The sequence below is a fragment of the Panthera leo genome, chromosome D1, assembly GCF_018350215.1.
Source record: "Panthera leo isolate Ple1 chromosome D1, P.leo_Ple1_pat1.1, whole genome shotgun sequence".
Classification (NCBI taxonomy): domain Eukaryota; kingdom Metazoa; phylum Chordata; class Mammalia; order Carnivora; family Felidae; genus Panthera; species Panthera leo.
In genome coordinates this window covers 108,182,310-108,250,214 of record NC_056688.1, presented here as the reverse complement: position 1 = coordinate 108,250,214, position 67,905 = coordinate 108,182,310, and the positions used below count along the sequence as shown (strand labels likewise).

At 51.8% G+C, this 67,905-nt stretch overlaps 3 protein-coding genes across 5 annotated transcripts; all 3 read right to left on the bottom strand.

Annotated features, from left to right (window-relative positions):
- Positions 1–4,424: 4,424 nt before the first annotated feature.
- Positions 4,425–11,225, bottom strand: CDC42EP2 (CDC42 effector protein 2). The gene is made up of 2 exons (XM_042906576.1): positions 11,090–11,225; positions 4,425–5,958 (listed from the first exon to the last, which is right to left on the bottom strand). Exon 2 carries the CDS (start codon positions 5,587–5,589, stop codon positions 4,945–4,947), a length of 645 nt encoding a protein of 214 aa, XP_042762510.1. The 5' UTR covers positions 5,590–5,958; positions 11,090–11,225; the 3' UTR covers positions 4,425–4,944.
- On the bottom strand, positions 10,197–16,422 carry LOC122201362. The gene is made up of 6 exons (XM_042907223.1): positions 16,304–16,422; positions 15,544–15,651; positions 12,794–12,897; positions 11,283–11,415; positions 11,090–11,209; positions 10,197–10,446 (listed from the first exon to the last, which is right to left on the bottom strand). Exons 1-6 carry the CDS (start codon positions 16,342–16,344, stop codon positions 10,197–10,199), a joined length of 756 nt encoding a protein of 251 aa, XP_042763157.1. The 5' UTR covers positions 16,345–16,422.
- Positions 16,423–20,944: 4,522 nt separating this feature from the next.
- Positions 20,945–49,153, bottom strand: POLA2 (DNA polymerase alpha 2, accessory subunit). 3 transcript variants are annotated; one of them, XM_042905073.1, is made up of 18 exons: positions 48,673–49,148; positions 45,559–45,683; positions 44,979–45,070; positions 44,329–44,386; positions 39,703–39,809; positions 37,520–37,713; positions 36,552–36,640; positions 35,161–35,316; positions 34,239–34,301; positions 33,431–33,473; positions 29,957–30,081; positions 29,628–29,666; positions 28,829–28,902; positions 25,649–25,757; positions 25,041–25,147; positions 24,173–24,232; positions 23,791–23,917; positions 20,945–21,829 (listed from the first exon to the last, which is right to left on the bottom strand). In XM_042905073.1, the coding sequence occupies exons 1-18, from the start codon at positions 48,749–48,751 to the stop codon at positions 21,731–21,733; spliced, it is 1,746 nt and encodes a 581-aa protein (XP_042761007.1). In that variant the 5' UTR covers positions 48,752–49,148; the 3' UTR covers positions 20,945–21,730. The 3 variants fall into 3 exon arrangements, with proteins under 3 accessions (XP_042761007.1, XP_042761006.1, XP_042761008.1); XM_042905072.1 differs by lacking the exon at positions 20,945–21,829 and adding an exon at positions 22,451–23,090 and having other exon boundaries at positions 48,673–49,146; XM_042905074.1 differs by lacking the exons at positions 20,945–21,829; positions 23,791–23,917; positions 24,173–24,232 and having other exon boundaries at positions 25,047–25,147; positions 28,663–28,902; positions 48,673–49,153.
- Between the last annotated feature and the right edge of the window lie 18,752 nt (positions 49,154–67,905).

Here is a 67,905-nt window from a genome sequence, read left to right as displayed (position 1 = left end):
TTAGGAAGGAATTTACCGTCATCCCAGTCCTCAAATTATGTCTAAAAATATTTTTTTCAAATATGACAAAGATAACCAGGCACACAAAGAAAAAAGAAACCTTTCACAAGAACCAGTACAAAAAATATAAAACACAAACTGACTCAAAGATTTAACATGTTGGAATTATCTGATGCTGACCGTAAAATAACATTGCTACTGCATTTAAAGGAGTTAAAAACGAGCATAAGAACATCTTCAGGGGACAAGTACTTATTAAGAAATGCCACAACAGAATTTTAAAACAACAACATAGAACTTCTCCAACGGAACCATAAAATAACCAAAATTAAAAACACAATGAATCCTTTAAACAAATTACTCACAGCTGAAGAGAGAACATAGAAACTAGAAAATAGGTAGGCAGAAATTGTCCCTAACATTGCACAGAAAGACAAAAGAACAGAAAATAGAGAATTAGAGCAGAAACATAGATACATAGAGAGATCTAATATACATTTAGTTGGGGCGTCAGAGGGTAGGGAGAAAGGGGGCCGAGGCAGTATTTAAAGAGAAAATGATCGGTAATTTCCCAACAATAATGAAAGATGTGAATCCACAGATTGAAGAAGTCAAATAAAACCAAAACTGAGCTAAATCAAGACTTCATGGAGGCACCTGGGTGGCTTAGTCGGTTGGGCACCTGACTCGGGTCGTGGTCTCATGGTTCGTGGGTTCGGGCCCTGCGTTGGTCTCCATGATGGAGGCATGGAGCTTACTTGGGGTTCTCTTTCTCTCTTTCCCCCTCTCTGCCCCTGCCCCCTCTCTCCCTCTCCATCTCAAAATAAATGAATAAACTTTAAAAAAAAAGAAAAAGACTTCCTGGAAATGAATGCTAGAGCACTTGGGATGAACTATCATAATGTCCGCAACTTATTTTCAAAAGGTCAGAAAAAAAAGTTTTTATAGGCAAAGAGATAAAGGAAACGATAAAGATAAAGGGGAGCCTGGCCGGCCCAGTTGATAGAGCATGTGCGACTCTCAATTTCAGAGTTGTAGGTTCGATCCCCACATTGGGGGTAGAGATTACTTTTTTAAAAAGTCCTTAAAAAAATTCTTGAAGGTGGGGCGCCTGGGTGGCGCAGTCGGTTGGGTGTCCGACTTCAGCCAGGTCACGATCTCGCGGTCCGTGGGTTCGAGCCCCGCGTCAGGCTCTGGGCTGATGGCTCGGAGCCTGGAGCCTGTTTCCGATTCTGTGTCTCCCTCTCTCTCTGCCCCTCCCCCGTTCATGCTCTGTCTCTCTCTGTCCCAAAAATAAATTAAAAACGTTGAAAAAAAAAAAAAGAAAAAAAAAAAATTCTTGAAGGAGTCCGTAGCTTCTACGTATGTTTCCTTTCTCGCTGCATCAAGTATATTTTTATATATTTTAATTCTCCCATTCTTGTCTCCTGCTTTCCACTCTTGAATATAGGGTGTATTGGCGATAACTAACTTTATAGCACAGTTCAGAGTTTGCAAAGTATTGAGATGGGGCTGGTAAAAAAAAAAATTGCAGGAGGAATGAACATCTCGAATTCCTGGACTTGCAAGTGGATGTGATCATTGACAAGATATTGAGTCATCTCCCTTTGGAAAAAGAGCGAATCTGTTTTCGACAGAAATAGGAATAGATCCATTCTACTAGGGAGGTTTATATTATATTATAGTAAGTCACGCATGAATGTTGGGCGTCTAAGACAGCAGACTGTATGGACATTTGTCTTTTTTTTTTTTTTTTTGGCTGTCCAATGACTTCTCTATCGGGGGGAAATTCCTTTTTGTGGGTGGTATTTGTAGGGCATGGTGCCTGAACAGCACTGTACAAGCTGAAGAGGAAAGATCCATCTTTCCATCCCTGGCTACCTTGGTGCAAGCAGGTGTTTCCAGTTCAGTTAGTCTGATGCTTCAGGCCCCCTGCCCAAGTCCCTTTCTCCAGCCGGACACAGCAGCTCCGAGTGGTTTCCTAGGTCTCTTGGGTTGGTGCCCGATGCAGGGTGGGTGGGGGACAGTTCCAGGGGACCTAGGGCAGGCATGTCTCCGTCCCATGGCCACTCTGGCCTTGACTCTGGTCCAGGGTGAGGTGCAGCCTTCCAACTGGGTAAAGCTGTAAGGAAGGTTTCCTTTTTTCTTGTCTTCCAAGGGAAGGGACAAGCCGTTCAAGCCCTGAGAGGGAGCCTACAGGCAAGAAGCTGCTGGCCCTTCAGCTCCCCACCTTTGGTCTTCACACTTGACCAGTTCTGATACAGAACTTCTGTTGGGGCAAGAAGGTTGCAGTGGAGTATAGGCTTTGGGGCGTCACAGGCCCGGGTTAAATCCCCACAACCGATAGTGAAACCCCTAATCTCTAAATGATGGCAGAACTTTCAGACTAAAAGGAGAAAGTTGAGCAGGGATGTAAAATGGTGCACCTGCCATGGAAAAGAATATGGTGGTTCCTCAAGAAATTCAACACAGAATGAGGGTATGATCTAGCAATTTCCGCGTCTGTGTATGGACCCAAAAGAATTGAAAGCAAGGACTCAGACAGGTATCTGTACATCCGTGTTCATAGCAGCATTATTCACAATAGCCCAAAGGTAGAAACAACGCATGTGTCCACTGATGGATGAATGGATAGACGAAATGTGGTCTAGAGGGACAATGGAATGGTATTCAGCCTTTAAGAGAAGGAACTGTCAACACCCGCCATAGCGTGGATGCACCTCAAAGAGGTCATGCCGAGTGAAATAAGACGATCACAAGAGGACAGATACTGTGTGACTCCACTGATTTCAGGTCCCTAGAGTAGTCAGATTCATAGAGACAGGAAGTAGACGGTGGTTGCCAGGGGCTGGGGGAAGGGAGAATGGGGCGTTAACGTTTAATGGGTGTGGAGTTTCACTTTGGGAAGACGAGAAAAGTTCTGAAAGGGACGGTGGTGACGGTTGCAGAATAACTTGAATGGACTTAACACCACTGAATTATGCACTTACAAATGGTTAAAATGGTACATCTCATGTTGTATAGATTTCCTCCCCCTCCCCCCCCCAAGCAAAATGCCTCCTGGTCAAATTCAGCCTCCACGATGAAATCTGACACAGGAACTGGAGGCCAGAGGCTGGGGGTGAGGTGGGAGTCTGGGATCCACAGGGTCAGAAGGATGAAGAACCAGCGGAGAATGGAAGAAGGGGAAACTGAGGCTTGAACTTGCCTCCAGCTGCCCATGTGGTCTGTACCAATCAGACACCAAGCCCCATCTTAACACTCTCCCCACCTCCGTCCTCACTGTCCCTGCCTCGTCCAGTCCTCCTCACCCTGCACTGGCTTCCTCCATTTTGACCTTTGGTCCGTCGTTCATGGGCCTGGGTGGTGACCCTTCTAGAACCCGGATCTGACCATGTGTCTCTCCTGCTTAAAATCTGTCTGCAGCCCCCCACTGCCTCCGCTCAGCCTAGCAGGCAAAGCTGTTCCCAGCTGACTCCAACCTGCTTTTCGTGCTTCACAGTCCTCTCATTCCCAACCTCCGAGTTCCTTTATGTCCGTAGCCATTTTTGGATACCCTCCCTGTGGCGATTCCTAAGTGTTATCCCTAGTTTTCCCCACAACCCTGCACGGTAGGTCCCACTGACTACCTCTTAGAGATGTGGAAACAGTCTCACATAGTCTAGGTCATACTCTTAGATCTCTGCTCTTTTCACCACACGGCGGCTCCTCTGTCATTCACTCTGGTGCCCCAGTGCCTTTGCTTATGCGCGAGCGTATCTCAGCCCTCAGGTCTGGCTCAGAATCACATCTATCCTAATGGGCCCTGACACCAGTTGCGTGTCGGCCCGAAGCGATCGTGTTTTCTTCACAGTGTTCAGCCCAGTTGGCACTCGCCCTACTTGCTTACAAATTCAATATCCTTTTCCCACTGGAATATAAGCTACAGGAGTGGGGATCGCGGCTGTGTGAGATCCCCGGCACCTGGAGCACACCTGGGTGCCCTGTAGGTGGCGATGAGCCCGCTGACAGGCACTGTTGGGTCCCTCCCAGCTCCAGGCCTGGCCGGTCCCGCCCGCGTGCCCCCTTAGTCTTTGGAAGCTGGAGAAGCTGCTGGTCCCTTGCACTAGGCCTTGGGGTTACTCTTTCGCTCTTGGGCCTCCCCCGGTAGACCCCAGCAGCCTGGGCACTGCGCCCGGACGACGCCAGTGCTCAGCCCCCTCTTGTTAAGCACCTGAAGCAATATTGCGGTCTCCCTAGGTGGCATTGGTGTATTCCTGCCTCTTTCTCACTATGGGCTTGGGATCGGGTAGAGGCTTCCCAAGGGCAGGGCCCGCCCTGCACACAGCCTTCTGGGAATGGGGTCTCCCCCAGGGTCAGCCCCGGTCGCGGAGGCTGGTCTGTCTTCAGGAGGAAACCCGGGTCGAGGGTGCCGGGAGCACAACTGTCAGCAGCAGCAAGTTTTATTGCGACCAGAATCTCCCGGTCATGTGAGCGAGGGTGGGGCAGAGGGACGTTCGGTCACCAATGCCACGTTCCTAGTCCAGGACAGCGAAGCCAAAGTTCTGGCTGGCTGTGCCTTGCCTCTTCCCCAGCCCCCAGTCAGGGCATCCCATGGGGCTGAGGCAAAGGGGACTCCATTTCGGCGGAGCCTTCATCCAAGGGGTCTCAGGGAAGGAGGAGCAGTTGGGGGGGGGGGGGGGTCCAGGTGGCCCGAGATGCTCAGGGCACTTTGGGCTGACTTCTGCACGTGTCCTCGGTGAGCTTTAGGGGAAGGCAATGAGGCACGCTCTGCCCATGAGGAGAGGGTGGGAGCGAGGGAAACAAAGGCTCAAAGAAAAGAAATCACTGGCCAGTGACCACACAGGGGGGCCTAGGGATCCCGACGTCTAGGCCAGGGCTCCATCCACCCCCTGCCTCCAGCATTCACTCCACCCTGAGCACCCGGCCTGGCCAGCCGTGGTCCTATGTGGGGATCTGCACGTGGCCCAGGTCCTGGTCCATGATCTGGAGGACGTCATCCAAGATGGAAGGCCCCAGGTCCACATGCAGGGAGAGCAAGGAGCTGGCATGGGACAGGAAGGGCTCCTCGGCCCCTGACTCGGGCGTCAGCCCATTGTGGGCAGAGCCAGCCTCTGGAATTCTCCAGATGTCCACACTCCCTGCCTCCTGTGGGGAAGGCTGTGGGGAAGGCTGTGGGGTCTCCAGGTGCAGGCGAGGGGGTTTGGGTGGGGCCTGAGTTGTGGGCAGGGTGAGGGCCTGGGGCCCCCCGATGACAGGGAGGGAGATGGCGTTCTTGAGCAGAGGGGACGGCCCGTCGGGGAGCTCCCGCCCACACAGCGTGGCGGTGCGGGTGAACTGGAACGGGAGGTCCAAGGTGCCGTCCTCCTCGGGTCCCTCGACCGCCGTCCCTGGCAGGAGGTGGAACTTGCCCTGCAGGAAGGAGATGTCACCGAACATGTCGCTGCCACCGCCGCTGCCGATATGAATGGTGTGTCGGAAGTCCCCCAGCGGCGGGCTGATCATGTCCGAGGACAGCAGGTCCCGCAGCTTCTCCTTCTTGCCCTTGCGGCTCCCGCGCTTTAGATAGATGGGCACCTTGGTGGACATCGCGATCTCCGCGCCCGGGGCCGGGCTGCAGGGGCTGGGGACGGCGCACCCTCGGGGACCACGGCCTCCGGCTGCCTCTTCTCACCACCTCAGCCGGACACACCCAGAGGGGGGTTTTCGGACACCCAAACGTTGCCCAAGGGCCAAGACAAGGGTGTGGGGCGTGACTGAAGTTGGCCGGAGGGATGAGAAAAAGGACGATTAAGGATCAGTGAAGTCAGAGGGCTGAGATAACAAAGATCACTCTCTCCCAGAAGAGTGGAAAATGCTCTGGAAAATTAGCAGCAGAAAGGTGGCGCTCTGGTGGGCAGCAACGGGCCCTCCGGTCTTGTTCTCGCGGGCTCCCCGGTCCGGTCTGGGGCTGAAGAGCTGAAATACCAGAGGTATGAGTCAGGGACAGAAGGACAAAAGTCAGAGGCATCCGTCTCATTTCTGGGCCCCCTGCGTCAGCCCCGGGAGCCCGAGTGGGGCCACTCTCCTGCGGAAACCCTGCGAGAAGTTTGTGGTCACTTACAGACTCACTGCACCTTAGAGCCTGGATCACCAGCACCGAGCCCCTCCCTTTATGAGTGGGGAAACTGAGGCCCGGCAACGTGAGTGATGGGCCCAAAGTCATATACAAAGTCATATCCTGGCTCTGGTCCCTTGCCTGGGGTCCCTGGCTCTGCTCATCACCCCCTATCGCACATCAGCTGTGCCCCAAGACATAAGAGTCAAGTTGTGTGTGTGTGTGTGTGTGGTGGGGGGGGGAGGGTCTCAGACTTGTCTCAATCACGTACTTGACAAAGGAGAGAGATCTTGTAACCCCTGTCTCACCCACCCTGTCTGTGCCAGACCTGGACACACAGGAGGTGTTCAGCCCGCAGGGCTGAATGACGGACACCTCTGTTCGGCCCAATCTCGTCCCACCTAGAAGTGAGGGCACCTCGGAGTTTCTCTTTTCTCCTCCAGGTTAGCAGTTCCTACCTGTGGGACTGAGTCCAACATAGTTACTGTCCCTCCCCCCTGCCCAGCACCTAAGGGGAAGGTGGAGTGGAGGGTGCAAATACTTTGGGGGGCTCTGCTCTGTGCCCAGCATTTTGCTAAGTTCTTTGCAAATGCATCTCATTTAATCAGAGCAAGCTATCACCCCATTTCAAAATTTGAACCAGAGGGGCACCTGGGTGGCTCGGTTGGTTAAGCGCCTGACTCCTGATTTCGGCTCAGGTCGTGATCTCATGGTTCGTAAGATCAACCCCGAGTTGAGGATTCTCTCCCTCCCTCTCTCTCTGCCTCTCCCCTGCTCACAATCTCTCTCAAAATAAATAAAATTTGAACCAGAAACATTTTGGAGGGATTTGCACAAGGCATTGCCGAGGGAGGGAAGCAAAAGGCAAAAATGTAGTAGAGAAGATTCCATTTCTTTTTCTTTCTTTCTTTCTTTTTTTCTGAGAGACAGAGAGACAGAGCTTGAGCGGGGGCGGGGCAGAGAGAGAGGGAGACGCAGAATCTGAAGCAGGCTCCGGGCTCTGAGCTGTCAGCACAGAGCGTGATGCAGGGCTCGAACTCACAAACTGTGAGATCATGACCCGAGCTGAAGTTGGAGGCTTAACCGACTAAGCCACCCAGGAGCCCCTAGAAGACTCCATTTCTGACAGCAGTGATCAACTCCCCTCCCTCTACCCCTTCCCTGTATATATATGCATGTGTGTGTACCTACATACACAGGTCGGCATTGGATTATATCCTAGATAAAAAGAGAGAAGAGGCGTGCCTGGGTGGCTCAGTCAGTTAAGCATCCAACTTTGGCTCAGCTCATGATCTCACGGTTTGTGGGTTCAAGCCCCTTGTCAGGCTCTGTGCTGACAGCTCAGAGCCTGGGGCCTGCTTCAGATTCTGTGTCTCCCTCTCTCTCTGCCCCTCCCCTGCCTATGCTCTGTCTCTGTCTCTCTCTCAAAAATAAATAAGCATTAAAAAGAGATAGAGAGGGAAGAATCTGGAAGGCCAGCACCAGGTTGTCATATGGGTTTTGTAGATTGGGATGGGGGGCAGGGATGGGGTGTGAGGTCAGTGATGTGGGAGGAAGGGTGTCCTCAGTCAAAATTATCTGTAATATTTGCTACTGTTACTATAAAATGATATATGCAAATACGAAAAGGATGATTGCCAACATGTTGGTGGTGCTCTCAAGGTGGCAGAATTTCAGATGAGTTTGCCTTTCTTTTCCGTACTTTTTTATAAGTTCAAATTCTTTCTTTTTCAATTTTTAAAAATATTTTTTTATTTTAGGGGTGTCTGGCTGGCTCGGTCAGTTAAGCGTCCAACTCTTGGCTTCAGCTCAGGTCACAATCTCATGGTGTCCTGAATTCGAGCCCTGCATCAGGCTCTGTGCTCACAGCGCGGAGCCTGCTTGGGATGTTCTCTCTCCCCCTCTCTCTCTGCCCCTCCCCTGCTGCCTCTCTCTCAAAATAAAATAAATAAACTTAAAAGATTTTTTTTAATTAAAAAAATAAGTAATATTTTTATTCTAGAGATTGAGAGAGAGAGAGAGAGAGAGGGAGAGAGACTATGAGAGGGGGAGAGGGGCAGAGGGAGAGAGAGAGAAGCAGGCTCCAGCTCAGCATGGAGCCCGCCACGGGGCTTGATCCCACGACCCTGGGATCAGGACCTGAGCTAAAATAAAAAATTGGACGCTCGACCGACTGAGCCACCCAGGCGCCCCTCAAATTCTTAATGATAAACACATGTATTATTCAGGTGCACATATTATCCATGTAATCAGAAAAAATAAGCTATTTTTAACGTGGAAAAAACAATGCAACCTGGAGGGGGTGTCATGCCAGCTTAACAGAAAAAGGAAGCATTACAAGCACTCAACGGCGTTCCCACAGCTGTTGGAGGGTTGGCCTCCTACGTGGCCACAAGAGAGCCCACATGTAGAAGCAGAGCACGGAAGGCAAAGAAAGAAATTTGTCCAAGGTCATCCAGAGGGTAACCAGATGAGCGCCCCCCTCTCCCACTGCCCAGGCGGGCAGGGGCTGAGCAGGTGGGAAATGGGCCAGGGAGGGGCGGGGCCACAGCCGGGAGGCCAGGCGGCCCCATTCTCCGTCCTGGGCAGGGCGAGGAGGGAATGAGGGGGCCGGGCCGGCAGGAGGGAGCCGGAAGGAGGAAGGAGCATGCAGGACAGGCAGAGTCCCAACTCCCAGCCCGGGGCCCTCATTCAGGAAACCCCACCCCAGGACCGGACACCCTAGGTCAGTCACACTGAGCCACAGAGACCGGACATCTTGCCCCTCCCTGAGCACCTGCAGCTTAACAGGAAACAAAGGAATGACTCTCCAGTGGCGAAATTCCAGCTAAGCTTGGAAGGAGCTGGGGGGAGGGTGGGGGAGGCAGTGGGCGCCTCAAGGTCGTGGAATCCCGTCTCTCACTCATCTACCAGACATTCACCTGTGCCCACCACGCCGGACCTGGGGGCGCCCCAACACACATCCTACCGGCCTCCTTGATAGGCGAGCGGCCCTGAGACAGCCTTTCCTTCCTTTCCAGCCATGAAGAGTGGGGCCGACTGGTGGGGTTTGTCGTCCCCCCTCCCCCGGCCCCCCTCCGCTCATCACATAGGGCGCCAAGACAGCCTGAGTATTTCCACAACAGATCGGGCGTCCCTGACAGCTGTCTCACTCGGAGCCAGCCGTACCCGCCCAATTCCAGATGTGGGGAGAACTGAGGCTGAGGGGGAAGGGTTGGGCCAGCGTCAAGCCACCCAGGGGAGAGCTGGGAACGGCAATCATCAAGCCCCAAGTATTCGGATTTGGCAAGCGTGAGACCCCAGGCTCCAGCTGCCCTTGCAGAGTCCCCACTTTTACGCTCCCAGGCACAGCACGGTGGGCGTCACGGCTGCCTTTTGCAGGGGCAGAAGCTGAACCTCAGAGACCTTAACGTTGCTGAGGTCACCCAGCTGCGAAGAGAAAGAGGGGGCACTAGTACCCAGCCAGGTCCCGTGGCTCTGACGCAGTAGGCCACCCGACCTCTGAAAACTGCTTGCAGGGAAGGAGAGAAACAGGCTCCCAGCTGGGCTGGGGCCACTGGGTCCGCAGGCCTCCTCCTTGTAAGTCCTACCGGTCGTCTCCGTCTCCCCAAACTTGCGTGGCTCCAGAGAGATGAGAATGAGCTCTTCGCCAGGACAGGGTATGAGGGGCTGGAAGCGGTGGCTTCCCTCAGCAGTGGGCGGAGCAGGGGGGAGCCAGCCCAGCCCTGTGGGCTTGCTCTGGCCAGGAGCCCTGGGCCTCCTCCGGAGCAAAGACTTCCTCTAGGCACAGCCCCTCCTGCCCTGAGGAGTACTAGCCCACTGCCTACCAAGGTCCAAAGAGCAGCCCTCACTCTGTGACTTTGGGCAAGACGCCTCTCCTTTCTGGCCTTCACCTTTCCCATCTATAAAATGGGCTGACGAGGCTACTGGAAGACCCTATTGCCACAGTGCAAGTGAGAGCAGAGGTACAACAGACAGGGTTAGCGGGTCGCTGTCAGCCCTGTCATTCATTCAGCCAATAACTGTAGGTTTTCCGGGGACAGTGCTCCGAACAAGAGCCCCCATCCTCCTAGCGTCCGCCTTCTGCTCTGGAGGCAGTCTACGCAGAGTCCCCTTTGCGGGCCACGGGAGGTCTGGTCGCCCCGGGTCCCTGTGCAGAGTGGCGCTCGGCTCCACGGCCGCTAGGTGGCGCGCTCGCTCGCTCGCTCTGTCGCCTCGCTTCCCAGAGGAGTCCCGGCGCGCACCAGGGTCTCCAGCGCGCTTCGGGCTCCAGGCAGGGCCCCCCAAGGAGCTGCACGTTCGCGTACCAGATGCGGATTGTCTGAGGGATCTTCTTCTCTTGGGGTGTTCTGGTCTCACAACACGACAGTAGAGGGGGAAAGGGGCGATCGGGGACCTTGCCAGGGTCTCCAAGCTCTGGGAGGAGCTTGCCCCGTGCTTTCCGGCCTGGGCGATGTCCGAGTGTCCGCTAGGCGCAGGGCCAGACCTCGGGCGTGCAGGCCCCCACCCCTGGCTCCCGTGGGTCCTGTTCCTCAGCCCCAGCTCGGGTTCAGCGCAGACCCCTCCCCGCCCTCTGCCCGAGCGCCCAGCCCGGATCCGTTTCAGGACACTCGCGGCCGCGGCTAAAGATAGGAGGACACCTCACCATCGACTAAAAATACGACCCCTAGCCCGGGCGGGGACGGTGGGCGGCGGGAGGGCGCTCCCACGTCCCGAGTGTGAGACGGGGACGAGGGCTCAGGGTGAAGGGCGGGACCGCGAGTTCGCGATCTGGATGCGCGGCGCCTCGCAGGCGGAGGGGGCGCGGGCGTGGCCGCCTGGACCCAGGCGCGGGCGGGAAACACGGTGGAACCCGAGGTTCCCGGGAAAGGACCTGCGCGGAGGTGACACAGGGACCCGGGTGCGACCCAGGACGGGGCGCCACGGGGGTGGTCCGCTGGGGGGGCCCCCTGGGCGTCGCGGAAGGGCGGCAGAGTCCCGGCCGGAACTCACCTTAAGGCGCTCAGGCGGCGGACCCGCGGGCTGCGAAAGCTCTGGAGCTGGACCGCGAGGCTGTGGGACGCGTTCCCGGCTGTGAACTCAGTGCGATCCGTGGCCCCTGAGGCCCCGCCCCTGGCCCGCGGAGCCAATGCTGGGGCCGCCCCAACCAGGCCCGCCCACAGCCCCGCCCCACTCCGAGCCCCGCCTGTGCTCCCCCTTTGGTGGCGCGGCGCCCGGGTCCAGCAGCCGCGCAGACGTGGGGTGCAGTGCAGGCTCGGACGGCTGCGGGCCAGGCGGTGTCGGGTGCCCGGGCTGGACTCCGTAGACTCTGGCTGTGCCTGTCGGGGACAAACTCGGTGTTAGAAGGGCCGAGGGCGCGGCAGCCGGAAGGCCGAATTATAGTTCGTCAGAATTCACCGAGCGTCCTTGGACCCGTTCGCTCCCTGAAGGGCTGGGTCGGGCGAGGCGCCCGCGCCAAGTGTATTCAGTGACCACTAAGGGAATGAATGAGGCCTTGGAGGCTCCCGAGTTAAAATACTACAAACTTGCGAGAGCTTTCAGGAGTTTACTTCTCCCTAGAAAAGAGGGCACTGAGGGTGTGCTGGCAGAGTGGCCTGGGTACGCCCGTTTGTCAGTCTAGGTGGCTTCTGGGTCAGGGGGTGGAATCCATACTTAGACTCGTTCCGTCTTCGTTTGTTTCTTTCATTCATTCATTCATTCATTCATTCGGTACTAGAAGCATTTATTGAAGGGCAGGCCCTGCACAGGGCCCTGGAGATAGAGGAAGGAAACTGCCCTTGCTGCATTCAGTGATCCAACAGACACTTGAGCATCTAGCAGGGACCAGGTGTGGTTTTTGTCGCCGGGGATGCAGCGCCCCAGGAAAGACGGAAGACTGAAGTTCAGGGCCCTGATAGTGATCTGCTCCTCCAGAAAGCGGAAAGCGGAAGACTTTGGGCTTTAGGCCTTCCTCCTGCCTCAGGCTTCTCACCCAGCCATTGTCCCCACTGCCCTGCCCACCCCCCCCCCCCCCCACACACACACCCAAACACAACCCTGGGAGAAGACACAGCACTGTGCCAAGCCTTAAGCACTACCCCTGGGCCTGCAAGAATGTGGCTGAGGCACAGCCCCCTACCCTCTGTCTACTGAGAGTCCTCCTTTGGGGGAAGGAGATTGGAAAGGGTCGAGAACTCCATTCAGAGCTGGTGACAAAACAGAAGGTTGCAGGGATGGAAGTTTGGACAGGCAAAGACACTCACCCAAGACCACATGAAACTGGGAACCAGTTCCAAAACTCTTTGAAGAGTTGTTTTTTTTTTTCGGAGGGGGTTATTGGGGAGCACTGGGGGATGGGTAGAGAGCAGCGGATTTGGCCCCTTCAGCCTGGCCCTAGCCCCTGCTCCCCTCCCTCAGCAACTAGTTAGTAATCTGTCCAGCATGGCTGCCAGCCCACGACTCCTAACCAGGGCCCTTAGCCATAGGAGCCACCGTCTGTGTCCTGGGGACTGTTTTAAGTCTACCTGGATGTGACAAGTTTCCATGTACGTGCTCGCTCCCCATACTCCTGCCATCAGCCAGAGCTCGCTCAGGGCCCACACAAAGCCTACATTACATCCAAGGTGTGATTTGTGCCTGGTGGTGGGTTCTGTGCTCTGGAGGCACTCGAGTGAGCGGTTCGTGCTCTCCATTCACAGATGAAGTTATGTCACTTGCCTGGGGCTGGAGGAATCCCTAAGGAGCCAGCTGACGGCGCCTCTCCCGGAGGTTTTGCTGAATAGACAGGATCTTCGCGTACACACCCAGCTGCTGTGGGAGCCCTGCAATTAATGCGCATTTATGAAACAGGATTTCGTTTGCTAAAATTGGCTATTTTACGCAACTTCTCAGGCTGTGTGTAAGGGCCTGAGTGTGGGCGGGGAGGCTGGGATCCTGGGCCAGGGGATGGCCAGGGTGTCCTGCATTTCTGACTCAACAGACATCCAGGCCAGTGCCCCGCCTCCTGTCCCGCCTGCACCCTATGTCCAGGGAATAAAGCCTCAGCCAAGGCCTGGACTGTTCTCATTGGAAGGGTTCCTCCTGGACACACTGGTGGCTGAGGGGGCAGGAGCCTGAAGAACATTTGGGAGGGGTTAGAGGCCTTCCTTAGATAGCCTGCCTTGGCTATGATGGAGCAGTGCCTAGAATGGGCTATTCAACTTCCTTCTCCTCCACTGGGAGCTCCCCCTGGCCCTGAGATGGGTCTAGTCCGTTTCTCCCACCCGGTGGCTGCTTCCCCCACTGGGGCCCTGTAATCACCACACAGTGACTGACTCAGCCCTTCCTTCCCCTCCCAGCCCCTTCTTCCTGGAAACCATCCACATCAGCCCCAGCCCCCGTGGGCCCAGAGGGAGAGAATTGGAAGCCGCCTTCTCCAAGGTTAGCTGGGGAGGATGGAGGGGCCGGTGGGGAAGGCCCCCCCCCCCCCCCGCCAAACCAGGCTGGAGCCAGCTCTCCAAGGCCCCACTTACCTGGAGAGCTAGGCCCTGGGAGGCAGGGGGAAAATGTGACCAGGAGTTTGGGGGCAGGTCTGGGGGCAGAGAGTCACAAGGAAAGGGCAGTGATAATCTGGGGGCGGGGGGAACCTGGGGGGGGGGACCAGTGAGAGGAAACAAAGTATCTGGAAGGGGCCTCAGCACCCCTACCCCCCCAGGACCACAGGGCAGCAGGGAGCTGAGCAGGAGCTCAGTCCACCCCTAGGAAGCCTCCCCCAGCCCGAGCTCAGCCTGCAGGGCCCCATGGCCTCAGCCAACCCCAGGCCTGGAATGGATTTTTCCTTGATTGTTTCTTATTTCCTTCCTCCCCTGGGCTCCTGCCAACTCCAGCCCTGCCCTCCTTGCCCTTCATCCTCCTGTAGAGAACTCTGACCCACCAGAGGCTGGGATTCCAGATGAGAGTCCCCTCGGAACTGCCCCCAGCTTCTGTCTCTGTCTCGAACCCCTCCTGGGGAGTTGGGTGTCAGGGCATTGCGGGGGGACTTTCCTTTGGGTCTGGACTTTGGACCCATGCCCAGAGCCATGGGGGTTTCCAGAGTGGTGACAGCTCTGTCCTAGCAGGGACCAGCCCAGGCATTTCCCCCAGAGGCCTCTGGGAGCATCCAAGCCGCATGGCTGTCCTTTGGCCTGGGGATCACGGAGTCAGCCGGGGTCTTCTCCAACACTTCCCACCTCTCCAAGACATCTTGTCAGTGTTCATTTTGAAAACTCCTATTTGTATCTACCTCTTTTGCCTAGGGCTGTGCTGGACACAGAATGGCCAAGGCTGGTCCCCAGCCCTCAGGGAACAGATAACCCCAAATGAAACAAGTAACCAATTCTAAAATAGCACATTCTGTGCCATAAAGGAGGGCCTTGAGGGTAGAGGCTGGCTCTGACTCACTTCTAACTGTCCCAGGCCAGCACGGATGAGGCTCAGTCAGTGACTGCGGAGTGAAAGAAGAACTAATAAGAACAGAAGTGAGAAGGATTCGATACGCTAGAGGGGAGGAAGCAGATGGGAGTGTTGCAAAAACTGCAAGGAGGAGGGGATATTTGAGCAGGGTATTAATGGGTGAATAGGAGTTCGCCAGGCAGAGAATAGGAGGGACGTTGCAGGTGGAGTCGGCAGAGACAAAGGCCAAGGCCAGGAGGACTACACGTAGACGCATGGTGTCATCATGAAACAAGAGACACCCAGCAGACCATGGCATAGGAGAGGGGGACAGTCTAAGAGGGTCGCGGGTGAGCCCTGTTTTCCTTGCCCAGCACCCATCCCTCTTACACTGGTGACCACTACTCCATTTTCCAGAGTCTCCAGTATGACTCAGGCCACTCCCAAGGCAAAAGTGCCCCTCTTACCCCTGTTCCTTAGGCACCCGTTCTCCCAGAAGACAACGAGCGTTATCAGCTTCTTGTCAACGCTTCTAGAGATACGCTTTGCCCCTGCAAGCAAAGCCCCTCCCATCTTTTTTACACAAATGGCAACATATAGACAAGTAGGGCCCCAACGTACTGAAGGTCCTGGTGGCGATGGGGGGAGGGGGGGGCGGGCGGGGAAGAGGACAGGCTCTACTGTCAATGGCGGTGGAGGTGACTCTGCAGGGCCTGCGGGAAACCGCACCTGATGGAGCCTCTGCTACTCCCACTGTTCCGCGCCTGGCTTTTTTTTCTTTATCGAACCTTCTATTTATGAGCGCACTCCATAGCAGGACACGGAAGGTGTCGTCACCTTCACATGTTTGCTGCCACACAGCGTGCCGGGGGGGTCACAGTTTCCCTCCGCAGCTCTCAGCTGGAGCCCGCGTGGGGTGTTTCCAGCCCTTTCCCAGGACAATCTGCGCTGCGGCGGGTCACCTTGTGCAACGGCCGAATCACGCACGCATGCGCACAAGCTGCGCAATCATTCCTACGCGCTTGGGGGGGGGGTGAAAGGACGCGCGCAGGTGTCACCTGGTCAGCTCTGTCTGTTTGTGCTTCCAGGGCATGGGCCAGGTGCCAGGCCCCTTTCTCCTCAGCCTCACCAGCATCTGGTCCTCGACCTCTCTGATTTCTTGCAGCCTGAGAGGGAAAAATGAAACAAAGCCAAAGGAGCCTGGGTGTGGTTTTAGTTTGTGTCTCTTATGATAAGGGAGTTTGGCCGCCTGTTCGGAGGCTTTAGGGCCATTCCTCGTTCCTTTTCCTGTGGACTGGCTGCACGGTCTTGCTTAGGAGGGTCACTTTGGAGTGTGTGTGTGGAGGGGGGGGGGTGGGTTCTGGAGGGGGGCCGGACTGGGGGCAGGGGCGACTCTGCGGAGAGTCGGTTCGGGAAAAAGACAGAACTTGACTCTGAGCTGTGGCGTAAAAGCCAGAGTTGGAGATAATAAAGTAGAAAGATTGGAATTTGGTGACACACCGGCCACGGCGCCCATGGAGAGACAAGGGGGGAGGTCGAGCCCAGTCCAGGGCGGTGACTCAGAGTGGGGAGGGTGGGGCAGGGAAGGGAGGAAGGTGCGGCCACCGAGGAAGATGGAGGGTCCTGGGGGAGAAGATGATGTGCCACCTGCCCATTCTCCACCTGGCATCGTGATTGAGGTGCCACATGCCCCTGCTGACAGGCTTCCGGGTCCACAGTCCCTGGGCGGGGCCCCTACCACCCGCTCCCCGGCCCCCACTCCCCCCCCCCCCCCACTGCAGGGGCGGCCCCTTGCGCCTGCTCCGCCCTTCACCTCACCTGGCCCCTCGCAGGCCTGGGGGGCATCTCAGCTGGGGCATCTCTCCCTCAGGGAAGCCTTCCGAATCCCCGGTTGATGTCAAGTCCCCATGTGGCACCCTCGGAGAAACCCTGGGCCACTGTCGCGCCCGCGCCACCGTCAACTGATTCACGCGCACCCCCCGCTGGACAGTAGCCTCCAGCGTCTCCCCAGAGTGCCTGCAACATAGTAGGTACCTGAGGGAGGAACAGAGGAACGAATCCGCGGAAGAATGGCAGGGTGCTGGGGACAGCGAGAAGGGGCCGTATAGGAGACAGGGTTTGGGAAGCAAGGGCCTGGAGCCAAGGACCTCTCTGTGGCCCCTCCCCTCCCTGGCGCCCCCTCTGCCCGGCCTGCTTTGCTTTCCTCCACGGCGTTCGCCTCCCCCTGTGCCTGGTGTTTGCTTGCTTGGGGTTTCTGCACCGGAGGGGAGCTCTGGGTGGGGCAGGCGCTGTCTGGGGTCCCCTCCGAATCCCAACCCGATCCTGACACAGAGCAGCCAGCGTCTGCGAACAGGAGCAAGCGGGCGCACTGATGGGCTCGGGCTCCGGGTCTGCATGGCAGAGGCCGAGGCTTGCTTCTCTCCAGGCGCCCGTGTGGGAAAGGCCGGAGGGAGGATGTGTGGCGACAGAGCATTGCTTCCGCAGGCATCGCCGGTGGGCCTACCGCCCGAGAGGCGCTCCGCAGGGACGGGTCAGGTGCCCAGCCCTCGGGAAGCAGGCATCCTGACGGATTCACGGGGGGGGGGGGGGGGGGGGGGGGGGGGGGGGGGGGGGGGGGGTTATCGACGGGGACAGGACATGGAGAACCGAGGAGCTGGAGGGACCAGATCATGCTGTGTATATTTTCTTTTCAAGGATTCCCCACATGCGGCACAAGATTTCCAACGGGAGAGGAGCGTGGACGGGACGATTGATTCTCCGAGCCCTCCTGCCCCTGACTCCTAGCCCTTCCACTCCCATCCGCAGAGGTAAACCACGGTTGCTAGATGTTCTTACTAGATGTTCGAAGGGGCAGAGCACTTGGCGGGGACGGAGTCCTCAAGGGGAACGTGGGCTTCGGGAAGGGCCTGCGGGAATCAGGAATGGCCGCGCCTTCCAGACCCTGGCCCCGTTCTCCTCCTGCTCCTGGAGCAGAGAAGCCAGGAGGGTGCTGCCGCCTGCTTCCTGGGAGAGCGGCTGCCCTGAGGGGCCGCCTCAGCCAGCCCAGCATCTCCCCTTTCCCACCCCTCCGGGGGGCGGGTGACTCAGCCCTGGAGGCCCCGGGTTCCTTCTGAGCAGATGCTTCAGAGTCTGGGAAGATCTGGGAGTGATGGAGCCGGCAGAGGAGACCAGGCTCAGCTGGGCCCTCAGGGAGCAGTGTGCGGGGATGAGGGGTCAGCAGGGTCACGGGGCAGCAGCTGTCCCAGAGACCTCGGAGGGGCCCCTTGGCCCAGGCAGCTGCTGGCCTCTCAGCTGTCAGGCGGGCAGGGGGTGGGGGCAGGGAGCCCGGGGCTTGAGGAGGAGGGTGGGTCTGGGTGGGGGAATCTGGAACTGGCCGTGGGCCCAGGTGGGTCGAAGGGCGGGCTGGCCCCTGGGGGCCTGGCATTTCTAGGGCAGACCCAGAGGGAGCAGATAGGCCCGGCTGCTCAAGGATAGAGAACCCAGGATGACAGAGGGGTCCAAATGTCCCAGTGCAGCTGAGTCCCACCTCAGTGACAGCCACCTCAGTGACCCGCAGACTGGGAGGCCAGGAATGTCAGCTCCACCTCCAGCTACCACCCCCCACCCCTCAGGCAGACCCCCAGTACCTCCCAGTACCTCCCAGTTCGGCAGCTTTTCAGTGCAGTGAGCTTTATGTAGGCGACTCCCAGATCAACCTGTCCGGTCCCCACTCCTTACCAGAGTGCTACTCCTGTCACCGGACAGCCCGGCCCGGTAGCCATTTGGGTGCCCCCCTCAGTCCCAACCAGCCCCCGGTAGTCCCAGGCACATCCCTAAGCACCTCTCCTCAACTCCTTCCTCACATGCTCCCAGGTCCCTGGGCGGCTACCTGTGACTCCTTTTCGGTCTGTCCTTGTTTACGTGCCAGGTTGGTCAGCGTGGCAGGGTTGGAGAGATGAGGGGTTTGGAGTTGAAATCCCAGCTCCGTCACTTACTCAGGCTGATGACCTCCAACCTCTTGGCACCTGCCAGCAGGGTTTGTTGGGAGTTTGACGCGATCTCCGTGTCAAAGTGCACACAGTACATTCTCAGAAACGTTAACTCCCTTGTCTTCCTACCTGAGCTGTGCCTTCTCCGTCTGTGCCCTGGCAGTCATCCCGATCCTGCGGTCCTGGATCAGGCCTTCAATTGTTTTGGTTGCAAATGACAGAATATTCGATTCCAACTAGTTTAAGCAAAAAAAGAGGGGGGTGGTGTTTGTAGCTTAGATTTTGGGGGGCGAGCCTCATTGGAGCTCAGACAACGTGGCCTGGCGCCGACCTCTCCTGGCTCTGTGTCCTCTGGTTTAGTCCATATTCACAATGGGTTTCCCTCATGGCGGCAAGATGGCTGCAGCAGCCCCACCCTTGCGGCTGCCTCTTTTCTACCCCTTCCACGGAAGTCCTGGAGTCATTGTGTTTGCCCTGTCTTAGGTCCTGCCCATCCCTGGCCGTTCACCGAGGCCAGGGAGATGCGATGAGCTGCTTGGTTTAGGCAAGGGAGGAGTGAGGAGGGGGGAGTGGTTCCCCACAGGGAAACCGGGGTACTGTTTCCATAGGAATCGAGAGTAGGTACTGGGAGGCTCTGTCTTCCGAGAGCTTAGGTGCCTCTGGCCTCTAGCCTCTCCCAGCTTCACTCTGCCCTTTGCGGCACTGCGAGGCCTAAGGCACAGGCCCCATACTGTCCATCTGTTCCACTCAGAAGCCTTTACAAGTTCCCTGGGGTGCACGGAGTCAAGTCCAAACTCCTCTGCGAGGCATTCCTGACTTCGCGGTCTGGCTCCAAAGCACCATTCCAGGCCCACCACTCCTTTCTGTCCCTCTTTTCCTTTCTCCTTCCTCCTCGCTTTCCTCTTTGCTTGCATTCCTTCCGCCATAAACCCAAAGCCCCTTCTCCACCATTCCTAGGTTCACACAAACACGGGAGCATCATTCATTTTTTTTTTTTTTTAAAGTTTATTTATTTTGAGAGAGAAAGAGCATGCGCGGGGGAAGGGCAGAGAGAGAGAGGGAGAAGAGAGAATCTTAAGCAGGGTCTGCGCTGTCAGCGCAGAGCCTGACGCGGGGTTCGAACTGACAAACTGTGAGCTACGACCTGAGCCCAAATCGGGTTGGATGCTTAGCCACCTAAGCCACCCAGGTGCTCCAGGGAGCGTCACTCCCAACAGCCCCAAAACTAGAAACAGCCCCAGTGTCCATCACCCCGTTGAGTGAATGAAGAAGATGCCGTCTATCTGTACGATGGAAAATCACTCAAAAAAGGAAAAGAAATTTACTGACACCTGCTACGGTACGGTGACCCCTGAAAACGGGACACTCAGCGAAGCCGGCCACAGAGGACCACGTATCGTATGATTCCATTTCTATGATGCGCCCAGAACAGACAAGTCTGTCGAGGCGGAAAGTAGAGTTGTGTTTTCTAGGGGATGGGGGCAGGGAGGGGGAGGGATAGTGACTGCTAGTGGGGATGGGGTTTCTTTCAGAGGTGATGAGAATCCTCTGGAATCACATAGTAATGATGTTCAAACAACATTGCGAGTGTACTAAAAACCACAGCATGGTGCCCGTTAAAATGGTAAAGGTGATGCTGCCAGATCTCAACAAATTTTAAAATGTTAACCCCCACCCTGCCCCGCCATCAGTCAAGGCGCTTCATGGTGAGTTCAAAGGCCCAAGTCCGGAGGAAGAGCCCCGTGTGGCCAACCAAGACTGGTTCTTGGGGTGGGGTGGGGGGCTCGGCCAGGAGCCTCAGCGTCAGGGGAAAGGAAATGTGTCCCAAACAGAAATGAAATATCAGCCCAAAAGGCTACTCCCAGCACCAGGGGAAGCTGCAAGACAGGCTGAGCCGGGCTGGGTGACCCTAGGTCAAGGGAAAGGAAACACCAGGTCCAAAGTAGCTGCAGAAAGGCAGAGCAGGATACGGGCCCCAAGGAGCAGAGTCATGGCCCTGCCCCAGCCCCGCTCCGGGTGCCCCCACCGCCCCAAGCCCCCAGTTTTGTTCTGGGGATCCACTTGGGTTCCCCTCAGCAGCTCACCCCTGACCTTCCTAGAGACAGAGCCTGGATTCTAAAAGGTGGCCATGCAGGGGTTAAGCGAGGGCAGCCTCAGGCTCTACCGGCACCGGAAGAGGTGGCTGGTAGCCCGGGTGGCCCTGAGGGGGCACAACAGCTGGGACATGGAGGTGTGGAACTGGGTAAGAGTACAGAGACTTTGTTTCCTCAGGACCATCTGCTCCACCCTAAGGCTTGTGTCCCGAGGACACGGGCACGACCAGGACCAGAGGAGGTGCCATTGAGCAAAAGGGGGTTCTGAAGCAGGTGGATCCCTGGCGCTCTGGCCAGGCCCCGGCTCCTCGGCTTCCTCCACCCACCCTCCTCACCGATCGCCCTCCCAGAGCCTCACTCCAGACTCAGAGCCTTACTCCAGAGGTCGCGTGCCCCAGCGCAGGCGGGAGCGAGAGGGAGGAAGATTCCAGAAATTAGCGACCCAGCTCAAAAGGGGCCTAGGAGCAGCCAGCTGGCTCAGCTGGGCACCGACTTCCAGACAAGAGCCAAAGGGACCGTCTGGTGGCAGAGAGGCACATGCCCGCCAGACCTGTCTGCAATCTGGGGTTCGCATCCTGCTTTCTGTTCGAGTTTTAGATGCCTGCCCTGGCCCTCCCCGATCACTTCCAATAGTCACACGACTCGTATCCAGGCAACGGACTCGCGCTCCCATTCATGCTGAGCTCCTGCTTTCTCACCCGGGAGGCTGCACCCCTTTGCCTCCGTCTGCCCTGCACACGCCTCCCCCCGCACCCCCCGCCCCCGCGGGTCTTTCCTCTCCCTCTGCCAACTGCCCCATCTCACAGGGCCTCTGGACTCAGATGGCTGAGTCTGTAATAAGGGGAAAAGGGGCTTTATACCTTGCCAAGTGAGGACAAAGACACTACAATTCCCCGCGAGGCTTCTTCAGCAGCAACACCAGGATACTTGCCAAGAGCCGTGGCTCCCTGAGAGCCACACATGGGTTCACGAGATAAGGGCTCAGAGGCTTGTTTATCATGGCCAAGGGCCTGTTGGTGAATCTTCCCAGGCAAGGGTTTTCCAAGGCGGGGAGGGGCAGGCTTTTAGCCGACCCTGGGTTTGGTAGAAGTACAAATGCTATTCCTGAACAGGGGTTCAAGGTTGTGGAAGAGGGGCCCGGGACTCCCCAAATGCCACATCCGGAGACAAAGACATGAGGTCCCCTACCCCGCAGCTGGGTGCTTCACGTGCAGGGGATCCTGAGGGAGAATCAGCTCCCCAAGCTGGGGCTTGTCCCTGGTTCTTGTCTTCAGACGAGGCGCCTATAAAATGAATGAAGCAAAACCGCAGCTGCTTGTTTTCAAAGGGAGACCAGTTTCACCCAAGCCTGGTCAGACCTGCCGTTGATTCCACCTCACTGTCCCAGGTGGGAGGCAAAGGTTGGACACCGCTCAATCACCTATTTATCTCTGACTCAGGGCATAGGCACTGACACCCGCTGCTCCCTCTCGCACTTTCCCTCGGCCCAGGAGCTGGGGTTTCCGGTCTTGGCTTTGGCATACGAGGCAGGGCAGCCTGCCAGCTTTGGGCAGAAACCCACCCCGCATTTAACCAGTGACCGCCTTTCCCCAGATGCCAGGACACACGGGACGTCGGGGGACCCCGGAGGGCCCTGCTGTCCAAGCGCTCGGGGTTATGGGCGAGCACCGGGCCACGCTGTGCGACTTGGCAGGGTCGGCACCAGGGAATCCGGCTTTGGCACGGCTCCGTGCGGCCGCCCCCTCCAGATGGAGAGGTCAGGCTGGGACCACAGCGTGCATGTGAGGGCTGCGCGGGGAGGGCCGGGCACGCAGCCAGCTGCTTGCTCTGTAGCCCGGGCCCAGGGCCCCAGCCCAGCACACCTCCTCAGCACAGAGGCCTCAGGGGCCGGGGGCGGGGGCGGGGGCGGGGATCAGGGTTGGGGCTGGACAGAAACCCAGTGTGACAGATGCTCTGCCTTCTCTGGGCACAGGTCCGGGAGGCAATGTTCTTCGTTCTACCGGGAAAAAGAGAGCGCAGAAGAAGATTTAAACTCAGAAGTTCTCCTCAGAATTTACTTTTACTTCTCCAAAAGTTGTTTCCGTGTCTGATATCAAGTAGAAAAATCAAAAAGGCTTCTTGCGTTTTCGGAGCACGCCGCGTCCACGGCCGGTTCTCTCTGGACTCTGCGTGTACTTGAAGAAACAGCAGCTTTCCTCCCGAGAAGTTCGACTCAGAGTCAGGGTCCAGCTGCACGAGGCCTTGCCCGCCAGGCCTAGACCCCGCAGCCTCTTCTCCAGCTCGCTGCCTGCCTCCTCTACCTTTCCACGCCTGGGCTCTTGTGGGAAGGCCGCTCCTGGGCTCACGTGTCCATGAGGCCGCATGACGGGGGATGATGGGAGCACCAGGGCCTCAGATCCTGACCACCTGGGCGGCCGCACACGGACTCCGCCTCCCCTCCCCGTCCTCGGCCCGCTGCCTCCTGAGGAGGAGTCGGCCGAAGGTGCCCCCCACCTGCCCTTTGGTGAGGCGCCCGGGGTTCACACAGACACAGCCGAGGACGTCCTGGGGAAAGGAGAGGGGCCGACGTGAGAAAGTTGGAATCATCTAACCGTCAGACCCCAGCGAGGGGTTTATAAAATGGAAAGGAAGGCCGAACCCATCTCAAGTCTGTCTGTTAACTTATTATTGGAAAACCCTGAATTCCTTAGGAGCTTCTGAAACAGAATGAAGGAGGTGAACCGGCAGGGTAACAATCGGCTCCCAGACTTGGGGACAAATGTCTACCTCCTGAGGACGAAATGGCTCTGGGTTGGCCAGAGGGGTACTGGTCGGGAAGATCCCCTGTGAGGGACCCACCCCAGAGCAGGGCGGGAACCGGCCTCGGGTGGCATAGATGATAAAGAGCCAAAGGGCTGAAATCCCCCTGGAGGTCACATCCGAATTCAGGGGCGGGGCAGGCAAGTGCAAGTGTGAAACCTCTCCAGGTCACCCTGACATGGCCCCAGGTGACAGCCACTGTTTGAGGGGCTTCCTGCCCGCCCCTGGGACTCCCAGGCTGGGCCGACGGAGCACCATGCTCTGGGGCGCAGGCGAGCAGGGGGATGCCTTTTTCCTTACACGTTTTACCAACAGATTAGTTTACCACCTCTCCCAAACAAACGAGGCCACCGTCCCCAGCACGAAGAGCGAGGACCAGTGGTCTAGAAGGGGAAGTCAAAGACCGGTTCCGGCATTTCTGGGAAAAAGGAGAGTCCAAACCCACCTTCACGAAGTATTTCAGCTCTGATGGGATAACGAAGACGTCTGGGGTGACAGGCAGCTGGGCGTAGGTGTAGAAATTCTCATAGTCAATGGCCATGTCTTCCTGGGGAGGGTAGAGCGGGTAGTAGCTACAGAGACGGAGAGAAACAGTCAGCAGTGGCTGATCCGGGCCCCACCCTTCCTGCATGGCTTCCCTCTCTGCATCCATGCTTTCAGATTGTCCTTCCTGCTCCTCTGTGTTTGGGGGACAGAATGCGGGCTTGTCATGGCAGGGCAGAGTTCCCCGGGAGTGGCCCAAGGAAGGCGCTCCCAATCAAATCGGTCAGAGCCCCGGACCCCGGAGCACACTCTTCACGGTCAGTTATTCCAGCGAGCCGGCTCACCTCCTCTGGGTCAGGATGTGCTTGAGGATTCGGCTGAGTCTGTCTGAAGTTCCGGAAGAACTGGGGAAGGAAGAGAAGCAAGAAACGGAATGCAGAGCCCTGTTTTTCAGCTTCTGTTTCTCTCTGGGGAGGACTCGAGGCTTTCATAAACTAGGGGGAAGCGACGCGGCCCGTGCGCGGTGACGGGAGGGCACCTCTGGGGAAGTTCAAAGACCCACTCCCAAAGAGCTCGGTCTGTTCCCACCTGAGGAGGGAAGCCGGCCACCGGGCTGCGGAGGGAAAAGGCAGGCATCCCTGGTGACAAGACCATAGCGGGCCGTTGGCTAGAACCGCAGCGTGCAAGAATGGGCCAGGGGCCCACCAGTGGGTGAGGGCGTGCAGTCGGGGTGACCCTCAACCACAGCCAGCAAGCGCACACCCGTCTCGCCCAACACGCCAACTGCTTCACACTCCTTCCGGTGACGGGGGAACTGAACTGCCGGACCTACGCTCAGCAGGTGTGGCGGGGTCTGATTCTGCAGAACGACACCTGCTCTGGTAAGGGAGGCTGCCCGTTCATTCTCCCGGAGCAGGGACGCCCACCCCTGCCTAGGTCACGAAGGTGGGAGGGGAAGGAAAGCAGGTGAACTTCTAGGATTATAAAGGAAGCACAAAGACATGGTTCTTTGGGGTCTCCGACACTGCAGACGAACGTAGCAGAAACGAACGTACCCAGTTGGCGTCTTGGGGACAGAGAAACTCTAATGGCCAAAGGGTGTGGCACAAAGTGCTGCTTTAGGGACTTCCCAGGCAAGGCTGCCAAGCAGCCCCTCGATTCTCTGGTCTAGAAAGCCACTGCCCTGCCTGCTGGCCCAGAACTGCTTCTCACCTACTGATCTCCTCGGCTCCCATGTGGAACAGCAGATCCGTGGATGTCAGGCCGAAGACCACTCCGTTCACGGAGAGGCTGCAGGGCTCAGACACGAACCGCACTCGCTAGATTGAAGGGGCGAGATGAGCATTTGTACGCCAAAGCTAGAAACTTCTTCCCCATGAAAGTGGGGCGTCTCCCAGGGCTGGGGAGACCACCGAAAGGGGGAGCAAACCAACAGAGAGTAAATCACATTCGCTTGTTAAAAAGAGAAGCCTAAGGGGCGCCTGGGTGGCTCAGTCGGTTAAGCGGCCGACTTCGGCTCAGGTCACGATCTCGCGGTCCGTGAGTTCAGGCCCCGTGTTGGGCTCTGTGCTGACAGCTCAGAGCCTGGAGCCTGTTTCAGATTCTGTGTCTCCCTCTCTCTGACCCTCCCCCGTTCATGTTCTGTCTCTCTCTCAAAAATAAATAAACGTTAAAAAAAAAAAAAAAAGAGAAGCTTAAAATTCAGGCCCTATCCATGCCCCCAAAAGGCATCCCCCTCCCTCCGCTTAGGGGGAAGAGCTGGGTCCCCCGCAGCACATTGGATTCGGGCTGCCTGCTTCTCAGGGGAAGGATGCTGGTACCTTGATGTCTTCTCGAGGCAGATCGGAGTAGCTGAAGGGTGGCTGTGGGTACACGGACTCGTGGTGCACATCCCTCAGCGATGGGACAAAGACGAGGTGGGAGCCAGAGCTACTTTGTCAAAAAAGCACCAGGAAAAAAAAAAAAAAAAGCATCAGAAGAGGGAGAAAAATGAGCGCAGTTGAGTTAGAACAGCTGGACGACAGACTGAAGACGTCGCAGCTTAATACGAGAGCCTACATCCAGGGAGGAACTTCAGAACTGAATTCTAGAAGAGGTGCTGTTTCCCATGCGACACTGTGAGCAAAAGACGACTGTTCTCATCTCTACCCTTCTACCTCAATGAGGCTCAGGTCACCCAGGACATGCTTCCTTCCGGGTGTTCCACTTTCTTCTGATGTTCCACTGGGGAAGGGATGGGACCGTTTGGTAGGAAAGGGGGAGAAGTTGGGATATAGAAAATCTAGAAAGACAAGGTTTAGAACAAAGAGTCAGAGCCGAACCCAAAGTTCTGCGTCTTCGCGCTACGCAAACAGATGCAGCTCACGGGCATTAGTCTCCCTGACCGGGGCTCTTTCCCGGGGAGAGGCCAGGCATGCCGACCGCCTGCACACACGGCCTTCCCGTTCAGGGATCAAACTAGACCCTCCCGACAGAACGCTCGGTCCGAATTACGACGGAGACAGAAACACCTTCAGAGGGATGGGGAAGAACGCAGGTGGCCTCTCCCCGAGCCAGCCCCGTGCCTCTCGCGTGCGGAAGCGAGGCCCCAAGTTTTTCTCAGCAGCCCGTGTTGCCAAAATGACAGGAATATTTAACAGCAACAGCAAAAGCAGTGATTCCCCCTGACGGAGGCAGAAGGGGGGAATCTCTAGGGGACAACATGTAATCGAAGAAAAACCCTGAACTCTGGGACCCAACTGTTTATCCTCCTCAGCCACACAAAAGAGGAAAAGGGGGGGAAAAAAATCCTGTTTCTCTGGTTCCCTCAGCGGTGCTTGGCAGTGGGGCCTATTACAAACCACATAGGCCCAAAGTGTCACTTTGGGGGCATGTTCAAGACTCATCAACAGCTCTCCCTGCCAGCTCCCTCTCTTGCTTAAAATGTGTGGCCTTCCCAGATACAGGTACAGGGATGAAGGCATTGGTGCTTGTGGTCACATCTGTCACTTGTTTGTCATACCTGCTCAGAGTGTGAACTGAGACTTTTGCAACAGAGAATAAGGATCTTGAGACCACAGATACTTTGCATGCCAAGGTCCCTCTGACATGGAAAAGTGCACTATCACTTCCCAAGGCCCAGCGGGGGGACCCAAATGGGACTCGCTGTGCTCTGGACCCCACGGGCTCAGTCTGTGGTGGACACGAAAGGCGGCTGTGCAGCTGGCCCCTCTGTTTCAGCGAAGGTTCTGGAAGAGCAACGGTTAAGAAGAAAACAGCTCTCCCGCTCATGGTTATAAAGTGGCTGCAGGGGGAGGGATCCGAAAGAAAATTCCAACTATGCTGAGCATTGCACAGCCCTCAGGCATCACGGTGGGAGGGTCCCCGCGGCCGCTCCCTCTGCGGCTCAGCTCTCTGTGGAGGGGGTGCTTCCTCAATAGTTCTGGCTTTTACTGATAAATCAGCTTTGTGCTCTGCGTTCCTGAGCTCTCAGGAATAAAAATAAATTCCCCCAACGAGGAGACGCTGACCACTTATATACAGTTAGGGGAAGGGGGGGCGGCTCTCCCTGCCCTGAGGCGCACACTGGCCACAGATGAAAGTGCCTGGCGGCGCTGGGTGCTCACCCCACGGTGACAAAGCCCCGTCTGTTCTTTGTTTGTCCCACTGCTGTCACCACCACACGGGGCGAGGAACCAAAAACAGAACCCGATGTCACAGGGACAGCACCCAGCCCACTGGGCACTGCTATGCAGGTCCCTGCCCATCCCCAGGGGACCCGAAAGAAGGGGACACCGGCCCTGCTCCCGGATGCCGGGAGGGGGCAGGGGGGCGATCTCAGAGGAGGAGCGCTGGGCGCTCTCCAGCTCTGATGAACCCGGCTAGGGTCACAACAACGTGGGAGGCAAGAGGGCAGGCACTGTATGGTCTTCGTTTGTGGACGGGAGCGGGGGGGAAGGGGAGACCCAGTCGCATGCAGGCTGTCACTGGCACGACTCAAGTCCCCCACTGGCAGGTAAGTCAGAGGGTGTCTTCCCCCATCCCCGAGGCCTACCACGCTGGCCGTGCTGCCCATACAAGAAGGTAGTATTACGACTAATCGACTCTGGGATCAATTCTCACGGCGGATGGGTGGAAGATTATACATCTTGTTTTGAGAACCACCTTTGTTACAGACTCGTTTTTAAAAGCTTAGCCTCAGGAATGTGTATTTCTTATGAGCTCAGCTACAGGCAAGCAAATCCCTGGAGGAGAAGATCCATCACCTACCCCAATTCCTTTCAAACCCTGGCACTGGAAGGGCAGGGACAGGAAGTGAGGAGGTCAGCTTCCTGCTTAACTTCCTACATGCAGCTTTAGACTCTTCCTGGAACAGTGCCCTTTCTCTCAAATTAGAACCGCTCATCTCTTTCATCGCCACTGTGACCTCTCACCGTCCCTTCCCCTCGGTCTGCGGCGAGGATCCAAGGTCCCACCCTCTTGGGAGTTTCTACCACGGTTTCCTGGCGAGGATCCAAGGTCCCACCCTCTTGGGAGTTTCTACCACGGTTTCCTGGCCGTCAGCAGTGCCCCTCGAAACCCAGGGAAGCTCTGACGCCGGGGAAGGACTTGGGCTCACCCCAAAACAATCGCTCGCGCAGCAAGATGTTTGGGGCCCCTGGGGATTTTGTTGGGTAACTAACTCATCAAACACTTCTCAGAATCAGCTGGGAAGATTCCCATGGAATGAGCTTATACAAAGGCGAGCGAGAAAAAGGAAGGAAGTAAAAGAACAAGCAAGGGAAGAGCGAAAGTCTATGAAGCGTTTTCCTGTCAAGTGTGTTTATCTTTGTGTTTGACAGAGATGCCTCTTAACCTGGCGTCGGTGCACTTGAGGGTCAAGAGCTGGATCCGCTCTCTGTAGTTCAAAAGGACGAAGGGGGTGGGGGCTACCATTGCTTTCCATCAGTTTCAGCTTCTTACTGGGAAGCCCTGGAGAAACTAGGCAGCTTAAGGTTCTGTCCAACATTCTGAATTCTGACCTTCGTGTCCCTTCAATAATTGTCCGTAGACACTGCTTGAAGACATCTTCAAATGGACTTGTCAGCAGACAGTTCTGCAAGAGAAGAAGGGACACCGATCGAGAGGGTAGGCGTTGGCCTTTAGTCACCTGCCTAACACGTTAGTGACCTCAGGGGCCAGCTGTTGAGCGAGGAGCTGGAGGGGATACAAAGACGAAAGAGACGTGTCTCTGTCCTCAAGGAGCGGAGTCTACCAGGGGGCAGGAGAGGAGATGGGGGAGGAATTCATCCTCTGGAATGTAAGCTGAGAGAAAGACTAAAAGGAAGAGCGTCTCGAATCCTTTCTGTGGAAGGTACAATATCCAGAGAGAAGGGCAGGAGGCACCAACTCTCGGCCGAGAGATGCCCTGGGAAGGGCATCTTGTGTTTTATGCACCAAGGGACAGCATGGTGTGGGGCAAGGAGCTGAGGGCAGCAGCCTGGTGGGGCGCTTTTGCACGTGCGGCTCCGCGACCCACGGACACCTGCATCCGAGCTAGTGCCCTGTGCCTCCGCGTGCAGTGTCCCAAGGGGACACCAGGACTCACAGCTTTGTATTTCCCTCCCCCAGCTTCCAAACGGCCTCGTGTGCTGGGGAAGTGAAGCCTTCAAATTCCGTATCTTTATAAAAATGCCCCGCTACAATGTTTTTCTGTTTAGCCACAGGGATTAATTTAGGTTTGTTACAGATGCAGCGTAAACTCCGAAATCTGGAAGTAACAGCGAGGGTCAACTGAACGCAAGAATCTGGCACTTGCCCATCCCAGCCCTGGTCACTTACCTCAACCTGCTCATGCTTAGCATCCAGGAAAGGTCCCAACTGCAACAGGCCCAAGGGGAGAGAAACAAAGGTGTCAGAACCACACAGCGTCTGTGAGCACCTTCACATACCCTCCTAGTGGTTCTCTGCCCGGGATCTATCTGTCCCTCCAGGCTGCGCGTAGAGCCCGGGACAGGTAACAGATGGGGTGGGGGTGCCCGGCTGTGACCCTGGATGGAGGGGAGCTACCTCCTATAACACTGGGCCTTTTCCCAGAGTCTCTTCCCCAGTTTTCCCATTGGTACCCCCCCCGCCCGACGAGGCGAAGCTGTCCCAGGAGGGTTTCCTACCAGGATGCAGACATCTGGCCGGTCGCGGTTGATGATGGCAATTAGATCGAGCAGGGGGTCATACGTGATGCTGTCGGAGGTCGTGTATGGCCCGCAGGCCACCAGGACCATGTTTTGCTCAAAATCTAAGACAGAAAGGATCATGAGGTGTTGATTAGAAGAAAACGGAACGGTGGCAGAAAGGACGATTAGGGAAAAAACCGCCCCAGGATTCAATTGAGAGTCTCCCTAGGTGTACAATTCTGGGAATCCAAGAATACGACCTCATTCCCAGCCTCAAAGAATATTCCATCAGCTGCCAGAGACGGGGAAGTACACGAATAGCCAGAGCATGACAGGCGGTTTGCTAGCAGCACACGTGAGCGATGGGAGGAAGCCATCGGGAGAGACGTGATCAAGGTGAGGTCTGCTAATGCGCTGCCTCCCTTTTTTATTGGGGTAAAAAAAGCACAACATAGGGGCGTCTGGGTGGCTCAGTCGGTTAAGCGTCCGACTTCAGCTCAGGTCACGATCTCACGGTTCGTGAGTTCGAGCCCCGCATCGGGCTCTGTGCTGACAGCTCGGAGCCTGGAGCCTGCTCCGGATTCTGTGTCTCCCTCTCTTTCGGCTCCTCCCCCGCTCATGCTCTGTCTCTCTCTCTCTTTCAAAAATAAATAAAAACATTAAAAAAAAAAAAAAAGCACAGCATAAAACTGACCACATTAACCATTTTTAAGTGTACGTTGCAGTGCCATTAAAAGAATCCAGAATGAAAAAAAAAAAAAAAAAGAATCCAGAATGCCGGGCAACCATCGCTGCCATTCATTCCCAGAACTCTGTTCACCTTGTCAAACTGAAACTCTGTTCCCATTAAACACTAACTCCTCCTCCCCCGCCCCCATTCTCCTGTCTATGATTTTGGCCGTTCTAAGTATCTCATGTAAGTGGAACCACCCGATATTTATCTTTTGGTGACTGGTTTATTTCGCTTTGCTTATGCTTGTAAGTAGGATTTTCCGGGAGCCAGGGCAAGGCAGTCTCCTGCACAGCGTGCGGTTTGAGTGTGTGTGGCGTGAGGGAACATCTGGTGGTCCCGTGTGGCTGCCGAATGCGGTCCACGGAGGAGGCCAGATGGGCTGGGTGTGAGGCTCGGAATGGGATTCCCGCGTGAGCGGCACAGAGGTGTGGCGTTTGGCCACCTGTCGCACACTGCCCTTTTCCCCACAGCATCGGCTTTCCTTTGGGAGAACCAGCCCTCTCCTCCGGAAAGCAGTCTGGGGGCTGCAAATTAAGTGTACTGTCGTCCCCTGGCCCGGAGACAGACGTCTGACCAGTTTAAGCCATCCATGCTCTTCTCCCTGGTTCTGGAATCTTGAGGTGAACTATCCAAGAACAGAAAAAAAGGGTGGAGCTGACCTATTCCAGCCAGAGGTAACCGGGCGACATAGTTGGGGAATACCTGCTAGCCGGATACCTCGAGTTGCGAGGCCCTTCCCTGCTTCTAAGTCTGCGCTCCTAGCTGCCTCTCTTACCTGTGGGCTAGCTGGATTTCCCCTAACAAATTCTCTTTTTAAGTCCGAACCAGTTTCTGTGGCTCTCACTGACAAAACCCGAAGATCCCTGCCTTCTCAACGTGTTTTAGCTTCCTATGGCTGTTGGGACAATGATCACAAACTTAGTGGCTTAAGGACAACACAGGTTTATTATCGCGGGTCTGGAGGTCAGAAGTCCTAAAATCAGTGTTGGCAGGGCTGTGTTCCTTCTGGAGGCTCCAGGTGAGAAACTGTTTCCTTGACTTTTCCAGCTTCTAGAAGCTGCCTGGCATTCCTCGGTTCGTGAACCTTCCTCTACCTTCGAAGCCGGTAGCCTGCCATTATTTCTATCTCTGACTCGGATCATTCTGCACCCCCCCCCCCCCCCACACTTACAAAGACCCTTGTATTTGCACTGGGCCCACCTGTGCAGTCCAGGATAACCCCCCCACTCGGGATTCTTAAATTAAGCATACCTGCAACGTCCCTTCTGCCATATAGAGTAACCTATTCACACGTTGCAGGGCCTGGGGGGGGGGGGGGGGAGTTGCGCATTACTGGTCAACCAGAGCAGGAACCCCATGAAATGAGATGGACAGTTCAGGGAGAAGAGTAAGTTTCATGCAACGATAGGGCAGAGGACAAAGTTAAATTTGGTTCTGAGGAGCCTACAGGAGATGTAAACCCTGGAGTAAATACCAAGTGCCAGCTGGACGAGGCCCATGTCTTACTCTGTCTCCACGAGTCCCTGGCTCAACACCTTGGTCAAAAATGTTTGTTAATAACCTATTCAGCTGCTTCCAGAGGCTTCCCTGGCATACAGCGAGGCTCCGGGCATCTCATGTCAATTTCGTTTCACCCCCTGAAGTGGACCTAACATCACCAAACTACTCGTGTTGCCAGAAACACCTATCTTCTGATACAATGGGCAATGTCACAAACTCCTAAACTGCATTCCTGATTCTAGGTCATCTCCAAGAATGACCTCATCACTATCAATGTGCACAGGGGGTTGACAATACCCTGGTGTCAGCCATCTCATTGTGAGTCCTCAATAGTCTTCTGCTTTGCTTTCAAAAATGCTTTGAATTATTTTGAGGCAGTCTGTTAACACTTCTTTTTGTCCCTTCCCCTCTAGATTAGTTATCAAATGACTCTGGGCTTCCTTAGAAATTTGTCTACTTTTTTCAATTTTTCAATTTTATTTAAATCCAAGTTAGTTAACATACAGTGTAATAATTATTTCAGGAGAATGTAGTGATTTATCACTTACACATAGCACCCCAGTGCCCACCCCAAGTGCTCTCCTTAATGCCCATGCCTCCACCCAGCACCCCTACAGCAACCCTCAGTTTGTTCTCTGTATTTAAAGAGTCTCTTGTGGTTTGCCTCCCTCTGTTTATATTTTTCCTTCCCTTCCTCTATGTTTTGTTTCTTAAATTTGTCTAGTTTTTAAATAAACTTGCTATTTTGGAATAACTTTAGAAACATAGGAAAGTTGTAAAGACAGCACCAAGCTCCTGTATATATACCTTCCCCCAGCGTCCTGACTATGGTGCATTTGTCAAAACGTAGCAATTAACGCTGGCTCATTACTCTTAGCTTCTGAGTTTATTTGGGTATTACTAGCTTCTCCACTAATGTCCCTTTTCTCTTCCCGGATCCCATCCAGGATAACACAGTGCATTCAAAGAAATTCTTTATATAAACTATTCCTATTTTCCCTCTCATAAAGTAACTTCCAGATACAAATGGCATGCCTCTTGTAGCCAGAACCCAGGTGGCAACGCTCACTGCGCTCGGACCCCGGCCTTCCACAAAGCGCCTGTGAAGCCACCAATCTGCTGTCACCCCTAGCCTCCGCCAGGGTGCGCCCAGGCAGCTTCTGCAGTTTTCTCAGGGCCTGAGGAACCTTGTCCACCATATTCACTGTTAGCAAAACAACGTTTGGACCCAGGCTTACCTTCATCCTCTTTGGTGGGCTGATAAAATGGAAGCGGCACACCCTTAAAGACAGGAGAAAAGCTAAATTGAGGCCTTACCCCAGGCACCATCTTTGGTTAAAAAAAGGGGTGGCCCCTGACCGGCATGGGAGGGGGCCAGGCAGATAGCCTTTGCAGATGGGAGGGAGGGTGGTGGGGGAGGGCTGAGATGCATAAGAAAGCAGCCTCAGTCTTGCTCCTTGGAGCTAAAAGCTCACAGATCTGATGATACCTGCCATTCTTCTGTATGGCTCAGAGTGACCAAGAAATCCACGTAATGGGAGGTCACGGCTAATCTCATAACTCAAGACAGGTGCTTAAAGTACCAGTTCCCTAGGCCAGGACCGGACAGCAAGGAATCTGAGACTTCTGCTTGCACTATGTGAAAATCAGTGGAGGATTATCACCTAGAGCAGGGATAGGTAAACTAGGGCCTATGGGTGCAATCTGGCTACTTCCTGTGTTTATAAATCAAGTTTTACTGGCACAGAGCCACACTCATTGGCTTATGGGGGGTCCATGGCACTTTTATGCCACAGCGGCACAACTGAGTCATTGTGACAGAGACCGTATGTCCTGTAAATTAGCCTGAAATAATTACTCTCGGGCCCTTTACAGAAATGGTTTGCTGACCCCTGGCCTAGAGGCAGCTTCCCATTTTATAGAGAATTGGGAAGCAAACAGATAGGCTCTCAAGAGGGATGAGTTTCCAGGACAGTCAGAACTGCATGTACTGTGCCTGCAGCAAAGCGGGGGTGGGGGTGGGGGTTTGGGCAACTGCCGGGGTACCTCGTAGAGTTTGGTGGCAATAAGTTTTCCACCCGTGGTGTTGATTCCTTCCAGAATTACAACCTGAAGGACAAGAAGCAGAACGGGAGATAAATGACAAGTCAGCAATAAACTATTTTGATACAGTTAAAAATTATTAAGTATTGGGGCACTTGACTGGCTCAGTGGGTAGACCATGCGACTCTTGACCCTGGGGTTGTGAGTTTGAGTCCCACGTTGGGGGTAGTTTACTTAAAAAAAAAAAATTAGGTACTAAGTCCAGCTATCTCATTTTGTAGTTGTAAACGTGGGGGTATTTTTTTAGAAAACAAATTAAAGGGGCTGGGGAGCCTGGGTGGCTTAGTCGGTTAAGTGTCTGACTCTTGGGTTTCAACTCAGGTCATGATCTCACAGTTCGTGATCTCACGGTTCGTAACAGTGTAGAGTCTGCTTGGGATTCTCTCTTGCCCTGCCACCTCCCCACGCCCCTTCCCTGCTTGTGCTCACTCACTCTTGCTCTCTCTCTCTCTCTCTCCCTCCCTCTCAAAATAAATAAAAAACTTAAAAAAAAAAAAAAAAAACAAAGGGGTTGTATTAGTAATAATTATGCTCTATATGGATGACCTAATTTTTTGTAATGATCCTATGAGGTAAGAATTATTATTCCTATTTTAGAGATGAAGACACTCTGGCTTCAAGAGGATAAGGAATGTGGCCAGAATGACACATCTCGTGGGGTGGAGCTGGACCCCGGCAACAGATCCCAGAGCCGAGGTCAGAGCACTGGGGGAAAGCTGGAATCCCCATGAGCCTGGGCTCTAGCTACACCCCCCGCCGCCACAGGTTGAAAGTGACAGGCAGCCGGTGACAGAACGCTCGTCCCCAGAGCTGCAGCCCGCTACATGTACTACGGGGTGAACAGCCCTCGCACGTCCCATCTCACCTGTCCGGGAAATAGAGAGTATTCTTTGAGCTCAGATAAATCCACTGGAATTTGAGCCCCTGAGGAATGTTCCCGGTCTCCCTCAAGAATCACGGATTTGCTGTTCAGCTTCCCGTTGGTATCACAGCCAATCTGGCCCAGCAGAGTGACAGGCTCCTACCGAAGGTATAACAAAAGAATGACAGTCTTTGGGACAGGAGCTCAAAACCTGAGGCCAACAGAATAAATCACAAAGCAAATCCCAAACGGCAAATATTTTTTGGCGGGGCATCATATTGACGAGAATCACCACTGCCTCTCACGGCAGAAGAACAAACACTCAAATGGCATTTGGTCTGTCTGCACCCCCACCCCCATGCTTGAGCCCCTCTAAGTGGCCACCTAAGCTTGAGCATCTCAAGTAAAGGGAAACTTGCACCCCAAGGCAGCCCACTGCATCTCTGGAGAGTTTTGACTATTAACAGTAGCTCAGGCCTGTCGAGTTCATGAACATCGGGCACTGTTCTACAGGCTTACGTGTATTAACCTGTCTGATTTTCACAATTGTGAAATTGTGGATACTGTTATTGTACTCACTTTACAAATGAGAAAAATCAGCCCAACAGGTTACATAATTTAATCAAGGTCAAAGAGTAGGTAGTCTGGTTTGAAGTTTGGCTCCAGAGCCATATCCTTAACCACATACCATATTGTCTCTTAACAGGAAGTTCTTCTCTGAATTGAGCTGAAATTTCTCTCCCCGGGGCTTCCTCTATCCTGTTCCCACTCCTGGGGCCAACTGAGGAAGTCTAATCTTTTCCCAAACTTCCTTCTATGACATGGTTTTGCATATCTTCCCCAACTGGTCAATCTTCTCCGAATGCAAACAATGACAGAAGTACCATAAGGAATGTTCTAGAACACATTTCCCCTTAGATTAAAAAATGTTTTAGAGAGAAAGCACTGATCCATACGCTAGATGATATCACCATTCAAGATACTACTGGCAACAGTTGGTCCCTAAGGACAGAGACCAGATTAGGGGAGACTAGGAGTCACCGCTTCTAGACTCCCTATTCTTGCCGTTGTCCTCATATCCTGATAACTGAATGCTTCTATTTGTAGGAAATCTCCAGGGGGCACCTGCCTTACCACTAAAAGGAAAAGGCCTCAGTCTTTGCTTGAGCACAAGACCCTAACCAAGTGCACAGAAAATGACCGTCTCTGGTCACAAAACCCGACAGTTCTTGTAGGTCTTTCTTCAGAAGGATCCATTTTATCAAATTTGACCAAGACGGATGTTCTAACTAGAATGTAGACAAGACGTAAAAAAGGACGCAAGAAGGATGCCTGTTCCCCATCAGTTAAAAAGTACAACAGTAACTGGGAAGAACTGGTAGAACAATTCTTACTTGAGCTGGGACCAGAACGGAAGTAAAAGCCTCAATCTGGTAATGTTCCTTAAGTTCGCTGCCGAGTTCTTCTATCTTGCAGGTCAGAACTGAAATCCCAGAGGGGAAAAAGTATCATGTTTAGGACATTCCACTTGCCAAGGGGAGAAAAATACCACACGCTGTAAGATATTAAAGTCAGCCAGAAGCAAGAGGGCGTCCAGGACGTCTTTCTAAAGCCTAACGAATCTCTCGAAATCGGGTTGCTGAAGTGGCCTTCCATTTGGCCACATATCGTGTGGCAGAATCCCTGAGAGTCAGCACGGATCCCCGCAACCCAGTCTTCCTTTTATTTTGGTCATCAGTGAGGTTTAGGGGAAGTCAAGCCCAACCTGGAACGTCTTCCATTCTTTACAAGGAAGAAGCCGTGAGTGTCTTTGACCTCACTTGGGCTTTTTTGACATAGTTCAAGTGGTTGTCACGGGGAAATGGTTACGTGCTTTTTCTTCAGCACTTTTCTTTAGGGAGGCAAAGTGACTTGGGAGAATTACTGAGAGCATCCCCTCCACTCATGTCCCTCCACTAACAGGGGCGTGTGGAGGACACCTACCGACTTCTATATTCAAAGGCAACCTTGGGACTCGTTCTACCAGCCTTGCTAAAGTTTTGTTACTTTATACCTTTCCAGGTGGTTTTATAGTTTCTGGAACTTCTTTCTTTCTTTTTTAATAAAAATTTTTAAATGTTTTATTTATTTTTGAGACAGAGAGAGAGACAGAGACAGGGAGGGAGAGTGTGAGTGGGGGAGGGGCAGAGAGAGAGAGGGAGACAGAATCTGAAGCAGGCTCCAGGCTCTGAGGTGTCACCACAGAGCCTGATGCGGGGCTTGAACTCACGAACCATGAGATCATGACCTGAGCCAAGGCTGGGCGCTCAACGACTGAGCCACCCAGACACCGCTCCAGAATTTCAAAGGGAAAAACAATCACCTTCTCGAATGTCTGGAAGCTTCTGAAACATTGATTTGTAGCTCCCGGTTAGTGCCTCTGGACACCCCAAGACCTTCAGGCTGATATTGCCAGCCCCTCCTCTTCCAGACCAAGACACTCCCTGTGCTGAGCCAAAGGAGGTAACCGCTTCTCCGCGGTTACTTCTCGAGTTGTACTTCTGAGAGGGAGTAGCACTGATCAGAAGCAAAACAGGTAAATATTACTGTACTCGTATCTAAAGAGAGAGGGGAATACAATGAGGTCACCTTGGGGATTGGACAAACGTCAAGCTGGCCTCACATTTTCTAAATCTAATCAGCTTAATGGGGTCGGACATACCCGGACCTTTAAGGAATTCCAGGAATGAGGGTAAGTTTAGAGACAGAGACAGATTTTAAAGGGTTTTCTCCTGGCTTCAAATGACCAAACCAAACCAAACGCTGAACTGATTAAGAAGCAAGTTTCAAGTATCACTTTCCTTGGTTTCTTACGATTTTTTTTTTCAGCACTTATTAGAATACCATTAGAGCCTGGCTGTGGATAAGCCCGAAGTTGCTGTGCACATCTAATTCCTCACGATGTAGTTTAAGGTAGACACCCCAATAAGACACAGTTAAAAGGAATTAATCAACTTTCCCCAGTGTCTACGGAGGTGGAGATGTAATGAATTCAGTCAGCTGGTGAACAAATATTCCCATTCTTCAAGGCTCAACTGACAAGTTCTCGTATTTCCTCTCACTGACTGGTAAACAAAAACACACAAATACTGCTGAACAGCTTGGATGACAGTGAGGCCCTCTAATCCTCTGGTCGTGCACACAGCTCACAGAGAGGTCTATTTCAAACGGTCTTCATTTAATGCGCCGAGACTCTGCAGGGGCCAGTTTTATGTGGGTGACGTTGCAACTGGTGCTACGAGTCCCTCTTTCGACAGACAGACTACAGAAAATGAGCTCAATTAATCGCCTCGCTCTCCAGGGCCGCCTCTACTTGAATAATTTAGAGGTTACTTTCATAAATTACCAAACCAGTCTCTGACGTCAGCTTTATTAGCGTGCATTAAAAAATGCCTAGGCGGTGCATCGCCGACTTTTCCAAGCTCCTCCCAGAGCAACTCTGTGGGACAGCCATGACCACCGGCCCTTTAACGCCATGACATTTTGAGCGACTGCTTATTCAGAGATTATAACCGCCGTGATAGTGCTGGTTCAGCTCATGAGAACCACGTCTATACAGCAAGTTTCAAAGATGCCCTTGGAAGTCTAGAAAGCTCACGTCCGAAACCTGAGAGCAGGAGTGGACGAAGCTGGCGTTAACTGTCCGCCAGAGTCCAAGGACTGCTCATCTGGAATGACTGCGATCACCTCCTTTCTCAAGAGAAGGAGCTGGGAAGTCTTAAGCTCTGCTGAATCTGGAAGACGTGATCCGAAGCACAGGTGGTGGCCGATGGCAGTCAGTATTTCCCTAAACAGTTAACGTGACTGCTTCTTAGCCTCATCCTGACGTGGCAACACCAAAACCTTTCTCCGATTCGGCAGGGCCCTCACCTATGGGATTCTCCGATAGGAGACATGTCATTTACGGATTTCAAAAAAAATCACATGTGATCTTTGTGGATTTGTGTGCAGAGGTGGCAGCGGGGATAAAAATGCCAATTAAGTCGTGTAGAGTCACAGCGACAAGCAACCTCTCAGAAACTAGTTGTAACCTGAGAGAGGAACAATAAACGGGTTACACAGCATTATGAACGCAGAGACGTGCTTTTCTTTTTAAAAACTAAATACTTTAGCTTAAGAGAAGAAGAAGAAGAAACCCGACAACAAATGAACTAACAGAGGCAGGTGGAAACCTATTTGTCTCGACTGGCAAGACTCCTAAGACTCCAGGACTTCTGAATAGATAGGTTGTTTTCCACAGAAGATATCAGTTCCTGATCTAGGAAATGAGCCCCAGAAAAGCGGGTGGAAAGTAAGTTTCCTTAACTACTGGAAGACACGGTAATTTTCCACACAGGAAGAGAAGGCAGGGAGGGCAGGGAGAAACGAGGCTCTCCGGCCAGGCACCGCGGAGGTACACGTCCACCTGCATTTCGTAGGGTCACTCTGTAGAGTCAGCCACGCGATAACCAGAGAAAGGGGAGGGCAGGCCTGCTGTCTGGCAGCTGGATTCATTCTGATCCATACCTTGGAGAGAAACTCGACGGCGAGAGAAGCTGATGGGGGCTCCGAGTAGACACAGTCCTTTTGGTTAGGGGGGTTTCTGGGGTGGTGACAGCTCGCTTCTGAGAACCCTAGGAACAAAACAGAAGACAGAATCCCAGTCACTGTAGATGCAAGTTGCTAACCGAGTGTATACAGCCCCTTAGGAAGAGAAGCATGGTGCCCAAATGTAGGGCACGAGGTAGGACTGGGTTGGTTCTGTTCTTAAGGCCCCATCTCCAAGCATAAGCCCACACAGAAATCTGTAGCGGCTATGACCAAGATCCATCAGAATCCTGTCCCCATTTTGAAGGCAATAATGAAAAAGTACCAACAGTTCCCAGAAAAAGACTGCCAAGCAGGCAATCTGTCCTGTCAAATTGTTCACGTGGTCGCTCTCTTCCCCCACCTCTTTGCTTTAGTACAGCTGCTGAGTTTTGCGACGCGTACGGTTTTGACCTGTGCGGCCACGGTTTCCTCAGAAGGGATGGGACCACGTTACTACTCGTTTTGGCAAGGTCCCCCGCACGTTTTCAAAATTAGAGATAGGAACAACTCCAGGCGGATAACACGGTTGAGCTCATAGTTGGAGACTATTTAGCAAACACCTCATTGACGGTCACTTCTGTTTTCTGGTTTTTTCTCATCAACCAAGAATCCAAAGACATGCCCAGGAAGGAGGATGAAGCCCACAGCTCAGAGATTCATTGCTCCCCCAAAGTCTAGGACAGACGACTGTGGCAGAGCAAAGACAAAACCCTTGCTGGGACCACAACCAGGAGGCCAGTTGGCCTGCGGTGGATTCCCTGCCCTTGGGCTCCTCCTGGCTGTGTACAGAAGTTATGCCACTACGGCTATCTGCTGGGGATGACCGGGGACAGAACACAAGAGAACGGACTCAAGACCGTCATTAAGTAGCTGGAATGGAAATTAGATTTTAAAAAGACCCTTATGCTACCACTCTTACACAATAACCATTTTCTTTTCACCTCTGCTGGAGACTGCTGCGGCCCAGCCCACAATAACCATTTTTAAAAGATGTTTATTTTATTTTTTAAAGAGAGAGCACGAGCAGGGGAGGGGCAGAGAGAGAGGGAGACACAGAATCTGAAGCAGGCTCCAGGCTCTACACTGACAGCAGAGAGCCCGACGCGGGGCTCAAATCCTCAAACGGTGAGGTCGTGACGTGAGCTGAAGTCAGACACTCAACCAACTGAGCCACCCAGGTGCCCCTACAATAACTCTTTTTTAATGGTATTTTAATATTTTTCCAATTAAAAAAATATAAATTCTAATATTTAATCTTAGTTTAAATACAAATCTTGGGGCGCCTGGGTGGCTCAGTCGGTTAAGCGTCTAACTTCGACTCAGGTCACGATCTCGCGGTCCATGAGTTCGAGCCCCGTGTTGGGCTCTGGGCTGATGGCTCGGAGCCTGGAGCCTGCTTTGGATTCTGTGTCTCCCTCTCTCTCTGCCCCTCCCCCGTTCATGCTCTGTCTGTCTGTCTCAAAAATAAACGTTAAAAAAAATTTTTTTTTAAATAAATAAATACAAATCTTAATTTGAATATTACATATACTGCTTTTTTTGCACTATATTAATTATGAGCAGTTCCCCACATTATCAAAAACTTTGTCCTTTTTAGTAGCTGTGCTAATTAAATTGCTACATAATAATTTACCTAACTACTTCTCTACTGCTGGATGTCTGGGATGCTTGTAGTTTTGGGTGATTATAAATAATGCTGAGATGCCCACCTTTACACAGACAGCGTCTCCCATAATTTGGATTATTTCCTTAGGGGAGAGTCTGACTAGGGATAGTTACTGGACCAAAGGATGGGTAAGATTTTATGGTTTTGCTATACATTCTCAAACTATTTTCTTAAACGACCCTTGTAATACACAGGGGCTGTCCAACTCTGGGGCCAAGGTGGTGTGGCAGTATTTCAAGAGAAAGACAGTCTGTCTCCCAGGACGCGGCAAGAGGAGGTTACTCTGGGAGACAACGCAGTCTCACGGTGCTCGTCCTCAGCCCTCGCAGTGAAAGCTGATTGTGTCAATAAACCAACTCCAGTCATGCTTCTTGGGGATGCGCTCTGACCAGGCTCATGAGGTCTGTCAACACTACATGCCAGTATTCATTCACAGCGAGGACAAGCGACTGAGGGTACCATATTCCCATAAGCCGGGGTGAGCACATGCTCACGCCACACAGAAACCCAAGTTACGGCCAAGGATGCCAGTTTACTAACTTGCTAGAAATATAACGCTGGCGGCCTGGGAACTTCAAATCCTTGGGCTAACACATTCTCCCCTGCCGGGCAGGACATGAGGAAAGCCAGACTATAACCACTGGATTTACGGTGAGCCTGGAGGCAGAGAGTCGCTGTCAACTGCACAAGGCAAATAGTGATGATAAACCAAGGCCACTGGAACATTCACCCCCTATAGCACAGGTACACCTGCCTCTGAGACCCGACAAGGGCCTGGCAACCTCACTGTGGCACCGTTCGTGTGGGAAAGACCATGACTATTTTGTCAGGAGGCCACCGATGTGTGGCCTAATAACGATCAAGCGGTTTCTGTGTGCCAGCTCCTGTTCTGAGTATTTTACATTCCTCTAGCTCAACCCACACGGCGTCTCCCCTGAGCTTCAGATACATTTCATATTGTTTGCTCATTTCAGTCCGACTCACTCAACTCTGATTCCCTGGTCACCAAGTGTGATGCATAACTGAGCCTCCTAGGTGTCTCCGTAGCAGGAATGGGTGTCCTCGGTAGGAGGTCTCCGTCGCTGGGAGGGTACATACTTCCACATTAAGTCAAGTGAATTTGCATCTGATCTCTGCGTCAGTCTACTGAGAGCTGGGTTACCACGAGTCAGTCCCCAAGAACGTGATCAGCTCCGGACATACAGACAGATCAGATAAATTCTGGAGCCGTGAAGCTGTCCGTCAGATCGACACGTGGCAGCCCCGCTGGGTCCCGCAATTCTGGCTGATCCTACGCAGGGAGCCGAGGCAACCGTGCTCATCCAGAAGAGCTGTCCTTCAACAACTACCAATGTGCCAGGCTCTGGGCAAACAGCAGCGAACAAAGCAACGTCTCTGCAGGGAGCTTCCGTTCTAAGGGAGGGAGGCAGACTAAAACAAAGAAGTAAATATAGAACAGGTCTCATGGCAATGGGTTCCACAGAGAAGAATAGAGCAAGAGAAGAAAACGGGGGAGGGAAGGAGGAGGGGGCTTTGCTCTCGCAGGCAGAGCCGTTGCCTCAGGCAGGGGGCATAGGAGATGGACACGTGGGATGTGTCTCAAGAGCAGCAAGACCACCAGAGTGGGGAGGAGGGTGGGAAGACAAGGGAGTGGGGCCAACTCCGGACAGACGCTCACACACCTTCTGAACGTTATCGGGGACGATGGCAGAGCCAGGGGAGAGCCGAGAGCAGGAAAAACCTAGCCCGACTTGCATCCGAAAGGGGCACGGAGCACCGACTGTTGTGTGAATTGCTTGGAGGCGGACAGAGTGAAAGAAGCCAGGACGGGAAGCCATCCCACTCACTCAGGAGACGCCGGTGCTGCAGGCCTGGTGGTGACAGGTCCTGGCGGACAGGGCTCGGAGAGGACCCGGATTCTGGAAGGAGGGCCGACGGGACTGGTGGAGGAGTTGGATGTGGGGTGTGAGAGAGAAGGAAGACTGGGGGAGGTCTCCAGGGTTCCTGGCCCGAACGAACGCAAGAGCGGAGGTACCTTTTAGCAAGGTGTGGGCTCCCGGACAAGCCCATCTCTAGGGGGACGGTCAAGTGCTGATTTCAGGTCTCTTCAATTTTAGGCTAAGGGAAGTCACAGGAGGTTCACACAGTATGTGGTGTGTGCCTGTTTTGTGTCAGCACCTCCACGGGGCACGTTTTTAGCTTTCTTGCTCGCCACAGGCACACCTGAGCTACTCACCTTCCTTCTCACGGGGTAACTTGCTTTGAAACATTAAGGCTTGCTCCGTGCTTATGAATTTCTACACATTTTAAGCTTCTTGAGGGCAGAGCCCAGCCATGCTCGTTTCATTCACCACTGTTCACCCAGGGTCTCGTACAGTGCCTGGCGCTCAGCAGCTGCTCAGTCAATGAACAAAAGCATCCCGATTGTATAGCTGAGGAAACCGCGGCTCAGATAAAACAACTCACCCCAGGTCACCTAGGTCTTTTGACTCAGGCTTGGAGGGCAACACTATTCCACTTATCCTATCCTACCTCTTGGGCTGGGATCCAACACCAGAACTGCATTATTCCATTGCAGGACTTCTGCCTGATACAACACTGTGTAATTTTTACAGAGAGTAATTACGGAGAGACTGTATTTGTAAACATTTTATGATATGCTAACTGGGAAAAAAAAAAAAAAAAAAAAAGCAGGGTAGCTTCATGGTCACAAGGACTGCTGTTATATAAGCGCATCTATGCCCGTGATGGGAAAGGCAGACGTGGCAGGAACTGTATACGTGGTTCATCCTCTCCCTTAGAACTTCAAATGTTGCGATAACGTTTTAATGTTTCTAGAATAAAGACAAAAAAAAAAAATGCTACTTGTAGAAAGCATTTCCAAACACTATACTCACCTTAGAGGGTGTGGTGTAAGAGTTCAAGAGGGTCTCTTCTTCTTCCTCCACTTCAATTCTAAAAAAAGTGTTTAAGGAAAACAACCAAAATCGAAGGTGATGGTTGATTAGATAAGAAATCTAAATAGTAGGTACTTAAAAATTTTTTTTTTTTATTTTAGAGAGACAGCCAGTGGAGGAGAGGGGCAGAGGGGGAGAGAGAGAGAGAAAATCCCAAACTGGTTCCGTGCTCAATGCAGAGCCTGACGCGGTGCTTGATCCCACAACCCTGGGATCATAACCTGAACCAAGTAAGAGTCGGATGCTCAACCAACTGAGCCGCCCAGACGCCCCAGTACGTACTTTTTATTATTTGTTTTTATTTTATTGTTTATTCATTTATTATTTCTGAGAGAGAGAGAGAGAGACAGCGCACGTGCACACATATACACAAGTCGGGGAGGGGCAAAGAGAGAGAGAGAGGCAGACACGGAATCCGATGCAGGGCTCGAACCCACAAACCAACAAACCGTGAGATCATGACCCGAGCTGAAGTCGGATGCTCAACTGACTGGGCCCCCCAGGTGCCCCTACTATTTGTTTCAAAATTACACAAATTATGAAACACAGCATGTGGCTTTCATGCAAAGACCTTGGGCAGAAAAGGATACAGTTCTTGTATGGAAACAATGTCTCTAGCTCCTGCGTGCCCACCATCCCCGGAGGCTCTGTGCGAGGCTTTGGGCAATCTTTTGCTCAGACACTGAGGAATAAAAGATAATGAATATATATTATTGTGTAGTCGAGTAACAGAGAAAGTGTTTTTCACAGCTGTGAAGTAGGCATTCAAAATGTAATCGCATATATCTAAAATTCCTCAAAGTAAGAATTAAGAGGATGCATGATAGACTAAAAAGGAACAGTTATCCCGTGACTGTTTGTCTCTAAGAACTTAATTCTAATAACAGAACCAATGGTCTGAAGACCTACCACCCGACATACAGTTTTAGGTGATTTATACCCACTCTCATGTAATTGTTACAATAACCGTAAAAAATATGGGTGATTAGAACCACTAACAGAAGAGGAAACGGAGGCCCAGAAACACGTTCTATAGTTTGCCCAAGAGCACATCGGGACCAGAATCCAGACCTGATTCTACAGCCTGTGCTTCTCAATACATCACAACGCCTTCCCTCAAGAGCAAAAATAGAGAATTTCAGGATTAGTTTCCTTACATTTTGTTCTTACCTCATGCTCAAAAGAGCTCAGGATCTCTGAGGTCAGGCGAACGTTATCTATGCTGGTGCAGAAGGCTATAAGCTCAGTGGCCATTTTCTCTTCATTCTGTCCATACAGAATGCACAGCTCTACCACTGTAGGAAGGAAAACTGGATGAGTAAGAACTCAGTTCATTGCTTGCAGCCTTCCCCTTGAAAAGTGAAAATAATCCTCTATTTATTCAATCAATATTTATTCAGCACCCACTAGGGCCAGGCACTGTTCCAGGCATGAGACTACAGCAGTGAACAAAACAGAAGAATCCTGGTCTCCACGAAGCTTACTATAGGGAGACAGAAAACAAATAAGTAAAAATCTGTAGGATGTTAGACGGTTACGCGTGCTGTGTAGAAAAATAAAGCCGGGGAAGGGATCAGGGGTTGGTATTTTTCAACACAACGATTAGAGCAGGCTTCAGTGAGTGAAGACCGGAAGTGAGGCGTGCAGTATTCAGGGAAAGAGCTTTCAAGCAAAGATCCCGAGGTAGAAGCAAGACCAGCAAGGCCGCTATGGCTGGAACGTAGGGAGGAAGGAGACAGAAGATGAGCCGAAGGGTCAAGAAGGTGCAGATTGCCGGCCATTGTAATTACCCTGGTTAACACTCTGAGTAACTTGGAAAATCACTAGAGTCTGGACAGAACAGGATCACTCTGGATGCTGTGTTAAGCATAGACTAAAGGGGACAAGGGCAGATTCAGAAGGACCAATTAAGATAATCATGGCAGGGTGCCTGGGTGGCTCAGCTGGTTAAGCGTCTGACTCTTGATTTAGGCTCAGGTCACCATCTCACGGTCATGAGATCGAGCCCCACATGGGGCTGTGCGCGGAGCGTGGAGCCTGCTGAAGACTCATTCTGTCTCTCTCTCTCAAAAAAAGAGAGAGGGACAGAGAGACAGAGAGAGAGAGAATTATGGCAAAATGCAGGTGAGAGGTGATGGTGGCTGGGATCAAGGTGGTGGCAGCGGAGGTGGGGAAGAAGTGGTTGGGCTCTAGATGGGAAGCATCCTGAGCGTAAGGCCAGTGGGACTCGCTGATGTGAAGCAAAAAAGGAGTCAAGGGTGAGGCTGTTTTCAGCCTGAGCCCCTGGAAGGGTGAGGAAGACAGCAGAGGAAGTACCGTGAGGACATACAGGAGCTTGGTTTTTAGACACATAAAATTTGAGATGCCAATTAAATATTCAGCTGGCAGTAGGATGGACCAGCCTGCAGTTCTGCAAGAGGTCTGGGCTAAGATATACACCTGGGAATCACGAGCAACACATGGGATGAAAAACCAAGAGACCGGCTGAGATGACTAAGGGGCTCGTCTGGGGCTCAGGATGAGCTGAGAAGTGGTGACAAACAAGGTAAGAAAACAACCAGGTGTAGTGTCTGAGAAGCGAAGAGAAAAACGTGTTTCCAAGAGGACACGATGCTGCTAATTTGAGACGAGGACTGAAAACTCACCCGACTTTAGCTAGGTGAAGGTCACCGGTGACCTTGAGAGGAACAGTTTCAGCAAAGTACTGGGGATGAAAAAGCTTCCTGAAATGGGCTGAGGGAGGAAAAAATTGAAGACAGCAAATATAGACGACCCTTTTGAGGAGGTTTGGTGTCATTGGGGAGGAGAGAATTGGAATGGGGGGGGGGGGTCAATAGAATGTTTTAAAAGAGGAGCAAGGGAAGCCTGAGTGGCTCAGTCAGTAGAGCATCGCACTCTTGTTTTCCGCTGAGGTCATATCTTGTGGCTCATGAGTTTTGAGCCTCGCATCAGGCTCCGTGCTGACAGTGTAGACAGAGTCTGCTTGGGATTCTACCTCCCTTGCTCTCTTCCCCTCCCCTGCTCACACTCTCTCTCTCAAAACAAATAAATAAACATTAAAAAAAAAAGGGGGGGGGAGCGAGAACCACATTTCTATGCTATTAGGGGAAAAAGCTCTCAGAGCGAGAAAAAGGGAAAATATAAAGAGTTTAGAATTACTGGGGTGATGTTCTTAAGGTGAGAAAGAATGGGATTTAGGACTCAAGTGGAGGGTCTGGATTTTGCTAGGAACATGGAGAATTTATTCATTATAATAGGACGGAAGGAGAGGCAGGTGGGAAGAAGGAGCGGTGGTAACTTATGGAAGTTTTCCAATTCTATTTCCTTGGTGAAACAAGAAGTTCATCAGCTTTTGAGTGGGACAGAAAGATGTCAAAGGAGGAGAAGGTGGCAAACAGCCATCCAGGACACGCAGAGGGGAATAGATCAGGGAAATATGGTCTGACCGGCAATGTTAGAGTGCCAGTGAGGTTAGTGATTATGAATTGAAAGCCTAGCGTGCCAACGTCACTACCAAAGTAGTTCTGGGAAATGGAAGCAACAGGAATTTTGGAGAAGGCACTGGGCATACGAACGTGGACTATTCTGGTATCTCATGTTAAGTCAACATGTTTGCATCCTGGTTTTATGTATGAAAAACTCCTCCTGGCCCAGAGCCTGACCAATAACAGGGAGCACTGGACCGGAGGAGAGGGGACTGGGGTTCAGGGACCAGCTCAGGCTGTCTCTCCCTCTGTAAACAGCTGACAAGCTCCCCACAGTTCCTACCAAAGCTCAAATTCAATTCTGGAAAAACCCACCTCAAGGGAGGCATATTAGCACAGACCACCAGCGGCTTTGATGGGAAACGAGGGATCAGCAGAAATTTAAAGAGTAGGCTGGAAAGGGAGGAGCCAGGAATAAAAAGCCAGATTGCAACCCACCCCCCACCCCCAAATCTCTTGCTCTGTTATGGAGGCTTAAATAATTTCCCAGCTCTTGCCACCGGGCCTAGTCTGAACCCGGCATGTCCCAAGTGCACCCTTTCGAAACTGCGTTGATTTAAAGTGGTGCTTCGTATTTTTATTTTTGAGTTGGGATCCAAGAGCACGCTGCAAACATTTCAAAGTCCCCACATCCCAAATCTCAACACCTGGATTCACTCTTCACCTCCCAACGACCAAGAGGTCCGATCTAGGGGAGGTGGGGCTTGGAAGCGGTCCCCCTCTGGGTTCTACGTGACCGGGAACACGGAGCGCGAGCGCGGACCTCCGCTGGGGTCCGGGGCGGAGGCGAGGGACTCACATTTCTCAGCCAGAGCCTCATCGCAATCCACGTCAAAGATCTGCAACTCCTCCACCAGGCGCTGGGCCGACACGCTCATGGTGACCCAGGGGACGGCCGGGGGTCCGGCCCACCGAGCTCGGACCGGAGTCTAAGGAACCCGCGGCGTGGAGATCGAGGGGCAGGACGAGCTTCCCCTGATCCTTTCACCCTTCGGGAGACCGAGACGGAAGGGGGCCAAACAGCCCGAGCCCTCAGGCGGTCAGAAGGTCCCAGGCGTCAGTCACGGAGGAGCGCCTTATTTTAATTGGGAGAAGCCCCAAACACCCGAAGGGAGGAAGCAGAAATCTCGTTAACTCGCTCTTCTGGAGAGAACGTCCTGCTTCCTAAAAGTTACGGCGGAGCATCTCGAGGACTGGAGCAAAACGGAGCAATCAAGGAAAACCCGCCAAATGGTGTGCGCGGAGCGCGCATGCGCGAGGCCCGGTTCAACCCCACCCCTTCCCCTCTGCTTCCTTCTTCACCTTCCCAGCCGCCGCGCGCGCTCGCGCGTCTGAGGGCGCGTGCGCACAAACGCCAACGCGCCTGCCCGCGCGCTCGCGCCCGGGCCCCGCGGGCGGCGGACCCTGTGGCGGCTGCGCGCTTGCCTCTCGAAAGGCGCGAAAGCTGGGCTCCGGCGCGCGGTGTCCTTGACTCCCCGGATCGAAATCGCGTCCCCGTGCCAGCCGCGGTTGCTGCATTTCGGGCACCGCCCGCTGGGCGAAGCTCGGTGACGAAAGTTCGTCACCCTTTTGTCTCGTGCCTTGGTGCGCAGGCGCTGTTGTGTATACGCCCGCCAGCCTCCCAGACCTGTGCCCCGCGCGGGAGAGGGAGGGCGGGTCTTTCCTTCTGTGTCCCCGTCTTCGACCCTGCAGTCGGTGTGCTGTCGCTTATCTTAAGAGGGTGATTTCTTTGGGGAATCTGGTTGGTTGTCGTCAGTGGTTGTCAGCTTGGTCCCAGCCATAGCGCTAGGTCTGTTTTCTCAATCTGGGGCATTTTGGTGGAGGATGGAGGGAATGGTGACAAGTGCCTTAAGTTTTTGAGCACGTTGGGTTTGGGTGCCTTTGGGTTTCTGAGTAGAAGTTTCCAGTGGGCGACCGAAAGCTTAGGGGTGAGGGTGGGTCACTGAGGGGAAGAGTGTGGAGGTAAAATGAGGAGGTGGTCTTCCCCCTGAAATAGCTAAGTCTTTGAGCCGGGAAGTCTATTGGCTCAGCTTAGGTCAAGAACCTTAGACATTATACTCCCCTGATGGAGCGCTGGGCTTTCTAGAAATGTTCGTGTAATATACATCAGCCCTAAAGATGTTCATTTGCTTTTAACTCCGCATGTCTTATCCTAAGAAAACCAGCCAAGATCCAGACAAAATTTTATGTACAAAGATGTTTGTGGTAGCCTTATTTACGATATAAAAAATGGGAACGGTTCCAACATACAAAGGTAGAGGCTGATTAAGAAAGTATGGGTTTTACCAACACAGTGATTCTCAAGACTGCCAAAGAGGCCAAAGGCTTCTAGGGGTCGCCTCAAGGAATGAGCTGAGGCAGGGCCAGGCAGAGCCAGAGCCCCCTGTCTTAGCCTCAGCCAGGCAATGTAGAGCAGTCAAGGGCAGGATGGAGAGGGAAAACCCTTACTCTCTCTCCCCTAAGGCCTCGTGCTGGTGGGTACCAAGGGCAGGCCCACCTGGGTACCAACAATAAAGGGTGTAATCGTTTTCTCTTGTTATGTAATAATTTATCACAAATTTAGCAGCTTAAAACATCCATTTAGTAGCCCAAGCGTCTGCGGATCTGAAGTCTGGGCATAGCATGTCTCTGTTCTCTGCTCTGTGAGGCTGAAATCAAGGTGTTGGCCAAGCTGGATTCCTTTCTAGGGGTTTCTTCACCAGTCAGAGAAACTCTGTTTTTAAAGGGCTTGTTAAGTCAAGTCCACCCAGATCATTTCCCTCTCTTAAGGCCAAATGACTTGGGACTGTAATTACATCTACAAAATAACTTTACAGTAGTGCCTAGGCTAGTGTGAAGAGGGTGCTGTCCTTACATGAAAAGATATTGACTCCGTAGAGCCCAAGAAAGAAAAATAAAGAGCAAAGGAGGAAGTTATTGCATGTTTGTATCTATTTTGAAATATGTAAGGCCTTTGATGTTGGGTATAGTTTCATTTTGTGATAAAAATAAATGCTAAAAATAATGTAGTATGAAAGAGGAGGAGTTAGATCATCTGCTGTGGGTGTTAAAAAATAGACTAGGTATGACACCAGCTCTCCTCCCTTCTTTCAGTCGTTTCCTGAATTATTAATTGCTTGTTATTATCTGGAGGCGGAGGATGGGGCTGATTGTCAAAAGACTGGCTCTGGTGTTTTATAGAAAACTTTCAAGAGCATGTCAATACTCTCTCTAGAATGGGGGGTTATTTGTCGCATATTGTGCTCAGATAACAGGAAAAATCTCATTCCACATCCTATTATAAATGCTTAGTGGCCATTTGGATTTCCTTTTCGCCATCTTCATCCTTTGCAAGATGCACTGGTTCCAGATCGGAAGTCAGATTCTCAACTGACTGAGCCACCCAGGTGCCCCTCCCCTTCTTTTCAAATATTGGTGCCAATGCTTTTCCTGTCTCAGTGCATCAATCCAAACCTTGAATCACAATGGACATCTAGCCTTTTTCCTGTTTCTGAGGGCAGTGGGTTCGGCATGGCCTCATGTGGTTGAATGTTGTTACTGGTTTTGTTAAGAATACATTATCAGTGTTTAGTTATTTTCTTCCAGTTCTGTTTTACTTAGAGTTTATTAGGAATGGCTGCTAAATTGTACCCAACACCGCGAGAGAACAGTTTCCTCTTTTAACTCATGGATGTAATGAAGTGTGTCACTTACCACTTTTCTGATAATAAAACAAATGTTTGGGGTGCCTGCGTACCTCAGTTAGTTAAACGCCTAACTCTTGATTTTGGCTCAGGCCAAGATTTTACCCACATCAGGCTCTACACTGATGGCTCAGAGCCTGCTTGGGGTTCTCTCTCTCCCTCTCTCTCTCTGCCCCTCTCCCACTCGTGTGCGCAAATGCACTCTCTCTCTCTCTCTCTCTCTCTCTCTCTCAAAATAAATAAACATTGTAAAAAATGCACTTTAAAAGATCATGTATTAAAAATGTTTGTGCATCCAAGAGCACTATCAAGAAAGTGAAAAGATAATTCACAGGATAAGAGAAAATATTTGCAAATCATATATGTGATAAGGGTCTAGTATATGGAATTATAAAGAATTCTTACAACTCAACAACAAAAAGACAACCTGGGGCGCCTGGGTGGCTCAGTCCGTTAAGCGTCCGACTTCAGCTCAGGTCGTGATTTCACGGTTTGTGGGTTCAAGCCCCGCATCAGGCTCTGTGCTGATGGCTCAGAGCCTGGAGTCTGCTTCCGATTCTGTGTCTCCCTCTCTCTCTGTTCCTTCCCCATTCGCACTCTGTCTCTGTCTGTCTCTCAAAAATAAATGTTAGGAAAAAAAAGACAATCCAATTTAGAGGTGACAAAGGACTTGAATAGACATTTCCCCAAAGACGATATACAAATAGCCAAGAAGCACATGAAAACATGCTTAACCTCATCAGTTATTTGGAAGATGCAAATCCTATCTCTTCACACCCACTAGGAAGACTATAATAAAAGAGATAAGCAATAAGAAACTGTCGTTGAGGACGTGAAGAAATTAGAACCCTCAAACACGCTGGTGAGAATGCAAAATGGTGCAGCCACTGTGAAAAAAAAAATAGTCTGGTGGCTCCTCACACAGGTAAACACAGAATTACCATAGGATTCAGCAATTCCACTCCTGGGTATATATCCAAGAGAATTGGAGGCGTTGAAACATATAAGAACGTTTACAAGAATGTTTACAGTGACACTGTTTATAATACCCCAAATAGGAACAACCCAAATACCCATCAACTGTTAATGGATAAAGAAAATATGGTATATCCGTACAATGGGGTGTTATTCAGTCACAAAAGGGAATAAAGTTACTGACACACGCCACAACATAGGTGACCGCTGAAAGCATTATGTTAAGTGGAAGAAGATACAAACAAAAGGCCACACAGTATATGATTCTGTTTACGTAAAACGCCCAGAAGAGGCAACAGCGTGGAACCGGAGAACAGATTAGCGGTTGCCGGGAGCTGGGGGAGGGAAGAATGCGGAGTGACTGCTAACGGGTATAGGGTTTCTTTCCTTTTAGGGTGATGAAAATGTTCTACAATTTGATGGTGGTGATGGCTGCACAACAGTGTGAATATGTAACACTGTGGATGTGTTAAAAACCACCGAATTGTACAATTAGAAAACTTTTTTTAATCTTTATTTATTTTAGAGAGGGAACCAGAGAGACAGAATGCAAGTGGGGGAGGAACGGAGAGAGAGGGAGACACAGACTCCGAAGCAGGCTCCAGGCTCTGAGCTGTCAGCACAGAGCCGGACACGGGGCTCGAACTCACGAACCACGAGTTCGTGACCTGAGCGGAAGCCAGATGATGAATCGACTGAGCCACCTAGGCGCCCCTGAATTGTACAATTTTAAAGGGTGAATTATCTCAAGAAAACTTTTATTTTTAACAGGGTTATGTGTGTTATAAGCAACACAGTCTAGTATAAATGCTCATTATTTTCTTTAATATGAGATCCTATATCATCAATTTAATTCCTGTTAAGCTGTGAATAAACCTTATTATCCTGAAGGGCTGGGGTGGAAGTGCCTGTCATTAGTTTTCTCGAGTGTCTTGTCATCTCAAAGGGGCCGCATGGTGGGAATAAAATATAAACAATGTCTCAAGCAGCCGCGTGCTAAAACTCTGTGGATGAAAACCCAGGCCGCCTAGCCTACGGTGTAGAGAAGGGCATTTGTTCTCCATGTTTATGAGTCTCTTCTGTTTTGTCCCCCTCCCTGTTTTTATATTCTTTTTGTTTCCCTTCCCTTATGTTCATCTGTTTTGTCTCTTAAAGTCATCATATGAGTGAAGTCATATGATATTTGTCTTTGACTAATTTCCCTTAGCCTAATACCCTCCAGTCCCATCCACGTAGTTGCAAATGGCAAGGTTTCATTCTCTTTGATTGCCAAGTAATACTCCATTGTATAGATATACCACATCTTTATCCATTCATCCATCGGTGGACATTTGGGCTCTTTCCATACTTTGGCCATTGTTGATAGCGCTGCTATAAACATGGGGGTGCATGTGTCCCTTCGAAACAGCACACAGGTATCCCGCGGATAAATACCTCGTAGTGCCATTGCTGGGTCGTAGGGTAGTTCTACTTTTAGTTTTTTTGAGGAACCTCCATACTTTTTTCCAGAGTGGCTGCACCAGCTTGCATTCCCCTATGTCACGTATATTTGTACCTTAGCAAGGGCAGATGCAAAGTAGGAATCAGATGGAACATTAGGGTTGAGATTTCATCTTTGGAAACTGCAAACTGAATAAAGGGTGGCTTTGAGAGAGTTGAGTCAAAGAGCGGCAGTATATATAAATATATAATATTTATAATATAACATAATTAATAGCATATATGTGTGTTAGATCATACATCTATATATGATCAGTAATAGATCATCACACCCCTGCTCCAAGGATGCCAAAGAGAAATTTTAAAGGGCTTGAGGGAAGCGCAAAGACAGGACAGAAACACTTCGAACTGTCACGTGATAATGAGATGCTACAACCTAATCTCAGGAGAAGCAATGTTACCTCCTGAGTCGAGTGAGAAAGGACTTATTTCACTCTTCACATTTAATTCATTTTACACTTTCATTTTTTCCATTTATTTTTTTTTTATCACAGTAAAGGCATATAACGTACAACTTACCATCTTAACCATTTCTAAGCATACCGTTCATCAGCGTTCTCTTTTCTTTACTTCGGACACTAATGCTGCCCGGAGGCATTGCTCGACACCTTAGGCACGGCGCCACCAGGTGGCAGCAGCGTGGCGCGATCCGGGATCGCTATTCAAACCGTCCTGCCCAGATTTCCCCTTCCGTAGCGATGTGAAGCTAGGGCTTTCAGGTCCCGAGCCTTGAGCCAACGAACTACCGTTTCCCGAGTTCCTATCCTGTCTGAGGCATTGGATTTGATCTGTGGTAGAGAGGGAGATGGGTTACAAAGACAGTAAGCCCCCCCACCCCCCACCTTTACTCACCCTTTGTTCTTCCTTCTACAGCCTACAGGTCTGTCTGCCACAGGACTTTCATCCCCTGGGTGGCGCCCACCTTTGCAGAGCTAACTCCAATTCCTGGTTGCCTGAACCAAGGAAACAAGAAGCTGGAAGTTGCAGGCATTTGCTTGGGGTCCCGCAGCCAGTAGAGATCCCAACCTAGAGTGGATGCAGATTTGCACTCTATCCATTCAGGTTGGCTTTGAGCCCTTGGTGACCTTGGGCAGGTTACTTGATCTCTGTGCACTGCAGCTTCCTAGTTTGTCAAATGAGTATAAAACCACAAGGAAGGGCTGTTGGGCTCCAGGGCAGCTGTGAAATGAAATGAGTTGATGCGGGTGAAGCCTCCAGGCCCTGGAGTGTTGGATAGAGACCCACCAAAGAACGTAAATGATCTCATTAATAATGTTTTATAGGGGCACCTGGGTGGCTCAGTTGGTTAAGCGACCGTCTCTTGATTTTGGCTCAGGTCATGATCTCACAGTTTGTGAGGCTGAGCCCCGTGTCAGTTGAGCAGGCTGACAGCACAGAGCCCGCTTGGGATTCTCTCTCTCCTTCTCTCTCTGCCCCTCCTCCCCTCAAAATAAATAAACTTAAAAAAAATAAAATAAAAGCCAACATACAAAGCGATACAACAATGATATTACTCTTCTCCTTGATTTCTGTGCTCCAGCCCCAATGGCCTTGCTTCCACGACCAAGCCAAGCTTCCTCCTGCCACAGGACTCTTGCACATTCCCTTCCCGTTGGTTGGGTGTCTCTTTCCCCCTCTCATTGCTTGGTAGCCTCCATTCTTTTTTCAGATCACAGACGAACTGGAAACTATCCCCAATCCACCTGACCAAGTAAATTTCCCTCCATTATACCCTTGCATAACTCTTATCCTAATGGAAATTTTATATTATTTTTGTTTTATTTACTTATCTATTTACTTTACAGAGAGAGCTTGAGCAGGAGAGAGGTGCAGAGGGAGAGAGAGAGAGAGAATCTCAGGCTCCGTGCTGAGGGCAGAGCCCGATGCAGGGCTCAGTCCCATGACCTTGGGATCATGACCGGAGCTGAAATCAAGAGACAGATGCTCAACCAACTGATCCACCCAGGTGCCCCAGGAAATTTTATATTATTTTTGACCCCATGCTAAATGGTGGGAACCCTGCTTATGTATTCACAGTTGTGTTTCAGTGCATGGAATGTGAGAAGTGTTCAGTATTTCAGTAAGTATTAGTTGAATGAAGGTTACTTCCTGTAATCTTCAGAATAGCCCTGTGAGGTACACACTTTTATTGTCATTTTCCAGATGGGGAAACTGAGGCTAAATGACTTACCTAAGGTCATATAGCCAGAAATTGAACCCACCTCCAGATGACTATACAGACACATCCATCTATCCCTCTGTTATTTGGCAAAGGCCCAAACGTCTTTCTGAGTTTGTCTACGTTTTTTTACTTCCTTTTATATAACCTGACATTTTCCTGGGATTCTCTTGAGTCAACCAGCCTCAAGTAATTATTGCTGTGACATTTTAAGAAGTGTCAGTACATTGCACATGATCAGAATCAGGCTAGGTGAACTGCTTTCCTCCTACTGTAGAACAGCTTCCTGTTTAGTGATTAAGCAGAGCCACTGAGTACAGTTGTGCAGGCGGTTCACTGAGCAAGCGCACCTGGCCAAATGGGTGGGAATGAGGTGGTGAAATTAAGCCTGGGTTCTGCTGGCCAAGCTGTGCATCTTGCCGTGAAGCTGTATCACCCCAGGGTGGGGTGGGGATTGGGACTCTTTCCAGCTTGTGCAAAGGCACCCTTCACTCACCAAGCTGGTTGCTCAGGGAGCTGCCTCTGCCCAGAGGGGAGTGTCTTTCCCAAGGTCACTCAAGGGTGGCGTGTGGTCTAGATGGCCCTGGATTTATGTTTAGCCCACCTGCGTGTTTTAACTGAATGAAGCATGCTCTGCTGTAGCAATTTCAGAAGAAAAGGGTCCTTGTGTATTTGGGGAGTATCGTGTATGAACGGGAAAAGATGGAAAGGACATCAGTTGTTCTCTTTCCCAGTCCAGCCTTCAGGGTGGGTGGCTCTCACCGGCTGGACATTCTTCTTTAGGGCGTCGTGTTAACTGTCCTTCCAGAACCAGGGCTAGACTGAGCCTAAGTGCTCACCCTAACAGGCGGGCTGTTGTTGGCCCAGACGCTCTAGCTTTCTCGGGATGGACAGTCTGACAAGTTTAAGAACTTCAAATATTCGGGGCGCCCCAGTGGTTCAGTCGGTTCAGCGTCTGACTCGTGGTTTCTGCTCAGGTCATGATCTCACAGTTAGTGAGTTGGAGCCCCACGTCGGACTCACATTTAGCTATTTCCACTTCTGTGTGTAAGATTTAAGTCTCTCTTTATGTTCTGATGTCACTCGGTCACTTTTTAAACATCAAAAATATGCTGCCTGGCTTGCCGAGAAGTAGTGGTTATCGTGTTTGGCGCGTTGAATGAAGAATGATCATTGCAAGTTTGCTGATTGAATTTACTTTCAAACATTGAAAATTTTGCTTCAGGGCCGCCTGGCTGGCTCAGTCGGTTAAGCGTCCGACTTCGGTTCGGGTCACGGTCACTGATCTCGAAGTTTGTGAGTTCGAGCCCCGCGTCGGGCTGTGTGCCGACAGCTCGGAGCCCGGAGCCTGCTTCGGATTCTGTGTCTCCCCCCGCCCTCTCTCTCTGCTCCTCCCCCACCCACGCTCTGGCTCTCTCTGTCTCAAAAATAAACATTAAAATAATTTTTTTTGATATTAAGACAAAAAAAATTTTGCTTCAAATGGACATTAAAGGAGTCTTGTCAGTTCTTAGTTTTTACCGGTTTACATGAAGTTAAGCAAAAGCTGGGGAAGAGAATAAACTGTCCACGTTCTGGTAAAACCAACTTACAACACAGAAACCTTTGTTATATGTTATCAGAGTTTCTCTGAAGAGTCACATTCCTGCGGCAAGCAAGCTTTTACCCCTTAAACGCCTGAACCCCCGGGGACCCCTGAGGCGGCTCTGTGGGTCCCCAGACCGTGCACACTTCCACTGGAGTCCCGTCCTTCCAAGAAGTTCCTCCAGTGGCTACTTTGGAGACCTTTGCAAGTTCTCTCTCCCTCTCACCTTCAATTCTCTTTCGCTTTGTTGGCGTCTCTGCCACTGCCCGTGTCTTGGAAGGGCAATAACAGATTCTTGACAGCTTGTATCTTTCTTTTTTTTAACGTTTATTTATTTTTGAGAGAGAGAGAGAGACAGAATCCGAAGCAGGCTCCAGGCTCCGAGCTGTCGGCACACAGCCCGACGCGGGGCTCGAACCCACGAACCGTGTCTTAGTGAAGTCACATCTGCCGGCGTGGAGAGTGTATGTGGTAGGAGAGGCCGAGTAGCAGGACGGTCGTAGCTGCAGCAGTGGGCGTAGGAAGGTGACACATAAAAGTTCATTCCACCACAGGCATATTGACTGGGGTTGGGAGGGTGAGAAAAAGCAAATCCCCTTAACTGGCGAAGCTGAGGCCAGCAGAGGAGAGAAATGTTGCCCACGTGCCTGGAGCAGAGAGTGCCCTTCCTGTGGCCGGGGGTTGGGCCCATTCCCACTCATCATGCCTTCGCCGTGGGCCCCATATGGGCAGCCAGCCCCTGTTCCTTGTCTTCTCTGTGGCTGGAAGCCCCCCTGTACCCCATCTCTTCTCTTTGTTCTCTTTTTTTAATGAAAAAAAGTTTTTTCTAATGTTTATTTTTGAAGGAGAGAGAGAGACAGAGCCTGTGGGCCAGCTCTTCCCTCAGTGCCCCATCCAGTCTCTCCCCATGTCTCTTCTCTTGCCAGTTCTGGCTCTTGCTCACAGATTAACGCCTCCCATAAAAAAAACTCGACTTTCTGCGGATGGGACCAGCCGCATGAGTTGAAGGGCCCAGGGCTCCTTGTTCCAAAATGATTAAGAATTTCAAGATGGCGGGGCACCTGGGTGGCTCAGTCGGTTGAGCGTCCAACTCTTGGTTTCAGCTCAGGTCATGATCTCGCGGTGCGTGAGTTTGAGCCCTGCGTCCGGCTCTGCGCTGACAGTACAGAGCCTGGTGAAGATTCTCTCTCCCCTTCTCTCTCTGCCCCTCCCTGGCTCGCTCGTGCTCTTTCTCTCTCAAAATAAATAAATAAACTTAAAAAAAAAAAAAAAAGGAGAATTCCCAGATGTGGCAGCAGAGCATTAAACCAAATGTGGGACCCTCCCGAGTGTGGGGACAGGTTGCACATCCTTCAGGGTGGCTGTGTTCAGTCATTCGCAGCTAAAGTCATAGCGTCCCCTTGCTTGAAGCCAGCGCTGGGCCAGGACCATGCTATTGGTCGCCCTTCTCTTGACTTGGGCCTCTCAGCTGCTGCATTTCTCCTCAATGGATCTATAGTATGATTTTGTAATTTTTTATGTTTATTTATTTATTTTTGAGGCAGAGTGTGAGCAGGAGAGGGTCAGACACACACACACACACACACACACACACACACACACACACAGAATCTGAAGCAGGCTCCAGGCTCTGAGCTGTCAGCACAGAGCGCGGGATGGGGCTCGAACTCACGAATCGCAAGAACCTGACCTGAGCCGAAGTCGGACACTTAATGGACGCAGCCATCCAGGAGCCCCATCTGAATGGATCTACATTATTGATGAGGGAGCGTGGGGCAAGCTAAGGGGCAAAGCACAAGCTAGCAGTCCCCCCCCCCCCAACCCCCAGGCGGAATATGGGTGATATTCCTCGGACACTCCTGGCTACCCAAGAACAAAGGGGAGGTGTTTACGTGCTTACCATGGTAATATGGGAAACTAAGGCGAATGAAAAACTAAATTCCCTTACTGCCGGCAGCCCCCTGACAAGTCCTTGAAACGGGCAGAGTGACCTCGCTCTAGGAGCTCAGCTGCCGCAAGAATGACACTTTGCTGGGGGCAAAAGAGAACCTTAGCTCAACATTATCCCAACCTCAAGGACCCTGTAAGTTTACTTCCTTTATCTCCACTGCCCCAAGATACGTGCAGGCAATACCCCCGAGGTTATGGCCCCTGATATACATCTGAAGAGTCTCATGACTGGGGTTTTATTAACCAGTAAAAAGTGATGTTTCCCTAGCAACAGCTAGCCCCTAAACCTTGCTTCCAAAATACCTCGGAGACTTACTTTATCCCTGACCACCTCCCAACCTGAGGGTATATAATTAGTTACCTGTCAGCTCTTCCTGCCCACGGGTCCTGTCCCCGTGCTTGAATAAAACCACCTTTTTGTACCAAAGGCGTCTTCAAGAATTCTTTCTTGGACATCAGCTCTGGACCCCATGAACTGACCACCCCCCCCCCCCAAACTTCATCACTGTAACCCTTACTAAATCCTTCTGAGACCAGCTGCTGGTCTATGAGAGGCAGGTGGTTATGCTGGCAACAGCCCTGGCTGGGGAACCAGGAGACCTGTCTAGGATTATATGACAACGGACCTCGGGTTGCCCTTGAGTGAGGGCTTGCTAAAGAGAGAAATGGTCCTGGGACCTGGGAGCCCATGACAACGGTAGCACTATTTAAGATATTTTCGAGGGTATTTTCTTTTGTTATCTTCTCTTGCGCAGAACTGCTCTGGAAATTTCCATCTAGAAGGAGTAGGAAATGATCCAGTAAAGTCATATTCTTCAAACATTCATTACCTTGTTCATTAAAAGTAATCAGCACCCATTAGGAAAGGTGCCCTCTTGCAAATGAAGGAGACTTGACGCCCCGGGCTTCTTGAGCCATTGGACTCCAAAACCCATCGCATGCTTGAAGACAGCTGGAGAGGATGAATCTGGAGGAGTGCAATGGCAGAAATGTTCTAGATCTGTGCTCTCCTATACAGTAGCCACATATGGCTACTAAGCACTTGGATTGTGGCTAGTGAAACCGAGGGACTGAATTTTGTTTTATTTATTTATTTTTAAAGTTTATTTATTTATTTGTTTTTATTTTTTAAATCATTAAAAAATGTTTTTTACCCTTTATTTATTTTTGAGACAGAGAGAGACAGAGCCTGAACGGGGGAGGGTCAGAGAGAGAAGGAGACACAGAATCTGAAACAGGCTCCAGGCTCTGAGCTGTCAGCACAGAGCCCGATGCGGGGCTCGAACTCACGGACCATGAGATCACGACCCGAGGCGAAGTTGGACGCTTAACCGACTAAGCCACCCAGGCGCCCCTAAATAATGTTTTTAATGGTTATTTTTGAGAGAGAGAGAGAGGCATAGGGAGAGTGGGGGAGGGGCAGAGAGAGAGGGAGATAGAGAATCCCAAGCAGGCTCCATGCTGCCAGCGCAGAGCCCAACACGGGACTTGAACTCGTGAAACCGGGGAGGTCATGACCTGAGTGGAAACCAAGAGTCAGCCGCTTAACTGACTGAGCCACCCAGGAGCCCCTCATCCTTTCCTGATTATGCTGTTAGGCTGTGTTGTAGAAACAACCCTAAGGGTGGTGACGGTACCGTGGCCCGTGTTATCCACCAAGAGGTCAGCAAGGACAGTGGCCCTTTTGAAATGGCAAAGTGGGGACCTCCACGAATCTCCCCCCTCACCGAAAAACAATGTGAGTACTTACAAGAAGATATCAAAATCACCTTTTTCAGAACTCTGAAAATTAATCACAATTAATCAGAGGCTTGCAAGAGAGGTTCAACAGATTAGTCATTTGGGAAATGCAAATTGAAACCACAGTGAGATGCCACGTTACACCCACTGGGTTGACTATAATCAAAAAAATAATAATAATAACAGGTATTGACAAGGACATGGAGAAATTCGAAGGCTCATCCATCACCCTGCCGGCGGGAATGTAAAACGGTGCCATCTCTGTGGAAAACAGCCTGGCGAGTCCTCACAAAGTTACCCTATGCCCCAATAGTTGCCCTAGCGGCCGTACAACCAAAGGAATTGAAAGCAGGTATTCAGACCAATACTTGTACACCAACGTTCATAGCAACCAACTCACAATAGCCCCAAAGTGGAAACAATGCAAATGACCCGAGAGTTGATGAATGGAGAAACAGGGTCGTAGATGTACACTATGGAGTATTATTTGGGCGTAAAAAAGGAATGAAGCACGGATAATGCTACAGTGTGGGCGACTCTTGAAAGCATGACGCGAAGTGCAGGAAGCCAGATGCAAAAGACCACATATTGTAAGGGTTAAATTGTAGTGTAGGGCTAATGCTTAGCTTGAAAAATAACAGCTTTGTGTTGACATTGAAGGTTAAGAGATAACAGCCTTGCTTTACTCTTATAAATTACGCCTCATACTCTTGTAAATTAGGCTTCACCAATTAAGGAAACAAAAGTTCAAAGAAAAGAGCATCAGAGGCGGGGTCAAGGAGATCCACTGGTTGCAACTTAGAGGCAGAAAGTCTAAAGTAAACACCTCATTAGGCAACTGTTTCTAACTCATCTGGAAACTGTTTCTTTGTTCTATTCCCAGGTGATGATAAAACGATGTGATCGGTTATAAAAACTCTGTACCCCGGGTGTTCGAGGCCGCACTCTTATCAAGAGTGTTGGTCCCGATCCGTCGGCCTTGCCTCTCATTGTAATAAACTTTGTTGTGACTGTCACTGGTGCCCGTAGCATTCTGTTTCAGGAGTCGTGTGGATGCAACAATATTACATGATTTCCTTTACGTGAAATATCCGAAATGGGCAAGTCTGTGGAGGCAGAGAGTAGACCTGTGAGTGCCACATGTTGGGGGGAAGGGAGGAAAGGAGAAGGACTGCTGATGGCTGCTGAGCTTCTTTTTGGGGTGATGAATATGTTCTCCAATTACACAGCGGGGATGGTTGCACAAGGCTGTGAATATACCAAACTCCACAGAATTGTGAACGTTAGAAGGTTACATTTTATGGTATGTGCATTACATCTCAAAAAAGGTGTTAGGAAAAACAACCACATAAAGCTACCGATTAAAAAAAAACAACACTTTGTTGCATCCACACGACTCCTGAAACAGAATGCTACGGTCACCAGTGACAGTCACAACAAAGTTTATTGCAAGGAGAAGCAAGGCCGACCGATTGCGGCCCCGAAACAGCCGAGGTGCAGAGTTTTTAAAGCCGATCACATCGTTTTATCATTACCTGGGAACAGAACGGAGAAACAGTTCCCAGATGAGTTAGAAACAGTTCCCAGATGAATTAGAAACAGTTGCTGAATGAGGTGATTATTTTAGACTTTCTGCCGCTAAGTTGCAACCAGTGGATCTCCTTGACCCTGCCTCTGATGCTCTTTTCTTTGAGCGTTTGTTTCCTTCATTGGCGAAGCCTGATTTACAAGAGTAGGAAGCGTAATTTACAAGAGTAAAGCAAGGCTGTTATCTCTCGACCTTCAGTGTGGGAACAAAGCTGTTATTTTTCAAGCTACAATTAGCCCTACACTATAATTTAACCCTTACATTTCCCCCTTTTCTTGTCAGTGAATCGATCCCTTGATTCATCGTTAGGAACTAAGGGGACATAGTTGGACCTAATCATCATTATTTTTGTTTCACCAACTCGCCTCTTGACCTACTGTACTAACCAGTTGATAATGCGCGGGCCGATAGTTAACCCGAGAAGTAACAACAGCAGTGGCCCAGCTACGGCGGTGAGCAGTGATGTGAGCCAGGGGGACCAAGAGAATAAACTCTGATACCAATTATCGCTGGCCTCCAAGGCACGTTCCCTGGTCCTAAGATTATCCCTGACCAAACTGAGAGTGTCTCCAATTACTCCGGAATTGTTGGCATGAAAACACACATTTCCCCGAGGGCCACGCAGAGGCCCCCTGCCTTCATGAAGAGTAGATCAAGTCCTCTTCTGTTTTGTAATACAACCTTGGCTAAAGAGTCTAGTTGGTGTTCCGGCCGAGAAATTGAAGTTTCCAAGTAGCCTAGGTCTCGGTCTACTTGCTCGCTTACAGTTTTGAAATTTTCATCCCCCACAATGAGTCTAGCAGCTCCAATAGCTGTGGATCCCACAATTCCCAGCCCCACTAGGACGGGAATAATATTCTTGGGACACTGCACCAACCCTGTCCTTGGAGGTCTCCTAGGGTTAAAATTGGTTGTGAACCCCAAGGACACAATGACATGCTTGGATTTAGCAATTTGATGACATGCTTTTCTACGTCTTGTCTAACGCTGGCATTTGTAGCCATTCCCACAGAATATGGGGGGTTAGGGTTTAAACACAGCCAGCAATCTTGTACAATCTCGGTGTGAGATGAATTTAGCCAAGCACACATAGAATCTGCTACGTTTAGCCAATGCGTCTCAGGGGAGAATGGGTTCTGGATATGACCCGTAGTTGGTAATTCTGACTTTGTGGGGGCATCCGAGCGCAGGGTAGGTTGGGAAGGGACAGTCGGAAAGAGCGGGGGGGTGTAAAATCATGTCCTTGTTTGGCTCTACCAGATCGGGTGGAGTTTTTTTTTTTTAACCCGTTGTATAGTAAAGGAAATGCCTTTGTCAACCCTTGGAGCGGACATCCTGAGACCCCCAAGCGTATCCAGTGTCCCAGGAAGAGGAAAAGGTACGGGAACTAGAAACCTTTTTTAAACATATTTTTGTTGGGTTGCCTTTTCCTTGGGTCTTACATTTGGGATCTGGAGTTCTAAGGAGGGTGATTAAGGGGTCATGGCCCTGTCCCGCCAGCCAGGGAGCCAGCGTTTCATGACCCCATTTTGCACAATGGTATTGGCCTTTTCCTTCACATTCGACCTTTCTATTTGCAGGGCAACTGTATAACCCTGGTATGTCAGTCAATTTTTGTTCTTGATCCCTGTGTCCACATCCATATGTAACCATATAGGGGTTTTGGGGGACCGGAGGAGCAAAGCCCCTTGGCTGTTTATAATTAGTAATTAAAGCCCCCCATCAAGTCGCATAAATCAAACAAAAAACAAGGCACAGGGGAAGAGGTATTAGATGCTATCACCTACCCTGTGACAGTGTCCCTGAGTTCCCATTGGTATGGCCAAAAAGATAGGGGATGCAATTCTGTACAGTCCCCCACACTTACCATTATACAAACCCAGACAATTATTATTATGCCCGCATCAGTCTTAGCTTTAAAGGACCCTCTGGGTGCCTTCGGACCTTCCATTGTGTTCGTTATCTGGTTCCGTATCAGTCTGGGGTGTTCCCGCCTTCACGCGGTTTTTCTTGACCTGAGAGTGATGCATCCAGGTTCGGACACCGTCTATCTTCACGGCCGCGGGTGTAGTCAGGATCACGGTGTGCGGTCCTTTCCGGCGTGGCTCCGGGGTTTTAGGCTTGTGCCTCTTGACCCAGACCAAGTCTCCTGGTTGAAAGGGGTGGGGAAGAACAGGAGGATGAGCGAAGGCTTCTCTCAAGGCCCTGGTTATTTCCTTCTGTACATGTTGCAGGGCCATGAGCGAAGCCAGCAAATGGTCCCGTTCCAACTGTTCCATTACGTCGTCTCCTAGCCTCGGCAGGATAGGTGGAGGTCTGCCCAATAAAATTTCATAAGGGGAAAATCCCTTGACAAATGGAGTAAAACACGCTCGCAAAAGGGCAAAAGGCAGGACATCGACCCAATTTTTCGCCCGTCTCAAGGGACAATTTGGTTAAGGTCTCTTTTAGGGTCCGATTCATCCTTTCTACCTGACCCGAGCTCTGGGGTCTATATGCACAATGTAATTTCCAATCTACTCCCAATGCCCGGGCTAGACCCCGGGACACCTGCGCCGTGAAGGCCGGGCCATTGTCCGATCCTATGCTCAGAGGCAGCCCGAATCCAGGAATTATCTCATTTAAGAATTTCTTAACTGTCGCCTGAGCCGTTTCTGATTTAGTGACGAAAGGCTCGACCCACCCGGAGAAGGTGTCCACAAAAACAAGCAGGTGTTTGCATCCTTGTTCCCCTGGTTTAATTTCAGTAAAATCTACTTCCCAAAACCGGCCCGGCTCAGTTCCTCTATCTCTTTTAGCTTCCGAAAGCTTCTTATTTGCACCCTGGTTTACTTGGGCGCAACGTACACATCTTTCAACCACCTCTTCGATCTCTTTTCCCAGCCCTTGCGCCCTGAACTTTTTCCGCACTAATCCCGCCATCCTCGTTTTCCCCAGATGAGTCCCTTGGTGAAGCTGACCCACCATGCGCCGCCCGAGTGCCGCGGGTAGGAGTATCTTACCTTCAGGATCCTGAAGCCACTTTTGTCCCGGCATCTTACTTCCCCCCTTTCTGGAAACCCACTCCAGATCTTTAGGAGTGCAACTGGGCTCGATCGGTAGCTCCAAGGCTAGCTTCTCGGGCTTCTTAGGGCAGCTTCTCGGGCTGCTGCATCAGCCAGGCGGTTTCCGACTGCCTCTAGGGAGTCGCCTTTTTGATGTCCCCGGCAGTGAATGATCGCCAGTGTTGCAGGTTCCCAGATGGCCGCCGGAAGGTCTAACAGTTTAGCTTTGTTTTTGACGGCCTTGCCTTCCGTCGTGAGGAGGCTGCGCTCTTGATAAATGGATCCGTGCACATGGGCGGGGGCAAATGCATAGCGGCGGTCCGTATAAATATTAAGTGCCTTGTTTCTTTCGAGTTTTTGGGCTTTCGTTAGCGCGATGAGCTCTGCGCGCTGGGCTGAAGTTCCCGGGGGGGAAGGGTCTGTTGCCATAGAACCTCGCCGTCTGTCATGGCTGCAGCGCGGGCACGCCTTTGCCCTTGAAACACAAAACCACTGCCGCCTGAAAACATGCTGATATCAGGGTCCTGTTGATATCAGGGTCCTGTAAGGGAACGTCCGTAAGATCGGAGCGGAGGGACGAGATCATCGCCAAGGTTTCTGGGCAAGAGTGCAGAGGGGGACCTTGTCCTTCGGGCAGCAAAGTGGCCGGGTTTAAGGCCGCGGGGGCACAAAGACGTATTCGGGGCCGGTCGAGTAGCAATGCCTGATATTGGGTAATCCGAGCATTTGACAGCCATCGCTCTGGGGGAGCCCGCAGTAAAACCTCCGCTTCATGGGGCCCCGTGACAGACAATGCCTGCCCCAAGGTTAGTTTGTCGGCGGCTTTAACTGGGAGCGCGGTGGCGGCAATTTGTCGAATGCGTGGGGGCCACCCGGAAGGAACTGGGTCCAGCCGTTTGGATAAATAGGCCACCGGTTGGTGCCAAGTTCCCAGGCGCTGAGTCAGAACTCCCTTGACTACCCACCCCCCCTTTTTTGGCTACAAACAAATGGAATGGCTTGGTGGGATCTGGCAGGGCCCAGGCCGGTGGGGTCGTGAGAGCATCTCGTAAGGCCTGGAAGGCTTTAGTTTGAGTCTCCCCCCATGTGAAGGACTCCGGAGACCCCTTGAGAGCGGCACACAAAGGGGCTGCCTGTTCAGCAAAGCCAGGTATCCATAGTCTGCAGTGGCCTGCCGCCCCAAGGAACTCGCGGACTTGTTTGCGAGTTCTAGGCTGAGGAATATCGAGTACAGCCCGAGTTCTTTGTTCACCGAGATAGCGCTTACCTTGCTTAAGGTTGTCACCTAAATAGGTCACCGCGGCACGACAGATCTGCGCTCTTCTGGCTGACACTCGGTACCCCAGTTTTCGCAGAAGACTCGAGAGTCCTTTGGTGGCACTCAGGCATCCTAAATGAGAGGGGGCCGCCGACAAGATCTCATCAACAGATTGCAGTAGAGTTACCTGCGGGTTGGAGATTCGAAATGGCTCTAAATCCTGGTGCAGGGCCTCATTAAAAAGAGTAGGAGAATTTTTAAATCCCTGGGGGAGTCGCGGCCAGGTGAGCTGTCCGGCTTTTCCCTCTTCAGGATCAGTCCATCCAAATGCAAACAGTGGCTGGCTTTGTGGGGCCAGCGGGATGGCAAAAAAGGCATCTTTTAAGTCCAGAACTGTATATAATACACCTGAGGAGGGGGAAGCAAACTAAGGAGAGTATGAGGGTTGGGTACAGTGGGATGAATGTCCATTACCCTGGCGTTTACTGCTCTTAGGTCCTGAACTGGCCGGAAATCGGATGACTGAGGCT

Excerpts from the sequence above, each read along its gene's own strand:
- CDC42EP2 (XM_042906576.1), bottom strand. The coding sequence starts at position 5,589 with ATGTCCACCAAGGTGCCCATCTATCTAAAGCGCGGGAGCCGCAAGGGC.
- LOC122201362 (XM_042907223.1), bottom strand. The coding sequence starts at position 16,344 with ATGCCCCAGCTGAGATGCCCCCCAGGCCTGCGAGGGGCCAG. Across the intron at positions 12,898-15,543 it reads AAACAGACAGAGCTGACCAG|GGCTCCCACAGCAGCTGGGT; the intron begins GTGACACCTGCG and ends CATTAATTGCAG. Across the intron at positions 10,447-11,089 it reads CGCCGCCTGAGCGCCTTAAG|AACACCCCAAGAGAAGAAGA; the intron begins GTGAGTTCCGGC and ends TTGTGAGACCAG.
- POLA2 (XM_042905072.1), bottom strand. The coding sequence starts at position 48,751 with ATGAGCGTGTCGGCCCAGCGCCTGGTGGAGGAGTTGCAGATCTTTGAC. Across the intron at positions 39,810-44,328 it reads CTTACACCACACCCTCTAAG|GGTTCTCAGAAGCGAGCTGT; the intron begins GTGAGTATAGTG and ends TTTTGTTCCTAG. Across the intron at positions 37,714-39,702 it reads CCGTCGAGTTTCTCTCCAAG|TGCTACTCCCTCTCAGAAGT; the intron begins GTATGGATCAGA and ends GCTTCTGATCAG.